General features: G+C 40.9%; 1 protein-coding gene and 1 non-coding gene across 2 annotated transcripts; both read left to right on the top strand.

The window, feature by feature from the left end:
• The first annotated feature begins 40163 nt into the window (after positions 1-40163).
• Positions 40164-40233, top strand: Trnaa-ugc. Its single transcript has one exon. It is a non-coding gene; the product is annotated as a tRNA-Ala (tRNA).
• Positions 40234-49208: 8975 nt separating this feature from the next.
• Positions 49209-70024, top strand: Gtpbp4 (GTP binding protein 4). The gene is made up of 17 exons (XM_042686118.1): positions 49209-49315; positions 51439-51609; positions 53330-53433; positions 53515-53651; positions 54431-54531; positions 55081-55173; positions 56038-56229; positions 56653-56718; positions 59336-59425; positions 60451-60561; positions 62865-62942; positions 63298-63349; positions 64256-64356; positions 65801-65998; positions 67307-67372; positions 67924-68067; positions 69359-70024. The coding sequence occupies exons 1-17, from the start codon at positions 49268-49270 to the stop codon at positions 69509-69511; spliced, it is 1905 nt and encodes a 634-aa protein (XP_042542052.1). The 5' UTR covers positions 49209-49267; the 3' UTR covers positions 69512-70024.
• The last annotated feature ends 2065 nt before the right edge of the window (positions 70025-72089 follow it).

The following is a 72089-nucleotide window of genomic DNA, read 5'->3' as shown; positions in this document are numbered from 1 at the left end:
TTTGTTTCCCCTTCCCATCCCTTTGCATCCTCCTCCCCGGCCCCTCCCCAATCCCTCCCACCAAAGTTGTAAAGTTCATTTTTCAACATAAAGACTTGTACATCTCATTGTTGCCATGGGTCCTCCTGTATCCCTGTTTTAACGATTTGTTTTTTTCCCTTCCCCTCCACATATACCAACAGCATATATAGTGAAAGCAGGGGTTATACTGTGGGGGAGGGACATACAAAGCAACAAAGACATAATCTTATAAATATGTTAGAAAACAATCACATGAAAGATCTCTTTTTTTTTTTTTTTGGTCAGTCGTGGGGCTTGAGCTCTAGGCCTGGGAGCTGTCCCTGAGCAATTCAGCTCAAGGCTCATACTCTACCACTTGAGCCATAACACCACTTGTAGTTTTCTGGTGGGTTTTTTTTTTTATTGTGATTAAGTGATTACATAATTTCCCAAATTTCACAGTATTGTGGGATAGTGATGCTCATTTAAAGTCACAAACTCATTCTAACTTTCCTGGAGCAAATTATCTATCACAGTCTATAACATATAACAGTGTACACATATACACCATACATGTGATCAGCAGCATGGGGTTATTTAGTAGTGGTTCAACCAGATAAGTGGAAGTTCTTTGTTTCTTAAGTCCTGTTAATTTTGTCATATCACCTAACATTTTGGATTTAACATTCACTTCTCAGGGAGACCATGAACCGTTTGTCTCTTTGCTCTTGGCTTACCTCGCTCAACATGATTTCTTCTAGCTTCAACCATTTCCCTGCAAATGCCATTAATTTGTCATTTCTAATGGCTGCATAATATTCCATTGTATATAGATACTACAATTTTTGGATCCATTCATCTGTGGTGGGGCATCTGGGTTGTTTCCATATCTAGTTATTGTGAACAGTGCTGCAATAAACATGGAGGTGCATGTGTCCTTGTATATTGGTTCCTGTTGTTCAGGATAGATGCCTAGAAGTGGTATGACTGGGTCATAAGGGAGGTCAATATTTAGCTTTCTGAGGACCCTCCAGTCTGCTTTCCAAAGTGGTTGTATAAGTGTACATTCCCACCAGCAGTGTAATAGGGTTCCTCTTTCTCCACGTCCCCTCCAGCATTTGTCGTTGGCTGACTTGTGGATGTGGGACATTCTGACTGAGGTAAGGTGATATCTCAGGGTTGTCTTTATTTGCATTTCCTTCACAACCAGGGATGGTGAACATTTCCTCATGTGTTTCTTTGCCATTTTTATTTCTTCATCTGAGAAATCTCTCTTTAGTTCCCTTGCCCATTTAGTAATTGGTTTGTTAGGTTTGGGAGGGATTAGTTTCTTGAGTTCCCTGTATATCTGGATATTAAACGCTTGTCTGATATATTGCTGGTAAATATTTTTTCCCAATTAGTTTGTTGTCTTTCTAGGTTGCGATAGCTTTAGCTGTGCAGAAGCTTTTTATTTTAAGGTAGTCCCATTTGTTGAGTCTCTCTCCAATTTGTTGTGACCCTGGGACTCTGTTCAGGAAGTTCCTGTGCCTATAAGTTCAAGTGTCTCTCCTACTCTGTCCTGCAGTAGTTTCAGAGATTCAGGTTTAATGTTAAGGTCTTTAATCCATTTTGAGTTGATGTTGGTGCATGGTGATAGGCTGGGGTCCACTTTTAGTTTTCTGCATGTGGCTGCCCAGCTTTCCCAGCACCAGTGGTTGAAGAGGCTGTGTTTCTTCCATTGTATGTCTTTGGCTCCATTGTCAAATATCAGCTGACTGTAGGCCTGTGGATTTATTTCTGGATCTTCTATTCTATTCCATTGGCCTTCGGGTCTGTTTTTGTGCCAGTACCATGCTGTCTTTGTTATTATAGCTCTGTAGTAGAGTTTGAAGTTCAGCATGGATATCCCTCCCATGTTGTCTTTATTCCCTAGAATTGTTTTGGCTATTCTAGGTCTTTTGTTGTTCCATATGAATTTTTGGACTGTTTTCTGTTGTTTTTTTTTTTTTTGTTTTGTTTTGTTTTTGTTTTTGGGTCCGGGCGTGAGGCCTGAACTCTGGGCTTGGGCGCTGTCCCTCAGCTCTTCAGCTCAAGGCTAGTGCTCTACCACTTGAGTCACAGCGCCTCTTCCGGCTTTTTTCTTTTTGCTTATGTGGTGCTGAGGAATCGAACTCAGGGCCTCAGGCATGCAAGGCAAGCGCTCTACCACTGAGCCAACTTCCCAGCCCCTGGACTGTTTTCTGTATTTCAGTGATGTACGTCATTGGGATTTTAATAGGAATTGCATTGAATTTGTATATTAATTTTGGCAGTATTGCCATTTTCACTATATTAAGTCTGCCTATCCAAGAGCATGGGAGGTCTTTCCATTTCCTAGTGTCTTCTGCAATTTCCTTCTTTAACTTTTTATACTTTTCATTAAATAGTTCTTTTACATCTTTGGTTAGGTTAATTCCTAAATATTTTAGTTTTGGGGAGGTTATTGTGGATGGGGTTGCTTCCTTTATTTCCCTCTCTGCTTGTACACTGTCATTGTACAGGAAGGCAACTGATTTTTGTGAGTTGATTTTGTATCCTGCTACTTTGCCAAACTGATTTATGATTTCTAAGAGTTTGGGGATGGAGTTTTTGGGATCATGAAGGTATAGTATCATGTCATCTGCAAAAAGGGATAGTTTAACTTCTTCTTTCCCTATGCGGATCCCTTTAATGTCTTTTTCTTGCCTTATTGCCCTGGCTAAGGGTTCTAGGACTATGTTGAAGAGGAGTGGAGACAGTGGGCATCCTTGCCTTGTTCCTGATATTAGGAGAATTGGTTGTAGCTTTTCCCCATTAAGTATGATATTGGTGATTGTTCTGTCGTAAATGGCTTTTATTGTTTTAAGAAATGTTCCTTCTATTCCTATTTTCTCCAGAGCTTTTAATATGAATGAATGTTGAATTTTATCAAAGGACTTTTCTGCATCTGTGGAGATAATCATGTGATTCTTGATCTTGGCTCTGTTGATGTGTTGGATTACATTTATTGACTTACATATGTTAAACCATCCCTGCATCTCTGGGATGAAGCCTACCTGGTCATAGTGTATGATTTTTTTTATGTGTTTCTGGATTCTGTTAGCTAGAATCTTGTTAAGGATCTTTGCATCTATGTCCATTAAGGAAATTGGCCTGTAATTCTCTTTTTTGGTTGGGTCTTTGCCTGGTTTGGGGATGCAGCTCAAATATTTTGCAAATACATAGTTCTGCCAAATTAAGAATTCATCTTTATTCAGCTTCAGATCATGTTTTTTTGTTGTTGTTGTTTGTTTTTTGTTTTGCTGGTCATGGGGCCTGAACTCTGGGCCTGGGCACTGTCCCTCGGCTCTTCAGCTCAAGGCTAGCACTCTATCATAGATCATGCATTTTTAAATTATAGAATGCATAAGCCCAAATTTGTTTTTCCCAAGATATACATTTTTCTATTTTCTTGAGCAAGTTTTAAATGGATCATATATGTTTCTGCCTCAGGAAATATTCAAGCAGACTTCTAGAAATAGACAGAAAATTGTATTCATTCTGTCTCTGAGACACTATATTCCTTATATAGTGTAACCTGATAATTTGAAATTTGCAATAATCATACAGAGCTCAAGTTGTAGTGTACTTCTGAGCTAATAAAAAGGTTTTCTAAACAGGTAATGCTGCAGAAGAGCAAACCAAAGTCAAATATAGATATAACATATGACTAATTTGTATGATAATTAAGATGGTTCTTAGAGAAAATTTGTAAGACTTTTTTAACTTTGCAATTCTGTATTAGCATAATTTTGGTACTAAATGTCTTTGACCTTTCACTAATTTCATTGGCCTTCCTCCAATAAGTCTAAATTGCTAAGGTTTTACCCCAATTAAGATGCTTAACTAGGGCTGGGAATATGGCTCAGGGGTACAGTGCTTGCCTTGCATGCATGAAGGCTTGGGTTTGATTCCTCAGTACCACACACACAGAAAAAAACAGAACAGGCGCTGTGGTTCAGGTAATAGCAAAAAGAAGCTCAGGGACAGTGCCCAGGCCCAGAGTTCAAGTCCCAGGACTGACAAAAAGAAAAAAAGGTACTTAACTTTAGACATAGAAAGATGGTCTTAATGAGGTTTCTTTTTTTTTGGGGGGGGGGCCTCCGGTCATGGGGCCTGAACTCAGGGCCTGGGCGCTGTCCCTCAGCTCTTCAGCTCAAGGCTAACACTCTATCACTTGAGCCACAGCGCCACTTCCGGCTTTTTGCTTTTTGCTTATGTGGTGCTGAGGAATTGAACTCAGGGCCTCATGCATGCAAGGCAAGCACTCTACCACTGAGCCACCTTCCCAGCCTCTCTCTTTTTTTTTTTTAAATTGTGAAAATACCATACAGAGGGATTACAATTACATGGGTAAGGTAACAAGTACATTTCTTATCAAGCATTGTTGCCCCCTCCTTTGTTTCCCCTTCCCATCCCTTCCCATACCCCACTACCCCCACTACCTGATCCTCCCCCCACACCAAAGTTGTAAAGTTCGTTTTTTTGACATAAAGACTTGTACATCTCATTGTTGCAATGGGTCCACTTAATGAGGTTTCTTCTAATCAAAGTAACACAAAGACAAGTAATACAAAGTAACATAACACAAAGACTGAAAATGGAGACTGATGTGTAAATTTGACTCTCCTGAAAGTTCAGCATCTGACAATTTCACTTAATTTTTTGAGCACCTCTCAAAAGGTTGAAATTACTTTGAACCACAAAGAACTTAGCTGAAAGCATGAAGTCATGCATACATTGGGCAGATATATCTTCTTTTGGACTTTGTAGTAGCACGGGAAATGAGCTCTTCCCTCTGTCAAGTGGGAACATGTATCCTGGAGCTTTCTCCCGTTCTAATTTGGTTGCAGATATCAATACGATATGAAATTGGTATCTTCTTAAGCTGTATTGTGTATTTCTCAAAACAGTGACTAGGCCGAGAACCTCAAGATTCTGAGTTCTCTGCCCAGATCAGACCATATCTTGGGAATTGTGCTTAGTTCTTGGTATTATATTTTAACACAGACTTGGACAAAAGGTAAAACAGTTGAGATGGAAATAAAAAAATATATTTTGTAAAGAATAACCAAAGGGGGCTGGGAATGTGGCTTAGTGGTAGAGTGCTTGCCTACCATGCATGAAGCCCTGGGTTTGATTCCTCAGTACCACATACACAGAAAAACCGAAAGTGGTGCTGTGGCTCTATTGGTAGAGTGCTAGCTTTGAGCAAAATCAGCTCAAGGACAGTGCTCAGGCCCTGAGTTCAAGCCCCAGGACTGCAAAATAATAATAAAATTAATAATAATAATAATAACTGAAGGAAATGAGAATAACTTCTGGGTTGGAGGTGATTTTAAGTATTTCACAAATATGTACAATAGGGCTGGGAAGGTGGCTCAGTGGTAGAGAACGCTTGCCTTGCATGCCTGAGGCCCTGGGTTCGAGTCCCCAGCACCACATAAGCAAAAAGAAAAAAAAAAGCCGGAAGTGGCGCTGTGGCTCAAGTGGTAGAGCGCTAGCCTTGAGCTGAAGAGCTGAGGGACAGCACCCAGGCCAAGAGTTCAGGCCCCACAACCGGACCCAAAAAAAAAAAACAAAAAAAACAAAAAAAAAATATGTACAATAAAATGAAGAAAAATTATTCCTAGCTGGTTATGGTAGTGCAAACCTGTAATCTCAGCTACTGAGATGGCATGGTGAGTGATAGCTCAAGGCTCTGAGTTCAAGCTCCAGTACCAGCACAAGTTAAAAAAAAAGATTCAAGAAGAGGTGATGCTGTTTAAAAAGAAATGTACTCATTATCTGACTTAACTAACTGTAACCCCCTGTATATCACCTTTACAATAAAAAAGAAAGGAAAAAAAAAAAAGATTCAGCCTGTAATCCTAGCTACTCAGGAGGCTGAGATCTGAGGATCTCGGTTCAAAGCCAGCCCGGGCAGGAGAGACCATGAGACTCCTATCTCCAATAAACCACCAGAAAACCGGAAGTGGCGCTGTAGCTCAAGTGGTAGAGCGCTCGCCTTGAGCTGAAGAGCTGAGGGGCAGCGCCCAGGCCCAGAGTTCAAGCCCCATGACTGACAAAAAAAAAAAAAAAAAAGATTCATTTTCAGTAGGCAGTTCAACTTATATTTGGTCTTCCTACATTTCCTTTCTCAGTCTTCCCTTTTAGCCACGCCCATTTTAGGTGAGTGTCAGATGCTGAATTCTGTTGCTAGTGATTTTTTAGAGGGGAGAGTTGATGATAATGTATTCTTCCTTATTTTTATAAAAACTTGTAAGAAATTGAATAAACGGTTTCAAGTGTAAGGTGGAGAGGAGAGTAATACTTTCACAAATAAGGAGAAAAAAAGTATCCTGGGGGAAAGAGAATAGTAGCAAGGAGACCCTGCCCCAATTCCCATTTTCTGACGTGTTCCTGAGTGTTGGTAGAATATCATAGATGTCTGAGTAGGGTGCTAGTGGCCTGCTATCCAGTGAAGTTCCAAATGGACTATGGGAGTTCAAGGAACCATGAGCATTTCAGTGTAACAGACACGGAGCTATTAAACAGATCTCAGGGGCATTCCTTGAATGTTTGGCTCTGCATTCATTTCTCGGACCATTTCTTTGCTCTGGGGTAATAAGGAAGTGGTTGGGAATATGATAATGACTTAGACTCAATATTGCCACTGTCATTGCCCAAGGAGACTCAAAGATGAGTTAAATGTGTAACTATTTTGTTTCTTTTTCTTTTCGTGTGTGTGTGTGTGTGTGTGTGTGTGTGTGTGTGTGTGTGTGTGTGTGTGTGTGTGTACGTGATGGTCCTGGGGCTCGAACTTAGGGCCTGATTGCTCTTCCTCAATGTTTTTGCTCAAGACTAGCACTCTTACCACTTGAGCCACAATTCCACTTCTAGATTTATTTTATTTTATTTTTTGGTGCTTAATTGGAGGTAAGAGTCTCATAGACTTTCCTGCCTGGACTGGCTTTCAACAACAATCCTCAGATCTCAGCCTCCTGAGTAGCTAGGATTACAGGCATGAGTCACCAGTGTCCAGCTTAAGATATAACTATTTCTTGCACAATACATATGTATAGCTTCAGGACATCAGTAAGGAAAAGTTCTGGATTTTAGTTAATGCAAGAAAGAAATGTCTACCATAGAATGGTCTGATGTGAGAAGCCATAAGCTCAAATTAGAGGACAAAACCCAGATATTCACTTTTCAGGATGTGTTAAGGGAAAATCTTGTAATAGGTGGCACACATTAACCACTCTTTCGAGAGTTGAGGTGCTGGGCTTTTGTGAGACACTAGATTCACAAAAAGATTGGCAAGCCAAGTAGCTAGCAAATATTTGTGTAGGAGTCTTTGAAAGCAATTGCTGGGTATTCTGTACCATAACACTTAGCTCTGAATAGCAACTGAAGTGTTTGTTTTACTCAGGCTTAAAAGGGGCATATGAATTCATTGTGAAAGAGGGAAAAGACAGCTGTGTCAGCTTTGATTGTTCTCAAAGTTGTTTTTTTCTTTATCTTTCTTAGTGTCTAAGGAATGCGTTTTATTTATATAATAACTAGAAGACTAGATCCAGCATCAAACGAGAGAAGTTTGAAGAACATTCCAGAAGTACAAATGGAAAAATTAAGGGCAAAGTAAAGGAAGGAAGGGATTGAGAAGAATGGAAACATTGTAAATACCACTTCCAAAACAAGCCAAAGTTTTATGTTAGGAAGTTGTAGGGCTCTCTGAGTGTTGCCCTTGGCCTGACTGTCCTACTCTGCTGTGTGTCATATGTAATTGCCAGTATTTCCAAAAACCAATTAAAGTGGCATTAATAAGCACACACATGCACATCGGGCTACCCAATCAGGGTTTCATGCCTACTTCCTTTGGAAATAGTCAAGTCCTAGCCGTCCTTTAGAAAATAGTTATTTGGGCAGAAATTGCCAGGCAGAATTTTTTATCTTCTTCACTTCAAGCACTGCATTTGAAACAAATGTGAAAGTGTGGGAAAGTCACCTTTCTTCATTTTGACATGCTCATGAAAATTATTTTTATCACTCAGGTGATTTGTCATAAGAGTATGGAATGCCACCGATATTAAATACAAAGAAAGGGAGGGTGGAAGAGAGGAGAAAATTACTCTGATTTAATGCTCTGTAGGTGGAAAATGTGCCAACTATATTAAACTGCTTATGTTCTTCTACAACTTAGGGATACTAGGAAATAGAGGTAACCAAATTATTTTGTAATAATAATGGAAGAAAACTTTTTCTTAATTTGTAGGGATTTCTGATTTTGACTATTATCCAATAGTCTGAATATACTTCCGCATTTACACTGCACAATCTGTTGTAGGCCAGGAAGTTGCTTTTATTGGAATAACTCTCCTGGAGTAAATAATAATAAACTACTAAATATTCAAAAGAACAGTTCGATGACATCAGAGATCATACAAAAATGAACAAACACTGGAAGGATGCTATTTGAACTAAACTGATAGGTATGGTATAGGTCAATGGCCCCCTTTGGGGGACATTGTTTTATTTTATTTGGTTTTTGCCTTTTTAGGGAGTCTTGCTGTGAATAGTTCAGGCTGGCCTTGAACTCATAATCTTCCTGCCTTATCCTTCTGAGTGCTGGAATTACAGATATGTGATACCATGCTCAAATGCCCATATATTAACAGCTTTATTTCCTAGTTTGTGGCACGACTGGGAAGTGGTTGACCATTAAGAAATGAGGCTTTAATTGGGAGAAGTCAGGTCATGGGGGAGGGGTCTTCAATGGGGATATGAAGACCCTATATTCTTCCTGTCTGTCTTTACTTTCTGGTCATCATGAAGTGAGTAACTTCCTCAGCCTGTAATTATGTCCTACCAATTAATTACTCAATCCCTGTAATTATTTTCCATGTCTTCTTAGACCAAAGCAATGGTATCAACTGAGCATGGACTGAAACCTCTACGACCATGAGCCACAGTAAACCTTTCCTTCCTAAAAGCTCATCACCTCAGTTATTTTATCGGGAGTGCTGCTTGGTTCACTGAAACTTAGCCATGTTCATCTGAGTTTTCTCCCCAAAGCACTTCCCACTTTACCCAGGCTGTGTGAAGATGGAGTCAAACCAAAAGTGACCATTTCAATTAGACGAAGAGAAAAATTTGGAGTTGGGAGCCTCCGGAGAGGCTAATCCCCCTAGGGGAGGGGAGGGAACCATCACATGGGACCTTCTAAAATTGTGCCAAAGCCTGTCTCACGTTCTTGGGTCACATGTGTATCCGAAACCTCAGAGAGTCCAGAAGAAACAACTGGAAAGCTGAAGAACTGAGTAGCCATTTTAAAAATGGTTTGGAGTTCAAATTCTTTTTTTTTTTTTTTTTTTGTGGTGGGGGGGGTCCGGTTGTGTGGCCTGAACTCTGGGCCTGGGCGCTGTCCCTCAGCTCTTCAGCTCAAGGCTAGCACTCTACCACTTGAGCCACAGCGCCACTCCCGGCTTTTTGCTTATGTGGTGCTGAGGAATCGAACTCAGGCCCTCAGGCATGCAAGGCAAGTACTCTACCACTGAGCCACCTTCCTAGCCTATTTATTCTTTTTTTTGGGGGGGGGGTCCGGTTGTGGGGCCTGAACTCAGGGCCTGGGCACTGTCCCTCAGCTCTTCAGCTCAAGGCTAGCGCTCTACCACTTGAGCCACAAGGCCACTTCTGACTTTTTTCTTTTGCTTATGTGGTGCTAAGGAATCAAACCCAGGGCCTCAAGCATGCAAGGCAAGCGCTCTACCACTGAGCCACCTTCCCAGCCCCCCCCCTTTTTTTTTAATCTGCCCGGGGGCTTGAACTCTGGGCCTGGGTGCTGTCCCTCAGCTCTTCAGCTCAAGGCTAGCGCTCTACCACTTGAGCCACAGCGCCACTTCTGGCTTTTTCTGCTTATGTGGTGCTGAGGAATCAAACCCAGGGCCTCATGGATGCAGGGCAAGCACTCTACCACTGAGCCACCTTTCTAGCCCCTGGAGTTTAAATTCTGTCCATTTAGAGGAGCTTGTCCAACACAGAAGTGACCTCAGAAAGAAGACTGCTGATAGAGTAATCATTACCTGTCAAGGATAAAGGTATTCTGTCTTCTTCTATGTGATGGTTGTGGTGGTCAGCCAGCTGCAGCCACAGAAGGAGCCACAGAATATGCTCAGAAAAAGAGTTTCTACCCAGAGATCTTAGAGATAGGAAGAATGGTACACCATGCAGGATCACAATTATGTGTGTATAATTATATCTTTGTGTGCTGAGGATTAAACCTTGGGTCTTACACACATAATGCATGTACTCTACTACTGAGCTACACCTATAGCCACATTAATCTCACTTGATGCCATAAAGAATCAGATCTCAGGCCAACCATGGTGGTGCATACCTATAATCCCCTTGTACAGGAGGCGGGAATCAGAAGGACTGGAGTTCAGGGCCAGCCCTGGACAAAAAAATTACCAAGACTCCATCTCATCAAAGAGACTAGATAGAGCCTGGCGTCGGTGGCTCACACTTGTAATCCTAGCTATTCAGGAGACTGAGATCTGAGGATCTCGGTTCAAAGCCAGCCCAGGCAGAAAGTCCATGAGACTCTTATTTCCAATAAACCACCAGAAAACCAGAAGTGGTGTTGTGGCTCAAGTGTTAGAGCACTACTTTGAGATGAAGAGCTGAGGGACAGCGCTTAGGCCCAGAGTTCAAGCTCCACAACTGACAAAAAAAAAAAAAAAAAAAAAAAAAGGAGGCTATATAGACATGGTGGTGTAAGTCTATGGTCCCAGCTATACAGGAGGTATAGCTAGGCAATTCATGGCCTGAGGCCCTGGTCAAAAACGTAAGAGCTTACTGGAAATATAACCAAGAGATGGGAGAGCGGCTCACATGGTACAGTCTTGCCTAGGCAGGGCTGTACCATTTAGCTCTGAGTTCAAACTCCAGTATTTTTTTTAACTAGATTTTTCTGATTATTTCCTCCCATGGTGTTGTACTACTTGACCTAACACAGGTCTTGATAGAGGGAAGAGTCTTTCAAGAGCCAAAGTCCAGGTATATTTTGCCTGGTCTCTCTGTGCCTTGGAGCACAGGCCCAACATCTAGGATTGGCAAGATACTTTAGACTCAGAATTTAACAAGAGTTGGAAATTTAAAATATAAGACTGGAGCCAGGCACCAGTGGCTCACTCCTGTAATCCTAGCTACTCAGGAGGCTGAGATCTGAGGCTTGAGGTTCAAAACCAGCTCAAGAAGGAAAGTCTGTGAGAGTCTTCTCCAATTAACCTCCAAAAGCCAGAAGTAGAGCTGTGGCTTAAGTGGTAGGGTGCTATCCTTAAGCAAAAAAAAAAAAAAAAAGCTCAGGGACAGTGTCCAGGCCTTGAGTTCAAGCTCCATGACCAGCACTAAACCAAAATAATAACAATAATAAAATAAAATACATTACCAGGAGCTTCTAGAGTAGAGGGATGATAGCAGTGGGCATGTATGGACTAAAGGCTGGGTATAAGCATTGTCAAGGTTCTTGTTCATGGTTAGGTATCCAGCCTCCTAGACACCAAGCCAACTCTTTACTCACCAAATTTCTTGTGTACTTGCATTTGAACTCAAAGCCCTACACTTGTTCAACAAGCACTCTAGCACTTGAGCCAGTCTATTATTCTCTGTTCATCCTGTATGTTGTTTATTTTTTAGGGAGGCACTTTATGCCCATATTGGCTTGGAGTTGTGATCCCTTTTCAGTTTCCTTTTGTTGCTAGAATGGCAGGCATTATTAGTTGAGTTAGAGTTTTTATCAATTTTTATGCTCAGGCTGTTCTTGGACCACGATCCCTCAATCTCTATCTCCTAAGTGGCTAGGATTACAGGTTTGAGATGCTACACTCAGCCTTTTTATGTTTTTTTTTTCATCAATTAGAGCTGGTTCCATTGTTCATAGTGAGAAGTGGCCAGTACACAATGGAAGCACTGGAAATTTGGACAAATTCCAGATAGCAGTAGGAGAAGCTATTCTATTTCCCCACTTTTTCTTGAACAAAGGATGGTTAGTGTGATGCATCATTTCAAATCTTTGGATTATTTCCAGACTTTGAGGATGTGGTTTTAGCCCTGGTGAAAAGCTTCAGGCTCTTGTGGCTTGTCTGAGATTCTGGAGGATGGCTGGTGTCTCCTCCTGCCTGCTCTGGTTTCTGACTGGAGGTTCAACAGCATGAAGTGATATTTTATGGGTTCAGTTGCTTACTCAGTAAACTCTAGTTGTTATTTGAATATGTGTCAGAAAGTGTTCCAGTATGTTTGGGTTACATATAAGCTAGTCTTCACTCTGCATGACTCTCCTTTGATAAGCCAATAATTCTTCTTAGCAAGTATTTCTGAAATTAAATTTCACCTGCCCGACAAAGATGCTGCTTGGCCAAATTTAATTGAGCCTTTAAATCTTCCATTAGGCCCATCTGTGAAATTCTTTGTCATATCCAGTCTTAGCAAAGCATTCTGCAAAAATCAGCTAAGCAAGGACCCTATATCCTGGATATCTGATCAAATTCCTCACCCTCCAACAACCCTTGAGTAATGTCTGAACATCTTTGTCTGTCTACAGCAAGAATCCATTCAGCCAGAACCCCACATACTCCTGATCTCAGTACTTTTTCTTATCCATGAACCCTCACCCTGCTTCTTGGTTCTACTTGCTCATGCTGCATTTGTGACTAAGCCAAGTCTTGCTTCCCTATACAAGTGCTTGTAGTTCCCACACTTATCATCATGGTCCTGAATAAAGTCTGACTTACTTTGCCTGAACTACTTCAACAAGCTTCATATTCTTTCTTATTTTATCTTTGTGCCGATTTTTAAGTATTCCATGTACATATCGTTTCAATGTAGAATCTATTTTCTGTAACTTAATGTCTCTTTTTAATGGTATAGGCTACAACTATATATATAAAAGCATTATACTATGCTGATTGCATAGTATAATAATAGCTAGCAGGGCCAGTTCTTCTACATTCAAGCTCTTGCTCTAGTACTTACTAAATAACACTTCATCTTTCTATGCCTCATTTCCCTCATTTGTGAAGTGGGAACCATAATAAGATTTCTACAAAGATTAAGTAACATACATAGAGACTATGGCATGGCTCAAGGTGTACAGCACTTGCCTAGCAAGCCCAAGGCCTTGAGTTCAAGCCCTAATACCATAAAGATGATAAACAAATAAGTTAGCTGTGATAAACAGAGTTGGTATCAGAGGACTGCTTTGAAGGTTAAAATGAGAGAACAAAAGTAAAGTGTATATTCAGTGCCTTGTGGGATAAAGTCTTCATAAATGATAGAATGAAAATATGAGCTACGGAACCAGTCCAATCTAAATTTAACTTTCAACTCATGGGCTACTGAGCCAGTCTAGTCTGAAGTTAGCTTTGAGTTCAGCTACTTATTAGCCAGGTGACTGGGTAAGTCTTAGTTTCCTCAGCTACAAAAATAGGAATAAAACCTATTCCATGGGATTTTAGGAGTTCGTTATATAAAACCTGAAAAGTATTTAACAAAGATCTGGTCTATACAAGGGGTTCAGTCATCTTATTTCTTTGCTCTTCCTCCCAATCATTACAAACAATATTGAGTTCATTCTTAGACCCAAACTCTGAAAACACACCTTACACTTGGAGATAGGAGATCACATGGAAAGTGAAAAAGCTCATGACTGGCTTTTAAATGATTCCTGGGTCCAGAGAACAGGCTTTGTTTGTGTGCAGATATGAGGCAGAAGAGAAATACTACAGAGCAACGTTGGTGAGGAAGGAACACAGAATCTGAGCAGCCAGGTCTTCGGTACAGAAGACCTCTGGGCAAGATGTGTGACACGGAGTTGAGGACAGGGCTTTCCGGAAAAACAAGCTGCTCAGCATGAGATGGACAGCTGTCTAGTCCTGAAGAACCCACTTCCTTATAGGGGAAGCAGCCACGAGCCAGACCCCTGGGGGCAACACTGGACCAAGCAATCACAGGACTGCAGCCAAGCCATCTAGGGGTCAGGCCACATGCCAGCCTTGAGCAGGATCCAGAACCCTGGACAAGAAAAACAGCAAGAGTCTGGGCCCTGAGAGCAGAGGCTAGTGAAGGGGGAAGCAGGATCTCAGCACGGCATGCAGGGTCCAGGAGGATTATCCCCTCCCTTCTCCCTCTCTGTTCCTTCTTCCCTCCTCTGTCCTCCCCTGACACTCAGCATTCACCTTTCAGGTGACCTTATCTGTTCTCCTGGCTTTAAATGTCATCATTATGTCATTGACGCCCACGTTTTATCTTCCGTGCAGACCTTTTCACTGAATCCAAGTGTTGTATTTAACCTGACATCTCACCTGGATGCCTCACATGCGTCTCACATCTGCCATATCCCGCAATGCATCCCTTCAAGCCCGCTCACGCTGCTCTGTTATTTTCAGTGCTCTCTTACAGAAGCCTGGCTAGCCCACAGAACATCCCTGACTCTTCCATTTCTCCAGCAATCCAATCTAGTCCTCAGGCATATCTGTGCCAGTATCTATCTCTTCCTGCACTTGCCACCACCATCCCTTTTCAGTTACCTAAACCACTTTGAACTGTGATTCTCCAACCTATGCTTCCTGAGCAGTTGGGATTACAGGCATGAGCCACCACATCCAGCTTTGACCATTAATTTGTTTGTAGATTTTCTTTTCACTCAGGAAATGGGCATCTGAGTAGAGACTGTTGCTACTGTGGGGTACATTATTTAGTCAGAGATCATCTGTGGACATGCAATCTGTGGGATGCCCTGTCATTAGTGTGTTTCAATCAGCCTCTGGTAACCCACCAGAGTGATGAATAGGTCCTTAGGAACTTCCAAATCATTTGATAGATACAACCCATATTTGGTGGTCATTCATTCACTGATCCATACTCCTTGCATGATAAACTTTGGCATCTGGATTGAACCTGAATTTTTGTTTTGCTTCTAATAAACTGTGCTAGTAGGTAGATAATGCAAGTATTCTGTGCCTCTAGTTTTTTCATCTGTAAAATAGCACTAATAATTTTATCTACATATATGGTTATTATGATTTTTAAATATTTAATAATTTAGGAAAGAAAACAGTGACTGGCATACAGTAATTGTGACATTCATTCATTGATTCCATTGAAACTGATTAATCTGAGATTCTGAGCCTGGTAATACATAGAGGTCTATGATATTACAAGTCTAGTGGGTTAACAAGGTCAACAATCCATGTCTGTCAAATGAGCAGTACTCTCAGACTAATGGTCTCTGGACAAAGATCTCCAAGGTGGCCAATACTTCTTCTCCTAGTGTATGGACAGTAGGGTGCCTACTCTTAATGAAAAGTCCACCAACAAGGATTTCCTTAAACCTGCCCAAGTTGGGTATAAGCCAATAAATTTTAGGATAGGACTGAATCAACCAATTACTTCTCTGAGAAAATAGTTGTTTCACTTTTAAGGTTTTATTTAGAATATTAAAACACGTATTACAGGGGCTGGGAAGTTGGATCAGGGATAGAGTGTTTGCCTTGCATGAATAAGGCCCTGGGTTCGATTCCTCAGCACCACATAAGCAGAAAAAAGCTGGAAGTGGTGCTGTGGCTCAAGTGGTAGGACGCTAGCCTTGAGCTAAAGAGCTGAGGGACAACGCCCAGACCCCGCAGCCAACAAAATAAAAAATAAATTTAAAAAATGCATTACATACTTACTCTTCTCTTGTCAGGAAATATTCTGTACTTTCTCTACCAAATGTAAGCCAACAACTTTGGTTCAGAACTACGAGTCAAAGCAAACCCCATTTCTTTGTAATTTTTTTTAAAATTATATAATATGTAGGAAATTGCTTTTATGTTTACAGGAGACTGAGGCAGGAGGATCGCAAGTTGAAGGCCAGTCTGAGCTACATCAACAAGCCCCTCTCTCAAAAAAAAATATTGTCTAGAATAAAACAGTAAATGCACCACATGAACCCCAGTCCATGTGCAATGGCACTGAAATTAACTTGATAATAAGGCTGACATCAGAACCTATTTATTGCCTCTAATAGTACATTGATAGACATATCATATTATGTATACACACACACACATAATATATATTGAAGACTGATTGAGAAAAATAGATCAACTTTGTGGGGCTACTATCCAAACAGCCCCCAAACCAGGCCTTAAGAATTATAGAGCACCCTAAGATTTATAAGATCAAAAAAAGAACATTAATTATTAAATGTTTGCTCAGAAACTTAGCACTAGGGATGTTGTTTTAGTTGACCTAAAAAAAAAGCACCTTCATCTTCTATTGGCTTCATTGGCCAATTTTACCTTCAAGGAGCTAAATTCCAAAAAGTTATAGGCAATTGTTTGTTGCTTCATGTGAAACGGAGAAGCAACTTTTGCAAACTGCCTCAGTCTGCACTTTGATTTCTGGGAAGGAAGGTATTTAACCTAAAGAAGGAGGCCTCACACATTTCTCTGCTGTCTTTGTGGTCAAGCTTCCTTTACTTGAGTGGAAAATGAGGTGTTGCAAGCCCCTTTGGCTTTCTACTTCTCTTTTGAGGTAGTGAGAAGACAGCTGTGATAATAATAAAAAGAATTCAAAAACGAAAGAGAGGTAGGATGGACATAAACATTAGTTCTATGGGTCAGTGTATCTGGGATAGATATGTAGTCAAACATTCTAAATATGTCTGTAAGGATGCTTTTAGATGAGATTAACATTTTAGATTGGCAGGCCTTGTAAAGGAGAATGCCACCCATAACTGGATGGATCTCATCCCCTCAGTTGAGGGACTGAAACAGAATAAAAGACTGTTCTACCAAGAAGAAATTCAGCCAGCAGATTTGCCTCTGGACTTAATTTCTTTATATCTATACCTGTATCTATTATCTATAGATCTATACATCTATCTATTTATCTATCTATCTATCTATCTATCTATCTATCTATCTATCTATCTATCTATCTATCTAATCTGCTGTGTATCACCTATATATCCATCATCTGTCTATAATTTATGTCTCCTCTGTCTATCTATCTATCTGCCTATCTATCTATCTATCTATCTATCTATCTATCTATCTATCTATCTATCTATCTATCTATCTATCTTCCTCCCTCCCTCCATACTAACTGCTTCTTTGAAGAATACTAACACAGATTTTAGTACCAAGAAGTAAGAGGCTGTTATAAGAAACCCATGAAATGTAGACTGGCTTTGGAACCGGATCATGAGTTGAGGTTGAAAATTTTTGAGTTGCCTGTTAATAAAACCCTAGATCATGTTATTTATACTTAAGAGAGAAATATGGATGTTATGAATGATTATGCTGAGATTTCATACAAAAAAAACAAAGAACATGTTGGAAAATGAAGGAAAAGCAATATTAGTTTAAAAAAGTGGCAATGAACCATGCTGAATTTAGCAGAGGTTTCTTTTTTTTTTTTTTTTTGGGTCCAGTCATGGGGCCTGAACTCTGGGCCTGGGCGCTGTCCCTCAGCTCTTCAGCTCAAGGCTAGCGCTCTACCACTTGAGCCACAGCACTACTTCCAGCTTTTTTTTTTTCCATTTTGCTTATGTGGTGCTGAGGAATCGAAAACAGGGCCTCAGGCATGCAAGGCAAGCGCTCTACCACTGGGCCATCTTCCCAGCCCCTTAACGGAGATTTCTAAGCAAGCTGTTGAAAGCATAACCTGGTTTTCCCTTGCTGATTATTGTAAAATATAAGAGAATATACAATAAATTGTAGAAGAAAATGCTAAGAGACCAACATTGGAAGATTTGGAAATTCTTAGCCTATTGATATGTGTTAATAGAGTTTCTATCACGGGTTGGGGGGGAGAAAGAAGGGAACAAACAAGGTAGGGAGGGAAGGAGAGAGGGAGGGAGGGAAAGAGGGAGGGGGAAGGAGGGAGGGAAAAGCTATCAGAAATAATGTAAGGAAGGAAGGACTTATTTGTGCATGATTTCAAAGGTTTCAGACCATCGGAGCAGGGAGGGCAAAGCTCATATTATCCCAGAAGGCATCCAGGGAGCAGGGTGAGAAAGTGTAAGCTAGTGGGCTATCTCCTTTTCCCTTCTGTTCTATCTCAGCCTCCAGCTATGGGATGGTGACATTTATATCCAGGACACGCATTTCCCCATTAGATAATCTTCTCCAAAAATATCCTCAGATACACTCAGAGATATGCTTTACTAATCTTCTAAGTGCTTCTCAATCAAATAAAATTGACAAGATTTACCACATCAAATTCCTCCAAATTTAGAAAACTTGTTCTGGAGAGAACAGTAAGGGTAAAACTGAATGATCATTGGATTAAAATCAGTATTAGTGGGCTGGGAAGGTGGCTCAATGGTAGAGGGCTTGCCTTGCATGCATGAGGCCCTGGGTTTGATTCCTCAGCACCACGTAAGCAAAAAGTAAAAAGCCGGAAGTGGCACTGTGGCTCAAGTGGTAGAGTGCTAGCCTTGAGCTGAAGAGCTGAGGGACAGCGCCCAGGCCCTGAGTTCAGGCCCCACGACCGGACACCCCCCCCCAAAAAAAAATCAGTATTAGTATGAGCCATAAGTGAAGAGATACTGCAGAAACCAGAAAGAAGACTGTCAGACTTCTATGATGGTACAAGATGTGAATTTTTTTTTTTGCTCTAAGTATGCTATATCTTATAAGGAAAGGAAAAAAAAAATGGGCTGGGCATAATAGCATATGCCTGTACTCTGTTCAACTTGGGTGACAGAGACAGGAGAGTGGAAGTCTGAGGCCAGATAAAGCAAAGGATTGGAAATGGCTTACATGGCAAAGTGCTTGCATAGCAAGCAAGTGTGAGAGTCTAATTTCAATCCCCAGTACCAAACAAAAATAAAAACAAACACAAACTAAGGTGATTTAGAGGCAGAAGGAAAACTATAGGAGAATATAATAGTTATGAGCCAGAAAGAAATGTCTCAGAAGAAACCAAACAATTACCACCTTCACCTTGAACTATGAACCTCCAGAACTATAAGCAAATTCATTTCTACCATTAAGCTGCCCAGTCTAGCCTACTTTGTTATGACAGCGCAGACCAGGTATGTAGGGAAATAAATCTCTCATGTGATGAATTGTCTGGAACAGGGCAGATGTTTAACAATTGATACTAATGATCAACATGTGCTCAAGAGGTTAAGAACTTTTTGTAAATATGGAGTAGCTAATGTCCAGTGGACAGCCAGACCAAGAAGAGTTGGCGGGGGGGGGGGGGGGGGGGGCTGGGAAGGTGGCTCAGTGGTAGAGCACTTGCCTTGCATGCATGAGGCTCTGGGTTCAATTCCTCAGTACCACATAAGCAAAAAGGAAAAAAAAAGCCGGAAGTAGTGCTGTTGCTCAAGTGGTAGAGCGCTAGCCTTGAGCTGAAGAGCTGAGGGACAGTGCCCAGGCCCAGAGTTCAGGCCCCACGACTGGACCAAAAAAAAAAAAAGAAGAGTTGGGGGAGCAGTTAATTTAGTTAGGACCCCTAAGCAAGACCTAAGAATTTTTCTTTTCTTTTTTTTTTTTTTTAATTTTATTTTATTTTATTTGAGAACATACTGTACAGAGGGGTTACAATTACATGGTCAGGATAATGCATACATTTCTTACCAAGCATTGCAGCCTCCTCCTTTGTTTACCCTTCACCTCCCTTCCCAGCCTCCCCCCTTCCCCCCACCCAATCATACCCCCCCTCCCCCCCCTCCGACATTGTAAAGCTGGTTTTGACATGACATTTTGTACTTCTCATTGTTGCAACAGGTCCACCTGAATCCTTAAACGACTTGTTTGTCCCCATCTCCTCCACATGTTATACTGACATCAAATATAGTATAACCCCTGCTAAGAATTTTTCTTAATGCTCATTGTTCAAGTAAAATAGCACACCTGGAGTTAAGTCTGAACACTTTTATTTGGAATAAACTTAATCAAATGATAATTGTGCTTCTAACAATTGTAAACCATATTTAAGAATCATTGTCCCTGAAGAGAACAATGATAGGGGTACATTGAGTAAGATGTATTGCACTTATAAAACTAGATAATAGTAATAAAGAACCACCCAGTTCAACACCTTATCCAGGATCTGTTAACTACCTAGAAACAATGAAAGCTGAAGACTTCCAGGGATGGGAGGGAGGGGAAAATTAAAATATATAGAAATGCGAAAAGTAAAATTATAAATTAAAAAAAATACATATGCAGAAAGAGAGAGAAATGCTTCTTGGTTCCTTAAGGTGGTAATAACAAGAATGACAGCAACCAGCATTATTACCACCCTGCCTCCTACTCTGTGTGATTCAGTAGTAAAGACTAAATGTAGTAGTACATGTAAAACTCACTGTTTAGAAATTCTAAAGCAGGGACAACATGTTAGAGTGAGTATAATGTTTGTATATAATATTAATGTAAAGTGAGCTGTGCATTGATACTTTAAGGCATTTAATAGTAGAAGGTGAACTATTAGTATCATATTTAGCCCATGTTTAGGTGACACTGGATAGCCACTTAGCCAATGATTCTATGCCAGTCACAGTTTTAAGCAGGGTAACTTAATCTGTCTCCAGGAATCAGCTGCACCCATGTTGTTCGCACAGTGATTAATTATATAGTGCTGATTGCACAAAAGCAACAGGGGCTGAAGTGACCATAATTGTTAGAGAATATCCTGAATTCCTTCCACTTTTAAAGTAGCCTGAGGGGAAAAAAGGGGCTCTAAGAAGAAATAGCCAGCTATTCCTGTTTACAGAAGGTAAGCAATGTCTCCTTCTTCTAGAAACTAGGGCTAGAAACTGCTCCCTGGGGAGGACAGATCCTCTACAGATAGAGGTTGAGGTTTTAATATGAAATATTCCCCACAGCTCATGTTTTGGACATTGGGGTCTCTAGTAAGTGGTGGAATCTTTAGGCTGGCCTAGCTGGAGGAAGTAAGTCACCGGAGGCATGTTGTTGCAGGTTATACCTTGTTCCTGGTTCCCCTTTTCTCTGCTTCCTGTCTTCCATGAGGTAATAGATTCCTCCTCCACACATTTCCAATGCCATTATGTCCAGCCCCATCACCGGTCTAGAATGAGCCAAGGGCTACGGACTAAAACGTCTAACACTGGGAGCTAAAGTAAATCTTTTCTCCCTTAACTTGTTCTCTAAAGTATTTAGATCAAAGGCCAAAAAAATAAGGCCTAATATGATGTCACTAGAACTAATATCAATGCCTAAGCAAACACCATGAACATTCAGATACACAGATTAAAAAGAGAAGCTTTATTTTGGGATTATTCTTCATGTTTCTTATTTAAAGTGGTTTTACTAAAAAGTGTTAACCTTCTATAAATCCTGCAACACCCTCTGTAAGTTCAATAATGTCTCTGTTTCTAGAAACTGTTTGTTTGGGATAATTGTTGTTTGCCTTGGGCACTAGGATGACATTTTCCATGACTAGAGCATGACTCCTGCTCAATGATTAGGAATGATGTTGACTTTGGATTACATATTGAAAAGATCTGACACCAGTGTTCAAAATAAGGAAGAAGAAGCATTGACATAGAAAAATAAGATGGGATAACAATGTTCCAAAAGTTGGGATGATAAGACTTGTTTGCTTATTATAGCCCCAAAGAGGTAGCACTATCTATTGGTTCCTGTTGTTTCCTTGATAAACTGATTGATGACTTGATGACTGATTAGAAAGGAGAGACAAAATTTTAAGGTGTTTTAGAGCCAGTAAAGTATTAAATAATGGCTTGTTTTGATAATAGGTCCTAAATTCTTTAAAATTCTTTTTTTTTTTTTTGGGGGGGGGGGGTCCGGTCGTGGGGCCTGAACTCTGGGCCTGGGTGCTGTCCTTCAGCTCTTCAGCTCAAGGCTAGCGCTCTACCATTTGATTCACAGCGCCACTTCCAGCTTTTTTCTTTTTTGCTTATGTGTGCTGAGGAATCGAACCCAGGGCCTCAAGCATGCAAGGCAAGTATTCTACCACTGAGCCACCTTCCAAGCCCCCTTAAAATTCTTGGACAGGTAAATGTAGAAATGAGTGACAAATGTTGAAATCCCAACTATATAAGACGTTTGTATATGATGTTATAAATTTGGCATGAAAGAATGTGCATTTGACCTCAAGCTTAAAGGACAAATCTAATCTATTTTAGAGGAATACTTCTACATAGGCCTCCCACTTGCAGGGCTATCCTTCAGAGAACAAAATCTGTCCTTCTGACTTCAGAGTCTGAGGTGACAGACCTCTGGTGGGTGGTGAGTGCTTATTTCTTGGCTGAAGTTTTTTTCCAGTCTTAGTGGTATTAGATTTTGAGTTGGATTTTCATAAACATATCATATTATATGTATATAATACCTACCTAAATAATGTCATATAAATGTATCAATAATACATATATATATATATATATATATATATATATATATAATAACCAGCTATTGGTCCTTAGCTATTCCATCAATATTGAACTCAAATAGGAATAATTTTAGAATAATAGCCAAATTTTCATTTATGACTTTCAAGAAAAGAGGAAAAAAGAAGAGGAAGAAAGAGAAAGAAAGATCTTCTTCAACTCTAGCATTTTACTATTTTATAATTCTAGCACTACACTAAGCTTGGGTAACTGTTTCAGTTTCCATGTTTAGAAACTAACCTGGAGATCACAGTACAGTTTGCAATCCGTTAACATTCTGAATTTTGGTAGTTTTAAATTGTTAACATTCTCACACTTTTTTTTTAATTGAATCACAGTTGCTAGCAAAGGAAATGAAATGGCCAATCTTAATTGCATTTATAAAGTACCTTTGCCCATGGAAGATGAAACATCCACAAGACTTGAAGATATGATGTGTCTATCATTAGGAAGCCTTATGGTAGGTATCATTATCACCTCCAATTTTATAAAGAGAAACTTGGTATACACAGAAGCAAATCATTCATCCAAGTCTCTACAGCTATGGATGGGGAACAGCGGGAGCCGAACCCAATGCTTTGACTCCTCAGGGCTCATGGTCGCTAAATTATGTCAATTAAATAAATGGACAGGCAAAGACAAAAGAAAGCTCTATAAGTTTCATCTAGGCTGAATCTTCCTGAATAATTCCTAGGTAGAAATACTAGGAAAAAGTTACACATTAGGTAGAGGAAGACAAGAGGAAGATAATTCACAAAACGTTTTCAAGTTTCTTCTTGAGGGAGGAGGCTACAATGCTTGATAAGAAATGTACTCCCTATCTTGCCCATCTAATTTTAACCGCTCTGTATGGTATTTTCACAATAAAAAAAGTTTGTTCTTGAGGTTTCCAGCCTTCCTTCTTGCCTTCTCTTCTCCCTCACTGGTACCCTTTGCCTCTTCTACCCTCAAAGGAAGTCAGTGCTTTTCCTCTGAAAACATAATCAGAACAGGCCTATTAGCTGTATAATGAAAAGTGCTATCTCCTAAGTGTATGGCAATGGGGAAATGGGAGGTCATTCCTAAGGTGTCACCTAAAAGTCCACACTCCCAGCAGGCTAATGGTGTGATTTCTGGGTTAAAGGGGGGAAGCTTGCCAGGTGCTGGTGGCTCATACCTGAAATCCTAGCTACTTGGGAGGCTGAAATCTGAGGATCATGGTTTGAAGCCAGCCCAGGCAGGAAAGTCCCCATAAGACTCTAATCTCCAATTAACAATTCAAAAACAGGAAGTGGTGCTATGGCTCAAGTGGTAGAGTGCTAGCCTTGAGCAGAGTGACTCAGGGACAGTACACAGGCATCGAATTCATGCCCCATAACTGACAACAAAAAGGAGGAGGGGTGGGGGAAGGTTATCCTCTGTAGTCTTATTCCTTATTTCTTACTGCATGACAACTACTAGGACACTCAGCTCTCTTTTCTCCATATTCCATTCTTTACCCCTTAGTAAGTGTACCATACAAATGTGAGGCCTGAAGGGTTTCTGCTCCCAAATCCTGTCAAGGCACTGGGACCAGGGCTGGGAACCCTTTATAGTGGATAGCAGCATCTGCTACTTTGCCTCTTGGTGACGGATGACTGAATGATACATATATGGTGGCCATTGTAAGGTAACTGCATAGGCAATATCTAATAATACTGCGCACCATTTATGTATAGCTGATTTTTGTATAGCTGATTTTTCCTTCTCCTTCCCTTCTTCCTCTTCCTCCTCCTCCTGTTTTCATTTGAATCATTCATGTTCATTTACTTTCTCCCAATAACCAATATCTTTGGATTCCTACAAAGTACAGTATGATGATGTGACATATCTAATTCCCTGCCTTCAAGGAATACAAATGTGCAGTAGGGAAATATACCAAGTAAGATACTATGCATTTGACCAAGGATATGTAGATGCAAAGTTACCTGGCTTCCTGAGGTCCAGGGTGGGGAAGCTAGCACTCTCCTGCTGTTGGCTAGAGTGAGTGAAAGATGAGTCAGAATTTTCACTGACAGGTGGGGAACTTCCTCTACAAATTCCAAGAAGAGTAAACAGGGTGTGGGAAAGGCAGGTGCCAAGTGCATTAGGACAGGGTACACCAAGTAGACAAACAGGAAGTGATGTGACATCACTTCTGTGTTGTGTGATAAGATTTCAACTTGGTAATGAAATGACATGAGGGGCAGATTATGAGGTGACCAGATTTGTTCTGAGAGGCTTTTGAGTTGGAAAGAGTAAAAAAAAAAAAAATGATTAGGAGAATGTTGTATTAGCCCTGGCCAGAAAAAAAACAAAAATAGCATCTTAGACCCATTGTAGTTCCATAAAAATGTAACTCATACCATATTCATAAGTTTAAATGAACTAGTAAGCACAAATATGTACCAAAAGACAAATATAAATTAGTTTTAACAATATGTTTAATCAGACATAACTGAAATATGATCTTTTTGACATAATCAATATAACATGATTAGTATATTTACACTCTGAGCTGACCTGTAAACGTGAGGTGTGTCTATGCTCCTGCATACTCCAGGCCTACCACATGAAGGCCACATGATCAGCAGCCCCTTCTGGTCACTGACCAGTGTTCGATACATCATTCTACCCTAAGATGAAGGCCAAGGAGCTTCAGAGAAGAAAGGGACATACTTTGTACAAGATTTGCATTTGGTAAAGAGATGAATGGAAGATGACCAGCAATGTCAGAGAATGAGAACTATGGATAGTCTGTGTAGGTGGTGGGTCATGAAGGTGGAATCAATATTCCTTACCTTCCTACACTTCACGGCAAACTAAACTCTTAGAGTGACACCAGCCCCACCGGAGTGCATGTTAGCTATCCCTGAGGAACCTTAGCAATCTGCCTAGATCCTGTCACCCAGAAATTTCTCCCAGTTGTGCTAAGGGACAGTCTAGGATGTGAAACATGACCAGTCCTGAGAGGCTGTGTCAGGGTGTCCGTTGTTGGTACAGCTATGGAGACTGCTGGTGTCCCCAAACGGGGAACCCTTCTGTGAGCCCCTCTATGTTTTGCCTGCAACTTTTCATCAAATTCATGATACTTTCTCTTGTGTATAGGTGTTTAGATTACCCTCATGGCCTATTTTTTGTTTCCTCTTTTAAAAATCTACCATTGCATATGTTCTTTTTTATATTGTTATTAATGGATATCAGAAATATAGGTATTAACAGATATACTACATATTTGTTTTCATATGTAAGTATCTGATGTGGAAGGCAGAGTTGCAGAGTTAAGAGTTCACATTGTGGCTTGAATATGATCTTCCTGGGGACATTTTAAATAGGGTAAAAAAATGTTAGCAGTGAGCTCACAGTTAGGAACTTAGTATATGTTGAGTTGATTTAATTGGGCTAGCTGGCTTCTGGATTCTCAGGAACTATTTACTGACTGGCTGGCTGTGCCATTAACAATAGCAGGAAAGGTCGAGACACTGGCAGAGGTAGGAATTTCCGTCTTCTCCCTGGCCTCCACCCATTTCATATCATAAAAGGCATTTATGCCTGTTGCAGCTTAATTTCTTTCCACTTCCTGGGACTCATTCTGCCTAGACATTGGCAATATCTTTTTTAATGTCTGCTAATAAGCACCTCACAGAAAAGGACAAGAGCAAGAAGGCAGAACAACATTCCAGGAATGGTAAGCAACAGGACAGCCCTGCAGGTGTCTAGGAGCTAATCTGGGGACAAGAATCAGCCTGCAGTGTCACTTTCTGCCAACCAAAAGACATGTGCTACCCAAAGCAGCAGTTTAAGGGACAATGTAGAGTGAAGAGTAGACATGGGACCTCTGAGCCAGTCCATGGGCCTTAGATTCTGCTCAGAACCTCCTTTGTCCTAGTAGGTCTGAAGAAATGGGTGGTTCTTGAGACTGGTTTTCTTGACAATGAACATTTAATGAAACTTCAGAAATACATGGTAAGTGCAAGACTATCTAAAGGTTTCTTTTGAGATAGATGTTTCTGTCTCATAAGATTCTGAAGAACCAGGTTCTTCAGATGTAGAGTAAATGCTGACATGCTAGACTAGCTGTCTTTCTTGGTGGCAGGAAGTACACCAGCATTTCTCAGGAGGAATGTTCTGGAACAGTGTAATGTTACTCAAAGGACCCTCAGAAGAGCTTGGCAGTATTGGTAACTAGTTAGGCAACTGGCAAGGTCAGAACAGATCTGTAGATCTGTGCATTCTTTTGATTCCTAGAGCAATACACTCCCATTTCCAATTTTAGATCTAAAACAGAGTTTGTTTTTCTGTGCCAATCCCTAGGCTTGAATTCAAGGGCTGGTGCTGTCCCTGAGCATTTTTGCTCAAGGCTAGTATCCTATCACTTGAGGCACAACTCCACTTCCAGCATTTTGGTAGTGATAAGAGTCTTACAGACTTTCCTGCCTGGGTTGGCTCTGAACCCTGGTCCTTAGATCTTAGCCTTCTGAGTACCTAAGATTATAGGCATGAGCCACCAGCACCCAACTTTAAAACAGAGTTTTTAAAAGTTGAAAATAAATGGTGCACATTCCCATGGTGACAATTTTGATGTTTTTGGCAAAGAATCCACTTGGTAGTGCCTTATCTAGCAGAGACCAAAGCACTAAAAAAAATATTGGGAATGAGTAGAACTCCAGAGTTACAAGAACAACAATCAAACCTAGGAAGACTAGCCAATATGTACCAATTAAAAACATCACCATATATGAATTGGACAAAGAGATTTCATTGTGGTTTTTCCTTACAGGAAGTACTCATATGTGGATCAAATTTACCTCATCTATTATTCTTTCTTATCTTCCTTCCCCCCCCCACTTTTTTTTTTACAGTTTTTAATGGATTTTATTAATGTTATTTTCATAATGGCAAATTACACTTTGCTTCTATTCAACTCCCATCACCTTCTTTTCCTCTGTCTTCTTGCTTATATCGCCTTCCCAAACAGTTCCACATTTCTATTAATGTAACACACACACACACACACACACACACACACACACACACACACACACAGACGCCTGGATTCTATATATGAAAGAAAACATGCAATCATGTTAAGAATCACCATTTACTGTTATATTCAGCAAGTGGTGCCATCTTTCCAGGAAGTGCCAGTGCCTATCTCTGCTTGACACCAACGTCCTACAATGCACAAGCTTCATTTATTCACTTATCACTGTGAAGGCATATGGCTTTTACAGCAAGAACTCTGTCCTCTTGTTTTAGTTGTCAGTGCGAATGTAAATGCTCTTTTTTTTTTTTCTGGGAAGAACACATTACAGTCTGTTCTACCACAGAGAAAGTCAAGGAGAGATGGGCTAGTAGCCAGCTTTAGTATTCAATGGAGAGGAATTTGTAACTATTCCATTTCTATGAATTTTCTATATATCACTTGAGCCCCAATAGGATTCACAATAGAGAAAAAAAGAAGGTCTAGGAATGTGGCTCAAGTGGTAGAGTACTAGCCTTGAGCAAAAAAAAAAAATCTCAGAACAGTGCCCAGGCCCTGAGTTCACGCCACAGGACTGGCAAAAGAGAAAGAGAGAGAGAGAGAGAGAGGAAGAAAAAGAAGCTCAGACAGTGCCTTAGTCTTTTTCCCACTATGTTCAACCCTTCCATAAACCTGTATGAGTATACACAACATGTATAAACTATATAATTGGTTATTAATGTTTCTCTTTTCAGATCATGAATCATTATCTTACGTTTTTTGTTGTTGTTGTTGTCGATTGTGGGGCTTTACTCTGGGCCTGGGCACTGTCCCTCAGCTCTCCAGCTCAAGGCTAGAGCTCTACCATTTGAGCCACAGCGCCACTTCCTTTTTTTTTTTCTGTTTATGTGGTGCTGAGGAATTGAACCCAGAGCCTCATGCATGCAAGGCAAGTGCTCAAGAGGGCTGGGAAGATGGCTCAGTGGTAGAGCGCTTGCCTTGCATGCATGAGGCCCTGGATTCGATTCCTCAGCACCACATAAGCAAAAAGGAAAAAAAGCCGGGAGTGGCGCTGTGGCTCAAGTGGTAGAGCACTAGCCTTGAGCTGTAGAGCTGAGGGACAGTGCCCAAGCCCAGAGTTCAGGCTCCATGACTGGACCCCAAAAAGAAAAAAAAAAGAGAAGAAAAGATAAATATAAGCTGACATTTGACTTAATCAATAAATTGTTTAGTGTATTAATTTTCTATTGCTACTATAACAAATTACTACAAACTAGGTTTACAGTTACTGTAGTTTTTTACACTGGAATCAAGACAAGGTGTGGCAGCCTTCCTTTTGGAGAGTAAAGGAAGAAATCCTGCCTTTTCGAGCTTCTAGAGACTACCCACATTTCTTGGCTCATTGCTTTTCCCTCCATCTTCAAAGATAACACTGACGAGTGGCATCACCCTGAGCACTCTGATGGTCTTCTGACTCCCTTCTTCCCACCTGGATAGTAGCTTACTCTTAGCTGAATTTGAACCACAATTCTATCTGCAGCCTTAACCTCCTTTAGTACAATAAGAGGAGTGTTCACAATTCACAGGTTCTGGGATTAAAAGCATCTTTGATGTGTGTGTGTATTTGGTCACTAATCTGTCAACTACACTACCACTATATTTATTCAATAAGTGAAGAAAAACTATCATTTTGCTTGGCCTCTTGTATATTCAAGCACAATTGAATCTATTTGTTCCATATTGTTATATTAAGAATTGTGTTCAGGGCTGGGAAGGTGGCTCAGTGGTAGAGCACTTGCCTTGCATGCATGAGGCCCTGAGTTCAATTCCTCAGCACCACATAAGCAAGAAAAAGAAAAAAGCCGGAAGTGGCGCTGTGGCTCAAGTGATAGAGTGCTAGCCTTGAGCCGAAGAGCTGAGGGACAGCGCCTAGGCCCAGGGTTCAGGCCCCACGACCGGACCCAAAAAAAAAAAAAGAATTGTGTCCAATGGCCAGGTGCTGGTGGTTCACATCTGTAATCCTAGCTACTCAGGAGGCTGAGATCTGAGGATCATGGATCAAGCCAACCAGGGCAGGAAAGTCTGCAAGACTCCTATCTCCAATTAACCAACAGAAAACTAAAAATCGTACTGTGGCTCAAGTAGCAGAGCACTTGCCTTGAACTGAAGCGCTCAGGGACAGCACCCAGGCCCAGAGTTCAAGCCGCATGACAAAAAAAAAAAAACAAAACAACAACAACAACAAACAAACAAAAAACAAAGAATTGTGTCCAAGCTAGGTGTGGCAATACATCTTAATTATCCCAACATTTGGAAGGCAGAGTAGGAAAATCCAAAAGCTTGGGCTAAGGAAGGAAGGAATGGAAAAAAGAAGGAAGAAAAAAAGAAGGAAAGAGGGAGGGAGGGAGGAAAAAAAGGGAGGGAGGGAAAGAGGGAGGGATTGAGAGAGGGAAGAAGGAAGGGACAAAAGAAAGCAATATAGTACTAAAATTTTAGCTGGGTGACGGTAGCTCATGCCTGTAATCCTAGCTACTCAGGTAGCTGAGACCTGAGGATCGTGGTTCAAAGCCAGCCCCGGCAGGAAAGTCTGTGAGACTCTTATCTCCAATAAACCACTAGAAAACTGGAAGTGGCATTGTGGCTCAAGCGGTAGAGCACTCGCCTTGAGCTGAAGAGAACAGGGAGAGTGCCCCAGCCCAGAGTTCAAGCCCCATGACCAACAATAAATAAATAAATAAGAATTTCAAATATACTGTTTTCTATAAATAAAGATTTTTTTGTGCATTGGCATTCTTAGCAGCAGCCTGGCAGAATTACAAAAGGATAGTTTGTCTTAGAGTGATACTTCAACAAGCAAAAGTCCATGATTTCAGGGGCCAACAAACAGTGACATTAGTTGAAGTCCAGCTACCAAACTAGAACACCCTTAGAAGGACTCACATACCAGGGAAAGCAGGACACAACTATTGTCACTATTCCTTGTGTACGGTTTTCCCGGGTATCTGAGTCCTTCTAAAGGTGGTAGCTGCTGTTGAGCCTGAGTTGATTTAAAAAAAAAAAAAAAACCTGGATGATGTTTATTTGTGGTACTGTCAGTATCATGACCCCCACTGGGTACAATGGCCTGGGAGTGCTGATTTCAATTTAGATCCAATCTACGAAGTCGCTTTTGCTGCTGGAATAAGTGGGATATAAAACATGTCACTACAGCATGAACAAAATGCAGATCATGGGACTTTAAAGTGCTTGGGCTAGAGAAAAGATTCTGGAAGCTACACAAGTAGAAAAGGGTGCTTTTTCCCTCCCTGTAATAAGGAGTTAATAACAGGTATGCTGTAAGGCCTACTAGAAGAAGGATAAGTCACTTTAGAACTCCCACTACTAAAAGCTGCAAAGTGTGCTCTGAACATTTGCTCAGAGGCTTTTCTCCATATCACAATAAGAGCCCTGCTAAAAGCTTCTGGTATGTAAAACGAGTAATCGATGACACTTGGAATAGTACTGGAAAATCTTGAGAATTAGAAATCAGAACTGAGCCGTGATACTCCATGTCAGTGCTTTTTGGAGACTTTCATGCACCAGGAACTGTGCCAACTGCTTCAAATAGTTTAATTATTGTAATCCTAACAACAGCAAGACAGCTATTAAGAAACACAATCTAAATATGAGAAGACTGATGTTCAGAGAGGCTAAATCGCTTACCTCAGGCCACCCCGCAGCCAGGGTGCCACAAGATAAGTGAAAAACTGCCCAAACTGTTTAGGAGTTTTTATTCCCCAAAATGAGGAGGTTTAAGGGAGGGTCAGATCAAAAGGGTAGTGTCTGTGAACCTCTACCGTTGTTTGCAAAAAATAGAGAGAGGGCCGGGCGCTGGTGGCTCACGCCTGTAATCCTAGCTACTCAGGAGGCTGAGATCTGAGGATCGCGGTTCAAAGCCAGCCCGGGCAGGAGAGACCGTGACACTCCTATCTCCAATAAACCACCAGAAAACCGGAAGTGGCGCTGTAGCTCAAGTGGTAGAGCGCTCGCCTTGAGCTGAAGAGCTGAGGGACAACGCCCAGGCCCAGAGTTCAAGCCCCACGACCGACAAAAAAAAAAAAAAAATAGAGAGAGAAATAGGCTTGTTTTCATTGAGATGGGACAGAGTTTATAACTAGTTATAGCCTCAAAGGGGTCAGTGATTGAAATGATGTAAATGGCCACTTAAGAGCCAAAGAAAGAACTAGGTGCAGTATCACAAGCCTGAAAGTCCCCAGTACTCACGAGGTTAAGGCAAGAGGGGTCTTTGAGCCCAAGAGCTTAAGATCAGTTTGAGTAACCTACGTCCCAATACAAAAGGGAATAAAGAAGGGAGGCCAGATTTAAAAGCTAAAGAAAGCCAAAGAATTCAAAGTCAGTCACAGCATCAGTCAGCAAGTGAGGCAGGGGTATTGAGCAATTTCAAAGCAATCAGCAATTCTGTTTCTACATGAGCTCTTTGACTCATATGAGGAGCACATTTGTTAGAAGGCAATTGTTGAAAATATCAACTATCCTATGCCTCATTCATAACTTGGTAAATACATAAATGACAAAAGTCAGGGAATCATAGCTGGGAAAAAACAAAGACTCTCCCCCATGGTATAACCCCTGTATTTGATTCCAGGGCCCTGCAACTTGTATATACATTTTTCTAATTTGAGGAGGGAGAGGGAAATAACAAAATGCAGAAACAAGGATACAGGTAACATTGTAACAATGAGATGTACAAGACACTATGTTGAAATGAACTTGGGGGCGAGGAAGGGAGGAGTTGGGGAGGTGGGGAGGGAAGGGATGGTAGGGGAAAAATGAAGGAGGGGTAAAAAATGTTCGATAGGAAATGTTCTCATTACCTTACTCATGTAACCATAACCCCTCTGTACAGTATTTTTACAATAAAAATATCTATTTTTAAAAAAAAGAATGAAGAGGGGCTGGGAAGGTGGCTCAGTGATAGAGTGCTTGCCTTGCATGCATGAGGCCCTGTGTTCAATTCCTTAGCACCACATAAGCAGAAAAGGCTGGATGTGGGGTTGTTGTTAAGTGGTAGAGTGCTAGCCTTCAGCTGAAGAGCTGAGGGACAGCGCCCAGGCCCAGAGTTCAGGCCCCATGACCAGTAAAAAAAAAAAAAAAAATTGAAGACTCTACCACCAGTCTTTGCCTTCTTTTCTCATAGCCTGAGCATTGTCATGGGGTTAGAACATATGACTATTCTTTCTAACGTTTGGTTTCTGGAACTGGCTTCTGTGCTGCATTGAGTCTCCTGGAGTGATCTGTCAAGCTGCTTTAATAGGGTGGTGTTGAAAGCACTGGACTTCCTCATTGAGCAGGCAGTCCCTACCAACAGTGATTCTGCTGTCACATAGGAGGTTGAACAATACTAACAGTGACAGAGGAGCCCCACAGGTGAGAGTCAAAGGGCAATTGTATGACTGACTGTCTTTTTTACTCCCCATGTGTTGAGGAACAACTGTCTTACACAGGAGGTCCAGGCTTCCTCATGGTCTGGTGGCAGGGTTAAATATGCACATTGCAGTCCAACCTGGAAGGGCTTTCATGAAATAAGCCCATGTTCTGGAGCATGGGAACCTTAGCTGACTTCATGGGCCTAGGACCAGGGCAGAGGATTGACTTGATTAACACAGGACTGCACAGTACTTCCTTGTTCTGGGCAAGTCAAGCCCCACTGCTACCTCACTGTGCCAATCAGCCACACCTTACTTAAGCATCTGAACATCATCTGTTTTAGGTTGCATTTTTTTTTCTTTAAAGACAGTTCTTCATGTTCTAGCCACAAAAACAATATAGTTTTTAATTAGCCAAATTTTAATTAAAGTGGTATTGCTGCTTTCATATTATTAGAGCCAGGTTATCAGAAGTTATGTGGATTAGAATCTATAGCTTAGTGCTCATATATAATACAACATATTCCAATGCCAGACACTGTTGGCTCACATCCATAATCCTAGTTACTCAGGAGGCTGAGATCTGAGGACTATAGTTCAAAGCCAGACTGGACAGGAAAGTCCATGAGACTTTTATCTCCAATTACCAACCAGAAAACAGTGCTGTAGCTCAAAGTGGCAGAGCGTTAGGCTGAGCAGAAGAGCTTATGGACAGTACCCAAACCCTGAATTCAAGCCCCAGGACCAACAAAATCAAAAAATTTTCCATGATTTCAAGGAAGTTCCTACTTTGTAGAGCTTCAAAAATACAATTGTCAGGGCTGGGAATGTGGCTTAGTGCCTAGCATGCATGAAGCCCCTGGATTCAATTCCTTAGTACCACATATACACACACAAAAAAACTGAAAGTTGTGCTGTGGCTCAAGTGGTAGAGTGCTACCTTTGAGCAAAAGATAGAGCCCAGGCCCTGAATCCAAGCCCCAAGACTACAAAAATAAGTAAATAAATGATTGTCCAGGATTTGTGCACTATTATTCTCACTGGGGTATAATGATACATATCTAGTCCCCTTCAATATGATCTATTACTGATCTATTAGGTGGAGTTCAGTTTAAGAAAGGATGAATATTCCAAATAGTCATCTGCGAATTGGAATGAACTCAGGCTTCTATTAGCCATTGGTGCTGTGATGACCTTCAAGGCTTCAGAGGATGGCCGGGCATTGGTGGCTCAAGCCTGTAATCCTAGCTACTCTGGAGGCTGAGATCTGAGGATCGAGGTTCAAAGACAGCCCAGGAAGGAAACTCTGTGAGACTCTTATCTTCAATAAACCATTCAGAAAACTAGAGGTGGTGCTGTGGCTCAAGTAGGTAAAGTGCTAGCCTTGAGCTGAAGAGCTGAGGGACAGGCCCAGAGTTCAAGCCCCATCACCGACAAAAAAAAAAGGAGGGGGGGACTTCAGAGGATGAACCAACCTTGACTTAAACTTCCAATTAATTCCACAGATCTCAAAGAACTAATATTTAGGATAACAAATAAATAAATAATAGTTAAAAAGCCAGAGAATATGGGAGAAAGAGTGTGGTTCCACAAGGCTAATGAAACCTAACACCTTGTCTGTAAAGGTCTGGAAGAGCTGGTTTAGAATGGCAAACACCACACTCATTCACCAAACAAAGGTACACAGGTTGAGTAAATGGGAGGGCACAGCCTGGTCAGGATCCCATGAGGAATGACTCAGCACAGAACCAACAGCATGCTCCTACCAGCGCACAGCCCAGGATATCCCATGCTGATCCGAAGTGTTTCTTTCTGGGTTTTGTAGGACTTTCTTTTTTCTTTCTCTTGATTTCCCTGAGGAGTTTTCCTCTTCCCCCATTAACTGTTTCTACAGTGAGCTTCCTAAAATAGCACTTCCTAGGGAGCCTCATTACAGGAAAGTGTCTGTGTTTTATTCATAGATGCTGAGATTCTATGACTTCAGCCCCTTTTAACCGGTGTGTCTCAAATAGGTTGCTTCATTAAGGGGGAGAAGTCTGTGTTTCCTTATCTATAAATCATGAATAAAGCTGGACACTGGTGACAAACACCTATAAGCTTAGCTACACAGGAGGCTAAGATCTGAGGATTGTAGTTCAAAGCCACCTCCTTCTCCCCTGCCCCCACCAACACGGCAGAAAAGTCCCCATGAGACTCTTACCTCCAACTAACCACCAGAAAACTAGAAGTAGAGTTGTGGCTCAAATTGGTAGAGCACTAGCCTTGGCAAAAGGGCTCAGGGACAGAGCCCAGGCCCTGAGTTCCCCCAGGACAAAGAAAAAACAATCAGGAATAATAAAATGTCTCTTGAAGCCTTTCTGTGGGGATTAGAAATAATTTATATGAAGCAAACTACCTGGCCCATATGTTATTCTCCATAAATGGTCACTATTACTCTTTATTTATCTTAGGGCATTGGAATGATGCTAGGACACTAGTTTGACTTCTCAGAGCTATAAAGCTATAACTATAATCTGATGTTTACAAAAGTACAAAAAGTTTGTGTCAACTAGAATTGATCATATTACTATATTATCATATGGGTGATTGCAAAGACTAAAGTGAGATAATGCACAAAATGCTTAGAATATAACTTGGTATGCAACATATATTCCACAATGTTAGCTATTATTGTTGTTGCTGTTATGTAAATGCTTAACTCTCTTAACCTGTCATTAAAGGGTTTGGGAACAGGCATGATTTGTCAGAACAACTGGGAAAGTAGCTATGGGAGGTAGGGCAAGACCAGGAGTCTGGAGACTTAGGATCTAGCACCATTCTTTGACTGGGAATATGGGCTTGGCCTTCTTAAATCCCAGTGCTGATATCTTTCTTTGGCCACTGGTGTTAGCCACAACTAATCTATACAACTAAAATTGTGTAGACTGACATTTAAACTAGAAATACACACAAATTGTCTTTATAGTTACATTATCTTTATAGTCAGCAGTTAGGAAAAGAACAAGTTCACTAAATATGTTGCCAATTTTTACTTAATTCTCCTGACTTCATTGAGTTATTAACATCTACCTGTGGTGCCCCACTAGAATGAACGCTTTGAGGGTAGGAATAATTTTGTCCTATTTCATTTATTGATGTCTTCTAAAGGCTTGAAACTGCCTATTACACATTTGGAATCTAATAAATCTGTATTAGAGTTACAATGGACTGAATACTCATAGGGAATACGCCTAGAATTTCATGTACCTGCTCTTTTCTTTACCAACTAGCACACAGCCCCTTGATAAGATTTTCATATATAAGGCTTTAGACTTAAGGAAATAAATGTTGTTTTCTAACATACAATAAAGTAATGACTCTGAGGCAATTAATTTGGATATGCACACAACACAGCTTGGGTGTGTTGTTAGGTAGATGTAATTGAATCAAGGGAGTGTGATAAATACAAGACAGCGAACAAATAGAAACTCAAGAGCTGTGGCCTGAGACTAGGGGAATCTAGGTCTGTCATTTAAATTTCAGACTCTGAAAAGCTTTGCCATGCATGGAAGTGGCCTGCTGCTGGCCAGTACTTAATGAAAAGGAGTCATGAGCTTTAGTTCATGGATCAACAGTAGGGTATTTGAATAACATCACATTTATTTCTCAGTCCTGTAAGACTGGTAAATTTCAATTATTCAAGAGGTATTGTTAAGCTGAAAAGCAGAAACTCCATGTAAAGCACATCTGTCTGGGACTTTGGCCTAACTACTGCTTTCTCTGGCTCAAAACCACTAAGCTGATCTGAAAGCTGGTTTTCTGGCACAGCAAACTGTATCACCTGCCTCAAGGCACCACCTGCTGCCTCCTCTCTCACAACAAAGGCAGGATATCAGGACAATGAATGTGTTTCACATTTTCAGTGACTTCCAATGGCACTAGCTGTGTTTTTAAACTTGTAACTCCTTGAAACCATTGTAATTCTCCAAAGCTGATATTTTATAAAGTAAACATGCTAAATATTGATGTTTTTATTTACACCTGTTTTAAAAATTCCTACGTTCTTTCAGGAACTTAAGTTCCACTACATATTCCTAAATGTCAGCTTTTAGGCAGATGAGATGAGATGAGATGTAGCTTCATTTTGCAGGTAAATTTCCATTTACTTTCTATTATTGTTATTACTATTATTAGTGTTTTGAGACAAAATCTTACTGTGTAGCCCAGGCTACAAAGCCCAAGAATTGGGATAACAAGATGTATCTTCGTGCCTTGCTCTACTTTCTATTATTTTGTAAGTAAAACATAGGGTATCCCAAATCATAGTGTATGAAAAAGTCTTAAGTGCTTCTACATTAAGACATTTGATAGTTTGGAATAGGATATCCTTTTTGGTCTTTACATAAATAGAGAATATTTCTTGGAAATTGTTAGAATAAAGACACAATTCCTGCCACCACTTCCCATGTGCACCAGGACACCTGGCATTTCCACCATGATTACAGAAAATGTAATGCTGCTTTCCTAAGTTTGGCTAATGTTTTGTTGTTACTTTTCAAGTAAATTTTTTTCTTTCTGCCAGTCCTGGGGCTTGAACTCAGGGCCTGGGCACTGTCTTTGAGCTATCTAGCTAGCTATCAACCTATCTATCTATCACCACTCATAGGGCTTGAACTCCAGGTCTAGGCACTGTCCCTTCTGATCAAAACTAGAGAGGTAAGTGGGAGATAAAAAAGGCTGAGGTAATGATGATTAAAAAGAAATGTACAGGCTGGGAAGGTGGCTCCGTGGTAGAGCGCTTGCCTTGCATGCATGAGGCCCTAGGTTCGATTCCTCAACACCACATAAGCAGAAAAAGCCAGAAGTGGGGCTGTGGCTCAAGTGGTAGAGCGCTGGTCTACAGCTGAAGAGCTGGGGGACAGCATTCAGGCCCAGAGTTCAGGCCCCACAATTGGCATTTTAAAAAAAAACTAAAAAAAAGAAATGTACTTATTATCTTACCTAGGTAACCGTAACCCCCCAACACATCACTTTTTCAATTGAAAAATAAGAAAAATTTTAAAAAGTCTAGAGCTCTATTACTTTGAGCCACAGTGTCACTTTTGGTTTTCTGGTGATTAATTGGAGATAAGAGTCTCACAGACTTTCTGTTGAACTGGGATCTTCAGATCTCAGGCTCCTGAGTAGCTAGGATTGCAGGTGTGAGCCACCAGCTATCCCTCCCTGAGCTTTTTGGTTCAAGGCTAGCATTCTACCACTTGAGTCACAGCTCTATTTCTGGCTTTTTTGGTAGTTTACTGAAGATAAGAGTCTCAAGGACTTACCTGCTCAGGCTGGCTTGGAATCATGATCCTCGAATCTCATTCTTCTGAGTAGCTAGGATTAGAAGCATAAGCCACCAGCACCCAGGTAGAAAACGAAGCATGCCCTAATGCATGCTTCATTTTATTTTGTACTTCAAATTTTGTTAATTTTTTGTTCATTTAATGATGGCAGAAGGTATTTACAAAGCATTTGAGAACAAAGTAAAAAAGAATACTAATGTTTTCATATATGTATGTATTATTTTCCCAGGGTTCATATAACAAAATACAAAAAAAAAAAAATGAGGTGGCTTAAAACAGTGGAAACTAATTGTCCAGTTTAGGAGGCTAGAAGTCTAAAATCAATGGCTTCCTTTCTGAATAACCTGTGGCAAAATCTCTCCATGTCTCTTCCAGTTTCTAGTGTTTGCCTATGATCTCCTTTCCTTTTTCCCCCCAAACTATTTTCTTTTTTCTTGCAGTGCTGAGGCTGGAATCCAGCACCTTGCACATTCTAAGCTAGCACCTCCTTGGCTTTTATATGGACCATGCCACTCACATTGCTGTCTTCTCCCTGTGTGTCTTCATATCACCTTCCCTTTGTATATCTACAGAAAAGTTCTTTCTGAATATCCTTTAGGTAATCTCACACCATGTTTGGGTACCTAATATTGTTTCCAGTATGAGACTGCTCTGGATTCCTAGCAGTGAAAGAAACAGAACTTCCCTATTTTTCTGTTCTGTTCTTGTGAGTAGCACAGAACAGTGATGAAATAGTTTGAAGCCCTGAACAGTAAGCTAGAAGCTATGCTTAGTATATGTACTAGTCAAATTCAGTCTGAGGCTGCTACTGTTTATATATATATATGTATATGTATTGTAGTGTACTAGGATTTAAACTTAGGGTCTTGCCTTTGGTAAATAGGAGCTCTACTTCTGAGCCATGCCTCCAGCCCTTTTTGTGCTAGTTATTTTGGACAGGATCTCACTCTTCTCAGCTTGGCTGTGATCCACCTATTTCCAAATTTTCCCTTATAGCTAGGATAACAGGCATGAAAGCAGGGTGTCAAACTTTGGATTTAGAAACAAGGGGTGTCTCACAAATTTTTTCTGCCACATTGGCCTCAAATTCTTCCAATTTCAGCATTCCAAGTAGTCACAATTAGAAGGTATGAGCCACTGACACCTAGCTTACATTTTATTTTTTAATGATTTTTAGTAGCCCACATTTGCTTATGACAAAGTGGACCTATCACATAAAAGAGTTATTGTAAAAAAGTTATTGTAAAAAAAAAAAAGTTAAGAAATGACATCTGGAAGAAGCCTTGTATACCAGATAACTTCTCTCTCTCTCTCTCTCTCTCTCTCTGTCTCTCTCTCTGTCTCTCTCTCTCTCTCTCGTGGGGCTTGAACTGTAGGCCTGGGTGCTGTCCCTCAGTTCTTCAGCTCAAGGCCAGTGCTTTAACACTTGAGCCACAGCACCACTTCCAGTTTTCTGAGTGGCTTATTGGAGATAAGAGTCTCACAGACTTTCCTGCCAAGGCTGGCTTTCAACCATAATCCTCAGATCTTAGCCTCCTGAGTAGCTAGGATTACAGGAATGAGCCACCAGTGCCCGGTTCATATTTCTAATTTCTAGATTTATTCTTTAAAATTATTAAAATTCTGGAGGATTCAATTTGCTCCGCCTAGCATCTACTTTTCTATTTTTGAATGTTTTTCACTGTATTTAGTGAGTATTGGCATAAAACTCTAGCATAGAAATTTTGAACATTTGCCGGGCGCTGGTGGCTCACGCCTGTAATCCTAGCTACTCAGGAGGCTGAGATCTGAGAATTGCGGTTCAAAGCCAGCCCGGGCAGGAGAGACTGTGAGACTCTTATCTCCAATAAACCACCAGAAAACCGGAAGTGGCGCTGTAGCTCAAGTGGTAGAGTGCTTGCCTTGAACTGAAGAGCTGAGGGACAGTGCCCGGGCCCAGAGTTCAAAACCCCACGACTGACAAAAAAAAAAAAAAAAAAAGAAATTTTGAACATGAGGGGCTGGGAAGGTGGCTCAGTGGTAGAGCGCTTGCCTTGCATGCATGAGGCCCTGGGTTCGATTCCCCAGCATCACATAAGCAAAAAGAAAAAAAGCCAGAGGTGACGCTGTGGTTCAAGTGGTAGGGACAGCGCCCAGGCCCAGAGTTCAGGCCCCACAACCAGACCCCCCCCCCCAAAAAAAAGAAAGTTTGAACATGAGAACAACTTAAATAGTGACCTAATTGAATTCTGATGGGAAGTGAGCCATGAAGACTGATAGCAAGAGAGACAAGACTATAAAGAGAAAGGAAATAGGAGCTCCTGAAACAATGGGTAGAAATCATTCACTCAAGTCCTCTAATGTTTGTTTGAAAATGTCGAATCATCAGTTCTTCATCATCAGTGAATAAATACTTACAAAAAAGGATTGTACCTGTGTCATTAGCCAGTATGGAATATAGTATAAGGGAATGAATAGGGTTAATTACCCCTTATTATAAGGGTTATAAGTTCAAATTTTCTATGTAAACATAGTATTTTGATATTATGTCTTGAAATTTTTTGAATTAATTATCAATTTAACATACATTTATATAACATGTGCTTTAGAGGCCAATGTGGTCGGCATTCATGCTGCTTGACAGTAACTTGATTACTCCCCACTTTTTGTATATCCTGTCCCCTGTGAGTAATTCTGGACAACAAATCAAGGTAGGAAAATTTAATTGTCAAATTCTTTTCCTCATCATGGTAATTGTCAATTTTTGCTCCAGCAATCTGGTTGCTCATTTAGAAACCAACATGAACAGATCCCCCTGCTGGTAGGTGCCTTAGCTTGGCCTGCGGTAACAAAATACCATAGGCTAGATGTTTAAATAGAAATTGGTTTTTCAAATTTTTGAGACTAGTAGTTCAAAGTCATGGTTGGGTTCTGGTCAGGGATCTCTTCCTTGCTGATAGATGGTTGCCTTGATAGAGTACACACATGGAGAGATGAGAACTCTGGTAACTCTATCTAATGAAGGCACTAATCTCATAATGAGTGTCCTGCCAAATGATCTTTTTAAAACCTAATTCCCTTCCAAAGGCTCTATCTCCAAATCCATTCTTATTGGAGTGAGGGATTCAAAGTATTTGAGGAGGACACAATTCAGTCCATAGCAGTGGGCACAGACCTAAAGAAACATCATGATGCTGAGATTTGTGGGCTATTACTTACTACAGAATAACTTAAACAAGGGGCTGGAAGGTGGCTCAGTGGTAGAGCACTTGCCTTGCATGCCTGAGGCCCTGGGTTCGATTCCTCAGCACCACAGAAGCAAAAAAAGAAAAAACCTGGAAGTGGTGCTGTGGCTCAAGTGGTAGAACACTAGCCTTGAGCTGAAGAGCTGAGGGACAGCGCCTAGGCCCAGAGTTCAGGCCCTATAACTGGACCCCCCCCCCAAAAAAAGAATACCTTAAACAATATAGACTGGTAGATTCTGATAAGCAAACATTGTATTTTTAATTTAAAAGAAATCCTGAGGGTTGGGGATGTGGCTCAGTGATAGAATGCTTGCCAGAAGCAGGAGGTCTTGGCTTCAGTCACTAACATCACAAAAAAAACTGTGATGAAGGCACTTATTTGTATTCTAAGAGTTAGCGGCAAGAGGAGAATTAAACTATAAATCTTCTCTTACAAAGAATCAAAATTGCCAAAATAATGCCAACCAAATAGTGGTTCACCCCTGTAATCCTAGCTACTCAGGAGGGTGAGATCTGAGGATTATGGTTCAAAGCTAGCCCAAGTTGAGGAAGTCCATGAGAATCTTATCTCCAATTAATCACAGAAAAAGTCAAAAGTGGAGCTGTGGCTCAAGTGGTAGAGTGCTGAGCAAGAGGAGCTCAGGGACAGTGGCCAGGCCCAGAGTTCAAGCCCCAGGACCAGCAAAAAAAAAAAAAAAAAAAAAAGCCCAAACATTATGGTTTACTCATGCAGAGTTTCCTAATCAAATTTTAAAGTTCTGACAATAGTATCACATTTTCAAAGTAATTTCTTTTATTATCTCACCCTGAGGTATATACAGTACAACTAGCTATATAACCAGCTTTCATAAATACCAGGAATTCAGATGTTTGTTACAACATGAAACTTATCTTTGAGAATCTTTTTTTTTTTGGGGGGGGGGTCCGGTCGTGGGGCCTGAACTCTGGGCCTGGGCGCTGTCCCTCAGCTCTTCAGCTCAAGGCTAGCACTCTACCACTTGAGCCATAGTGCCACTTCCGGCTTTTTTTTTCTTTTTGCTTATGTGGTGCTGGGGAATCGAACCCAGGGCCTCATGCATGCAAGGCAAGCGCTCTACCACTGAGCCACCTTCCCAGCCCCCCTTTGAGAATCTTGAGTCTCTTTTTTGGGTATGCACAGGATTCTAATTTGAAGAAATTCTTCCTGTAGCTATTTGGAATCATTTGCAAATTGATCATGCAAACATAAATACTCAGATTCCAAATCTTTTCTTTAGTAAATGGTTTCTGTACTTAGAGAAATGAAAATGAAAATAATGTTAATAGTAACTTGATATAATAAGCTAATATACTGATGATGTAATTAACACATAGAAACACCCCTTAGCAACAGCTGATGATATGAGCAAAGGCAGAAAGAAGTTCACTGGCACAAGTAGCAATGATTCCATTTGCATGTCATGTTTTTTTGTTTTCTGTTTTGTCAGTCACAGGGCTTGAACTCAGGGCCTGGATTCTGTCCCTGAGATCTTTTGCTCAAGGCTAGAGTTCTTCCACTTTGAGCCACAGCTCCACTTCCAGTTTTCTGGAGATCAATTGCAGATACAAGTCTCACAGACTTTTCTGTCCAGGCTGGTTTTGAACCACAGTCCTCAGATCTCAGTTTCCTGAGTAGCTAGAAGTGTGAGCCACCAGCTCCCAGCTGTATGTCATGTTTTAATGACACAAACAGCACCTTCACATGTACAGAAAATAGTTCTTTATATGTACAAACCCACTTTAGTGAAACACCTATGCAGTGGGATTATTTACACATGTGATCCCCAAGTGCAACCCATCATATATTGTTATTTGAATACCAAATAAGGGTAACAACTCCAAAGGGGTCAAGAATAAAGTCCTTCCCAGAAAGCGATATATAATATATATGTACATATATATAATATAAAAGTGGCTTTCGAATTCAATGATCTGGAGTCAATCACCAGCTGTCTGCTCAGTAGTGATATGACAGTGAGCAAGCTGCTTAGCATCTCCAAAACCAGCATTCTTGTCTATAAAATAGAGGCAATTGTGCCCACCTCATTGAGGTATTTTGAGAAGCAAAATGGTTGCCTGGTGTGTAGTAGATGTTCTATGAACTGTAATAATTAAAGTTTAAGTGGCAATTTAATGAACAGAACAAGACAGAAGAGGAAATACAATTGGAACCAAGTACTTCACAAGAACCTAGATAACATATAATAATATACTAATCCGGATTTTTTTGCACATGTACTATATAACAGGCATGGAACAAACACCTGACATTTATTAGTTTAGCTTCATGTTAGCCCTGTTCATCATCAACATATATGTTATTACTTCCAATTTATGCATGAAGACATAAGAAGTTTGTTGAAGGTGAAAATATTCTCCAGGAGCACAGGGGTGAATCCAGGTCTCAAAAATGGAGTTCACACTCTTAAATCATTATATTACTCTGAAAAGAATATTAGGTTGCTACTTTTGGCAGCGGCCCTAATGCCATTACTGCCTTCCACAAACTAGGGTACTTTCTATGACTTCCCTCTTGGATGCAGACCTGAATGAAATTAAGATCATATTTGTCCTGTAGCTACCTTGATTCAACAAAACTCACAAAATTGGGTTGACAGATATTGTGCAAAGCTCATGTTTACATAAATGAAATCCTACTGCTAAGTAGTGTCATTCAGGCATAATTCCCCTTAACTTAAATAGCTAGTATCATATTAGAAAACTGTGATGAGTATATCTTTCACCTGTTTATCCTTCAGTGAATTCTTTTCATAACCAATCACCTTGATGCTGAAGGATGCATACATATACAGGCCTAAATTGTGTAGATTCAACTTATGGCCCCTTGCCAAGAAGCTGAAGCCTTAATTTAGGACAGAGATCAGGGTCAAGAGTCAGAAGCAACACTGCTGGGTGGATCTTAGCTGTTTGGAGTGTGCACACCTGGTCATCTGTACTGTTCCAAAGGTTCTGGGTCTACAAAGGTGCTGTAGAGAGGTGGATTGACAGTTTACTGAATGCAGCCCATTTGAGAAGTCTACCTCAAAGGATTCAAGCTGAAGCCCCTCCACACCTTCTTCCCTCCCTTCCAAGTACTGGAGTCAAAAATGCCTCCGGTTCAGGGCACCCTCCCTGAGATAGGTCCCAGCCAGCTTTAAGCTGGAGGGCACTCAGGTTTTCTTTTTTTGGGGAGGGGGGTCCAGTCATGGGGCCTGCACTCAGGGCCTGGACGCTGTCCCTCAGCTCTTCAGCTCAAGGCTAGCGCTCTACCACTTGAGCCACAGCACCACTTCTGGCTTTTTTTAATTTTTGCTTATGTGGTGCTGAGGAATTGAACCCAGGGCCTCATGCATGCAAGGCAAGCGCGCTACCACTGAGCTACCTTCCCAGCCCCGGCACTCAGGTTTTCTCCTGTGGTAGTTTCGAGTTCTGATTTATTTCAGGACTGTGCACAGGGGGTTCAACAACAGCATCATAAACTCATAAGACAACTTGAAGAAGAAGAAACCACAAATTCCAAATGTTCTAGTATCAGCTGCACTCACCCCAGCTTTCAGTCACTGGAGTCCTATGGTCATTGTACATGCTGCTCACTTCAATTAATGACTAAGAGAACCCATCCCTGACCTTGAAGAGCTGGCTGTGTCTTCTGGAAATGACACATATAGAAAACAACACTTAGGTATTACAAAGCAACATCTCATTTATGCTGAATGAATTACCAGAACACAATTGCTAAGAAGATCTAGTAAACTATAGGCAACCTGGGCCACTCCAAACAACTTCTAAGACTGGACAGCTACCTATGGCTAATCTTTATACAAAGGTTCCTTTTAAGAAAGAAATTTTGTCACATTTTCCTGGCATAGACTCTGTTGCAAGATGTACTTTTCATTAGTCAGAATTACAACAACAACAAAGCAAAACAGAAGAGACCAACCCCACGACATAAGATAGGATGAAAAGTAAGGGTTTTTACCATGAAGTGTTTTGCAGTCAGAAGCTTAGAAGACCCTCAAGAAAGTCCTTCACTGTAGCCTGAGCTTACCTCTGTCATAAGGCACATATGCTGATTCCTAGTAACTGGAAACTTGCATGTCATGATACAGAACTGGTTATTTGACTTCTGTTGCAGGTGGCTTTCCCAGCTCTTCTCAAAAAGGGCCCTTGACAAGTTGGTTTCCCCAGAGACCAAATTCATGGCGAAACTCATTCTCATTACTCTGAATCACACATCTACCCACAAGAAGCTACTAGTGAGCTAGAAAAACACAAGCAGAAGAGAGAAGAGAAGTAATTTTCACCAACATGCAGGTAGTATACCTAATCATTGATGCTATATCACTGGTCTATGAAAAGTCATACTTGTGCATTCATAGGCATCCTCTATAGCTAAATAACTTAAACAGTCTCATTTTCCCATCCCTTCTTTTCTAACTTCATGCTCACAGACACACAAACAGGTGGTATTTTATTTCTCTTGTCATGTGCTAGTTGTTATCCCTTGAAAAGTTAGTAAATACCTTAGGTTCTATATGCCCATGTGTTACTGAATCAGACCTGTTATGCCTGATGTACAGCATGCCAATTGTTGAAATGATTTTACCCCCCAAAAGTTTTATTCATAAAATGCCAAGGGTAAGAAGATGGGTGACCTAAATCTGGAATCCATTTCACCCAAGAGAGGGGTTAGGAGGGTAATTTAAAGCCCTCAAATGAACAGTGAGTCCACCAGAAATAATCAGTTGTCTATACATAAATGATCAATCTTCATAGGATACAATCTGAAAATGGTGGCATTATGATGGTTCTGAGGAGGGAAATTGTAGCTTTCTGACATCAAAGGGTCATAAATGGACACTTGAGAACATCCAAGTAAAGAATCAGTGAGTTCATCCAAAGTGGCCTTTAAGTCTCTGAAAAGTAATTTGGGCAATCATTATCATCATGACTCACATATCAAGGTTGCTATGTACAGCAAAGCTACTGGTAGGTTAATATGTTGCTCAATTGCTTGACCTCCAAAATTAGTGATTTTTAAAGTCAATTAAAAGCAAGTAACTTAAAACAAGTTGGAGACTTTATTCAGTTTCCCCTTAGTGTCACAAAAACTTTAAAGAGATGACTGTTGGCATTTGTGGAAACTAAGGATCTCTCATAAGAAACTAGACATTTATTATATTTTTGACTCCCCAAAAAGGGGGGGAATAAAATCTTTTTTTTTTTTGGAATAAAATCTTATCAATGGTAGTCATTACATTATCGGTTCTCAGTTCATGGCTTCTTCTCACACTTGTACCTTTTTTTTTTCTCTTTCAGCTGTGGGGCTTGAACTCAGGGCCTGGGTGCAATCCCTGAGCTCATTTGCTCAAGGCAAGCATTCTACCACTTTGAGCCATAGTACCACTTCCTGTTTTCTGGTGGTTAATTGGAGATAAAGAGTCACACACACTTTCCTGACCTGGCTGGCTTTTAACTGTCATTCTCAGATCTCAGCCTCCTCGGTAGCTAGGATTACATGTGTGAGCCAGCAGCACCTGGAATTTCTACCTTTTTTGCATTCATATCTTTCTTGGCTGACACAAACAATCCATTAGGGATAAATACAATGTCTTCCATTTTGCAAAAGAGGAAACAAGCTCAAAGGAATTAAGTGATTCGATCCAGTTGGACCCTGGGCTTGGAGTTTCTATCATAATTCAGGTTGTTTAGAAAACAGATTTTAGGTTCTTTAAGCAAATACAAGCTTGAATATTTGGGAAAAGGGTGAAAGTATTAAGATGTGTCAGTTATTTAATAGGATTTCTGACATTAATATTAATATACTTTCTCTGTCAAGGTTACTTTTTGTTGCTTTTATTTGCTAGCCCTGGGGCTTGAACTCAGGCACTGGTCACTGTCCCTGAATTACTTTTGCTCAAGGCCTAGCACTCTACCATTTGAGCTACAGTACCACTTCCGTCTTTTTCTGTTTATGTAGTACTGATGTACTGTTTATGTAGTACTGTTTACGTACTGTTTATGTAGTACTTACGTAGGGCTTCATGATCCATGCTAGGCAAGTGTTCTACCTCTAAGCCACATTCCCAGCCCTTTGTTTCCTTTAATGAGTGCACCTCTTCTATGTGAAAAGGTAGATCTCAACTGCATTGCACAAACCAGAGTCACAGCTATTTAAAGTTTATAGAAGTGTATGAGAATTGTGTACCTCCTGTGCCTACTGTGTATATGAATGATTGCATTTATGAGATAACAGAAAGGACACGAGGCCTCAGCTGGGTCTAGTCTTGTCTGCTACTTACAGCTGTGTCCTTGGAGGGTTGGATAAGAAGCCAGTCTCTAATCTTAGCACCACATCAGCCCCTTCTCTGTTCTGTTCTTGGAATTTAACACTTCTTTGGGTCCTTCTTGGGCTCCTGATCTTACCTTCACCCCTAGATGCCTGTCTGCTCTTCTTTGCATCACCATCCACTTCAGGTAGTTACCCTGATCTTGGCTCTGTGCCCCCATCCTGTTCTGAAGTCTCAGTGGGAGTCAGGTGTGGCCTGCTTGGTCCAACAGTACAGCTCATTTACAAAGAGTAGGAGGTAATAGTTTTGATTTTGAGATACATAGCACTGACATAGCTGGACTTATACTGGTAGTTAGAAATCCCTCAATTGATTGAAAGCGTTACATTGTATTTGAAATAGTAGGCTAGAAAAGCCTATTTCCTCAGTCATTAATGTTGTGTTTGTGCAGCCACTATTCAGAAAAAGTAAACATAGTTTCAGAAAGGAAATCAAAGGGTGGAGGAAAAAAAATCTTGAGGAATAGCTACAACTAAAAAGAAGTAATAGGAAATTAAGTTAGCAAAGAAGAATAAAATCTAGACATGGTAGCTAGAACAGACGTCACAGGAATAGAGGAATGTTTGAAGGAGACAGAAATGCCTGAGGAAAGGTCAGCGAGTTTAAAGAGTCGGTCACACACGGTAAAGGTTAAGATGGTATAAAGTAGATTTCCGTCTCCGTGGGGGGGGGGGGGGGAGATGGAATCGTGAGGCAAAGATGATAAGAAAATAGGTGGCTACTTTAAACTGGCAGAAGGAAGAGCCGGGGACCTCCACTCCTCCACTTGTATTGCGAGCCCCTACTGGTCAAGGGCTTCGCCCTTCTGTCCCTGCCCCGGGTTGGGGGTGGGGGGTGGTGGAGAGAAGTCGGCGGGGGGGGGGGGTGCTCTTCCGGTGCCGTTGTGCGGGGAAAAATCTACTCCTGTCTGTTGCACAGGCCACGCACCTGCGGGGAAGGCCGCCGGCTGGCGCAGAGACAGCACGCTCTCCCTCGCGCCGCCCCCCCACTCCCCCGATCCACAGGCCGTCTCTGGGTCAACAGTATTTCAACAACACTGCACCGCTTTCCACACGGCCTGCCCGCAAGCCCGCAGCGGCCAGCGGTGACACCGGGCGCCAGAGCCCCGCGCGCCGGCTTCCGCATCGGGACCACCGCGCCATCCCGGGAGCGCGAGCCCGAGGAGCCCGGGGTTCCCGGGGCCTCAACTCAGGCCGGCCTGTTCAGTGCCCCGCCAAGGGATTTAACCTCTCCAGGCCTCAAATATGTCGTTCCTCTCCCGGAACGACCCGGGTCAACTGGTTTCAAGGGTTAAGACCTCGGAAGTCCACCTCCCTGCCGGGCGGGGACGCTGTGGGAGAAGACTCCAGGGAGTCCCGTCCAGCGCGGGCGCTCGACAGACTTCCCGGAAATGACGCGAGGCCCACGCCAGGCTGCGGAAATCCCGTTCGCACGCCACGGCGGAAGTCCCACCCACCGCCGGCAGCGGAAATCCGGTCCTCCGTGTCGCCGAGTCTCCGCGTGGAGTTCGCCGGCAGCATGGCGCACTACAACTTCAAGAAGATTACGGTGGTGCCGTCCGCCAAGGTAGGAGAGGGCAGTGAGGGGGCTCCCCACCTCTCACCCTTCGTCTTGGTCAGGTGGTCAGGGAGGGCCCAGACTTGTAAGTCGGAGGGTGAGGAGGAAGGCGCCCGCTCAGGCCTGCCCGGGGCCCACGCGCTGTGGGGGCCTGACACTCCCGCACCGCCAGTCTGCCGACCCCCGAGCCCTCCCCACACGAGGGACTCGCGGGAGGGGCCGTGTGTGGACCCCCGAAGTGGCCGGACGGGCGGTGGTCACCCCGGCGTGCGCGGAGGGAGGGAAGCCCGCGGGGGCCGGCGTGAGCGCGGCCTCTGCCTTCGGATTCTGAGTTGGCTGTCACCTCTGAGACTGAGTTTTCAGATACAGCGAGGTAAAGTCGGCCAGGTTAAAGTTCTTGTAACGTTAGCCAGCCCAAGGGATCTTAAGCGCTTGTCCAGAAACGGGTCTCTTGGGGCAAGATTCACGGGAGGACCAGTCCTGAGAAAGAATCGCTGTGGTTATACCTGCTTCCTTGGGGATATTTTTCAATGCCTCCTTTCCCCTTCTTATGAGTAGCCTACGCTTTCTCTGCAAGGGTTTGCCAAGATCTAGTATTTTGCATTCATAACATACGAAATTGTTTCCTCCTTTTGTTTACCCATCTCTCGCTTTTTCCCCTCCTTCCTGACAATTTGTTACATGTCTCACTAGATTGTAGCATTTGTGAGGAATCAGGTCTTACATGTTTTTCTTGGTCTTCATGTAATTCCTTCATTGTTGAAGGAATTCAAACACAGGTTTGGATCATATGAATTGTTCGTATAATTGGCTTTGTGGGAATGTATTTGGATAACATTTATTGAAGTAAGGTCTATTTCTAGAGAACAGAGGAGTTAAGTACAGGACCCAGTTTGTTGCAAATGCTATTGAGTGACTGATGTGTGTGCCAGGTAGTGTGGGTTTAAAAATACCTTCTAGAGGGATAGAAACAGGTAAACAAAATCGAAGTAAGGAAATAGTTATAACGGAGGAATATGCAGTCAGCTGTCACTATCAATGGATTCCAGATCCATGTATTGAACCAACCACAGATCAGAAACACTTCTGACACTCCTGTATTATTACAAGTAATATGTTATGATTTGTGTAGATTCTACTCCAAGTATTATGCTACTGAAAACTTTTGGTAGAAGATTGGAAGAGCTCTCAAGTTTACTGATGGAGATATGAACACCAATTGTAATCACTTGTTTACTTTTTTATGGCACTCAATTCTAAGTTCCTTGAAAAAGAGTATCTTTTTCATTATTTTGTCTTCAACACCTTTTCTTTTTTTCTTAATTTTTTATTGTAAAGATGCTATACAGAGGGTTACAGTTACATGAGCAAGGTAATGAGTACACTTCCTATTGAGCATTGTTACCCCCTCCATTCAACACCTTTTCTTATGAGTTGTAAAAAATGGCCAGTATTGTTTTGTTCAATGGACATTCTAGTCCATTTCTGGTCCTGGGAATTGAACTCTGTGCCTAGACGCTGTCACTGAGTTTTTGTACTCGAGGCTAGCACTCTTCCACTTTAGCCACAGCTCCACTTTGGTTTTTGTGGTTAATTGAAGATAAGAGTCTTAGGGACTTTCCTGCCCAGGCTGGTATTCAAGCCTCCAGAGTAGTGAGGATTGGTTACAAGTATGGGCCATCTGCACCTAGTCAAATTCAAGTAATTTTATATGACTAGGTAGTGGGATTGAGAAAGCATGGAATGAGTTCTTATTAAAAAGAAGCAGGCACTGGGGAATGCATGCAGAAATCTTTCAAGTCCTTTGTTGCCTCAGATACCCACAGAAATTTTAAGTAGTGGGTTTTAATTCATCATTTCATCAAATTATTTAAATTAAAGCTATGCATAAGATTGTGGGATTGTGTGTTTTTTCTTATACTTGAGTTAGGAATATTCTTAAGTATTTGAAAATTTGGGATAAGTTTATTTTAACAACCATTAGATCAGAGACTATAAAAAGGGAATGTTTTAGTTAGGAAAAGTAAATTTTCTAATTTAAGATGTGTAGTACTATTAGATAATCAGTGGTTTAGGAATGTTTTAAGCAAGTGAGTAGAAACAATTGTGTCTTAATATTTTTTCTATTGCAGGACTTCATCGACCTCACATTGTCAAAGACTCAACGGAAGACTCCAACAGTTATTCATAAACATTACCAAATCCATCGCATAAGACATTTTTATATGAGAAAAGTCAAATTTACTCAACAGAACTACCATGACAGATTATCACAGATTCTAACGGATTTCCCCAAATTGGATGTATGTGACTCTGGGGGACACAGATGGTTAAGTACATGTAAATCAGTGTAAGCTGTCAGATGGGGCCAGATCACTTGGGTAGGACTCTGAAGTATATAGTTAATTTTTTTATTTTTCAGTACTGGGGTCTGAGCCCAAGACCTGAGGCATGTGCTCTACTGCCAAGCCATACCTCCAGCCCTTTTTGCGCTGGTTTTGTGCAGTGTACCTGAGTGCCAGTTCTAGGGCTTGAACTCAGGGTCTGGGTACTGACCCTGAGCTTTTTTACTCAAGGTTAGGGTTCTGCCACCTAAACTAAAGCACCATTTCTGGCTTTTTAGTAGTTAATTGGAGATAAGAATCTCACGGACTTTCCTTCCTAGGCTGACTTTGAACCTTGGTCCTCAGATCTCAGTAGCTAGGATTATAAGCATGGTGCCTGGTTATGCTGGTTATTTTTGAGATAGGGTCTTTGTTCCTATCCAGGCATACCCCTGTACTGTAATTGACCTATTTTAGTCTTCCAGTCACATCTGGGATGACGAGTGAGCACCACTGTGCATACAGCTTTTGTTGAAATGGAGTGTCGTGCACTTGTCTGTGCGCCTGGAGCTGCCATTCCTCTTTTCTCATCTTCCTATTAAGCTAGGGTGACAGGTGCATCCTACTGGGCCTAACTGTTGTCAGTTGTGTGTATTAGCCTATACTGCTATCTTCCCAATCTCAGCCTTTCAAGGAGCTAGGATTATGGGTATGAGCCCCTGATGCTTGCTTGAAGTATATTCTTAAGGAGGACTTTAAGGATTTTTACTTATTTTTATATAATGCCTGTCCTTTAGCAGCTTAAAGAGCCCTTGGGAGGTCAGTGCCATGGTTTTCCCAATGATTGAAAGATCATGATGGTTTAAATGATAGTGGTGATTGTTAGGAGATAGGTAATTTTTTCTATGGGAAAGATTAGAGAAGACTTTGACATTCTCGGTGTTCCACTCACCAAGCTTTGTCCCACTAAGGAGCAAGGTTTGAGAACAAAGTAGCTTTGAGTCCAGTATATATGCCATCAGGAGATAGGCATAAGACACTTTAGAAATGCTAAAGCTCATGAGAGATCCAGGCCTAGAGACTTAGAAATAGAATTTTTCTAAAGTGTTGAAAAATCTTACCAGGATCACATAACCTAAGAGTGAGATGCAGAAACAGTGCTGTTTAGGAGGGCTCAGGAGAAGACCACGAAGTTTTCATGAGAATGGACTCAAGAGAAGGAAGGGAGGAGAGATAAAAGATTCTTTCCCAGCATTTGCCAGAAGGAACAAGAAGTGGCGTAAGAGATGTAAGGATTATGGAATCAGCAGTGTTTTCATTTTAAAATATTTTCTAAAGGTTTGGAAAATGGCAACATGTTTATAAGCTGGTAGAGATGGTCAGATAAAGAGAAGAATTTTTGGAATTCCTGAGGAGAAGCAGAGAGTGGGATCTAGTGTGTATGGGGATGGCTGGTCTTGGCTAAGTTAATCTATGGCTCTATTACTATAGCAGATGAAGGTTAGGGCCAGTAGAAGGGACTGTAGCCTTTCTGCTCATAACTTCTATTTTCTTAGAGGAGTAAGTCAGCGGGGTCATTGTCCAAGAGAGGACTGCAGTGAAGCTGCAGGTTTGAGGAGAGGATAAAAATTATTCTGTTATTTACAAAAGGATAAGAATCTGTTGAACCAAAGTAATTGCTGTGTTTTGTTTGTTACAGGACATCCATCCATTTTACGCAGATTTGATGAACATTCTCTATGATAAGGATCATTACAAGTTGGCTCTGGGACAAATAAATATTGCCAAAAATTTAGTAGACAAGTAAGGTATTTTCTTAACATAGTGTCTTTTAAGTTACTGTCAACAGTGAAAAATAAAACAAGATATTTTTATTTTTTTAAGTGTTGCTAAAGATTACGTGCGGCTCATGAAATATGGTGACTCTCTATACCGCTGCAAGCAACTGAAGCGTGCTGCCCTGGGGCGAATGTGCACTATTATCAAGAGACAGAAACAGAGTTTGGAATATTTGGAACAAGGTACTTGTGAGGTTGATTTTATTTTAGATATGATCAAATTATTTTTCCTAGCCTAACTCATCAGAAATTCTAATAGGCTAATTATTGTTGAAAATAATCATTGAAATATTGTTTAGAAAATGTGTGACATTTAGTATTGAATAGGTAAGGCACAGACCTGAATCTTGGGGAAACATTGAGAAAAATACAAAAATAAAATGGTTTGCTAGTTTACCTATTGACATTTTTATATGAATTTTTAAGAGGACAATTTCTGAATTGTAGAAAATTTCACACCTTCTCAAATGTGTCATTTTTACTTGTTCATTTTTGCCCCTCCCCCCTTTCATTGTTTCTTAAAAGGTTTATGGTGTGTGAGTACGTGTGTTTGCCTGTAGATGAGCTAGTAAATGGTAATAGCCAGTGTTGTAGCCCTAAGGCCTAGGGTGTGTTTGCTTCAAAATACATGGTCATCTAAATAATCTTAACATGACAAGAGTCATCTGAGAATCTTATTAGCCCTGTGGTTTTGGCCTCACCACTGACTTCTGGAACCAAAATATCTATGGCAGGTAAAAATAGGATTGTATAGCCACATTCAGGAAATACTATTGTATGTACAAGTATATGCCATAGTCTCTGTTATTGTTCCCTTTTTCATTCATATATACTTATTCAACACTTTTGCATTATAAAAACTGGAGTGCAATTATATGTAACCATAAATCTGGAGCTTAACTAAATTGGAAAAAATCAAGCAAATTACGAGTTTTAATGTTTGAATTTAAACATTTTCATAGTACGCCAGCATTTATCCCGCTTGCCAACGATTGATCCAAATACAAGGACTCTGCTTTTGTGTGGGTACCCTAATGTTGGGAAGTCCAGCTTCATCAATAAGGTAGGTCTGCCTTTATTACATGTTGATTATCTTAAGTCAGAATATTCTTACTTTGAGATAAGGGAGTACGGGGTTACAGTGTTGTCTGGCTAACTAGTAAATCACCCTAGTCTTCTGGAGGATTTGATAACTGAGCACCTATGTTCTCAGGAATATTTAACTTGTCTAAAGCTAGATTTAACATGCTGTTACAGAAGCCTTTGTTTTTTTCTTCCTTTTTTTTTTATCCCCTTCCCTCCTTATTTATCATTATCTATCAATCTATCTAATCATATGGTACTATAGGCATTGAACCTACAGCTTTACACATGCTAGATAAGTAAATGCTCTACCTAGCTATTGTTATCTCAAAGCTAGCCTTGAGCTTACAATCCTCCTGCTTCACCCTTTCCATAGTTGGAACTATCACTGCCTATACCTTCATGCTTAGCAAAAATCAGTCTTGATAATATACTAATATTATATTGATAATGTTGATAATAATACCAGTTAACATTAAGAGGAAATAATATGTGAAATTTCCATCATCAAGTATCATTTTGTTTCAAGGTTACGAGAGCAGATGTGGATGTTCAGCCTTATGCATTTACCACCAAGTCTCTGTTTGTTGGGCACATGGATTATAAGTATCTTCGTTGGCAGGTAAGAGTCTTATCTTTAAACCTAGAACAAGTTTCTCAGTTTCTGTTTCATGAAATTTGATGATTTCTAAAAGAGTACAATGAATTTCAACCATATAATGCTCCTTAGTAAAGTGTCAGGCAGCATCCCCAAGGGGGGAGTCTGAATAGTGGGGAAAATAGATTCTCTGGCATTACCACAAACATGAAATTCATGTACCACCATAAGGAAAGCTCACCTGAGCTTTGTGGATGGCTGAAGACAGTTTGAAATAATAAGGAGGGGCTGGGAAGGTGACTCAATGGTAGAGCGCTTGCTTTGCATGCATGAGGCCCTGGGTTCAATTCCTCAGCACCACATAAGCAAAAAGAAAAAAGCCAGAAGTGGCACTGTGGCTCAAGTGGTAGAGGGTTCGCCTTGAGCTGAAGAGCTGAGGGACAGTGCCCAGGCCCAGAGTTCAGGCCCCATGACCGGACCCAAAAAAAAAAAAAGAAATAATAAGGAAAAGGCAACTGCCAATGTGGATTTCCTCTGCTATGATTCCATTTCTTTAGCCTCTAACAAAATGAAATTCTCTTTGCAGTTTTCATTTTTGTCATTAGGAATGAAGGATGAAGTAATCTTATTTCCACAATTTAACTTTAAGTGATGAAAACATAATACTTAAGATCTGACAGAGATTACCAGTTATCTCAGTCACTAATGGAAAATGGAGTCATTTTTCTGAAAGTCGTTGACAAGCATTTTAATGAGTTGTTTAGGGTCTCTCAGAGAGCCATATTTTATTTCGTAGTGTTGTCAGGTCTGTTTTGTTGTAGCAGGGTGACTTACAAGACAAGAAGTTTGTGAAAAAGTGTACTTTAGAGTAATGAGTCCTGTCATTAGGTAGTAGATACTCCAGGCATTTTGGATCATCCTCTGGAGGATCGGAACACCATCGAAATGCAGGCTATCACAGCTTTGGCCCACCTCCGAGCTGCGGTCCTGTATGTGATGGATTTGTCTGAGCAGTGTGGACATGGTTTAAAGGAGCAAGTAGAACTCTTCCAGAATATCAGACCTCTCTTTGTCAACAAAGTAAGTGTGGTAACTAATACTTTAATAATTACATGGTAGTTTATCTGCTAGTAATGTGTTGCAAAATTCTCCTGTGGATGCCAGAAACCAGGTAGTACTGAACTCTAGCTATTATTTGAACATGATATTGGCCCTATAACAGTAAATCTGATAACTAACAAGTGACTGACTAACTGGTAATATAAAGAGAATAAAAAAGCTGGACAAAGCAATGAGTTGCATCATTGATAGACAGGAAGACACACAGTTTCCATTGCACTATTCAGAATAATGCACAGCTTAAAAGTTACAAATGATGTATTTCTGGAATTTTTCATTTAATAATTCCAAACCATACTTGATCTTCATAAGTGAAATTACAGAAAGCAGGGAGGATTAAATATATTTCTTTGTGAAAATAATCATTATTTTCTTTCTTGCTAGCCTCTTATAGTTGTAGCGAACAAGTGTGACGTGAGGCGAATAGCTGAACTTTCTGAAGATGATCAGGTAAATTATACTACATTCTTCTTTTTTTTTTTTTTTTGGTCAGTCATGGGGCTTGAACTCTGGGCTTGGGCGCTGTCCCTGCGCTCTTCAGCTCAAGGCAAGCACTCTACCACTTGAGCCACAGTTCACTTCCAGTTTTCTGGTGGTTAATTGGAGATAAGAGTCTCATGGATTTTCCTGCCCAGGCTGGCTTTGGACCGTGATCCTCAGATCTCAGCCTCCTGAGTAGCTAAGATTATAGGCATGATGCCATCGGCGCCTGGCCAGAAAAGTGAATTCTTGAGCACTTGAGCCTAACCACTGACTCCAAAAACCTCGGGGTTTGGTGGCAGTCTGAGTTAGAACAGGTCTTTCAGAGCATTGGATATGTACTTGAGATATGAGAACCATCACAGTGGAACAGTAAATAGTTCTGCTATATCTTCTGGAATAGTCTTCTTTAATCCAAGTGGAAGTAGAATGTACTGAAATGGCAAGAGAATGTTGTTTCCTGCTTAGTATCTTGTTCTCTTTGAATATATTGGATTCATAAGGATTGGCATATCTTAAATAGTTGTGCTTGGTGAGGTGCATTTGGGGGACTAAGGCAGGAAGATTGTGAGATTGAAGCCAGCCTGAGCTAAATATAGCAAAGCCCTATCTCAAAAAAACATCACTTTTCTCAGAGCACTATAGGACATTCTTTAAGTTATTAATTATCTGAACATTGATGTTGGAGAATTAATATGTCTTATTTACATAATAATTTGTATTTTTAAGTAATCTCAGGTTTTCGGTCTAAAGAGTATGTATGGGAGGATTAAGAAGAGAATAAATAGCACCAGAGGTGAAGTGGGAAACCAGATAACTCAAGGCTTTGAGGTTAGACAGGCTCAAATGCCAGTTGTTCACTTACCAGCTGTGTGGAAAGGAAGTGAGGTAATCCTTTTGAAACCCCACTTTGTTCAGTGAAGGTAAGCCTATGTCATGGGGTACTGCCCCAATGTGGTAGGAAAGTGGGGTCACTTGGTCACCTAAGCCCTAATAGTATATGCCATTCCTGTATTATCTGTTGTTGAGATTTCAGGAGATTGGGAAGCAAGTGCATATTGCATGCCATCTTACTATTCAGTCAACACTATTTTAGAGCCTGCTTTATTAATTAGCCTTCTAATGTGACTTACCACTGGTTGATAGCACATGACAGTCTTAATCACATACACAAGTAGGCTCAGGGACTAGCTAACTCCTTGGTTATGTGTTGCTAGATAACAGAATTGGTGCTTAGACCCTAGTTTTCTCTAAGCCACTGTTTTGATCCCTGTGGTAATGGAAGTAGACCTTGTTCATCAGTGCCTTCAATATGCTTTGTTTACCTGTCTGAAGTAGGATCACATGTGTGATTAGATCTAAATGGGGCATTAGAGAACACACAACCCAAATCCTTTGTTTCTAGACTTTTAACTGTTGGTGTGTTTTCTAAGTAATTCTGTTGAGCTATAGAGACTGGAATTTTTTTTTTTTTTTTTTTTGGTCCGGTCGTGGGGCCTGAACTCTGGGCCTGGGCGCTGTCCCTCAGCTCTTCAGCTCAAGGCTAGCGCTCTACCACTTGAGCCACAGCGCCACTTCCGGTTTTTTTCTTTTTGCTTATGTGGTGCTGGGAATCAAACCCAGGGCCTCATGCATGCAAGGCAAGTGCTCTACCACTGAGCCACCTTCCCAGCCCCTGAGACTGGAATTTTTTTAAGTAAGAAATAGCATTGAGAACATTTTTAAAAACTGTTCTTGTCTGGTCATGATTGCAGCCCTATGATCCTAATACTTAGGAGGCTGAGGCGGGAAGATGATGATGAGATCAGAGCCATCCTGCACTAGGTCATGATTTGTGGGCCACGTAATTCGGCAAGGTCTCAGAAAAAGAAAAAATGATCATGATCTTGCTTGAATTTCTGTTTTAGGAAATTAGATTACATAAAATGTCATGTGTAAAGCTGGGCGCTGGTGGCTCACGCCTGTAATCCTACCTACTCAGGAGGCTGAGATCTGAGGATCACGGTCCAAAGCCAGCCCGGGCAGGAGAGACCGTGAGACTCCGATCTCCAATAAACCACCAGAAAACCAGAAGTGGCGCTGTAGCTCAAGTGGTAGAGCGCTCGCCTTGAGCTGAAGAGCTGAGGGACAGCGCCCAGGCCCAGAGTTCAAGCCCCACGACCTACAAAAAAAAAAAAAATGTCATGTGTAAAGCTTCAGATTTTATTTGACTGTAGTCTGGTTTGATACTTACCATTGTTTATTTTTTTGTCAGTCATCTGACTTGAACTGTGCCTGTGCGCATTCTCTGCGTTTTTCCTCACGAGACTCTACCACTTTGAGCCACAATGCCACTTCTGGTTTTCTGGTGGTTAATTGGAGGATAAGAGTCTCATAGACTTTCCTTCCCTGACTGGCTTTGAACTTCAGTCCCCAGCTCAGCCTCCTGAGTAGTTAGGTGTGAGCCACCAATGCCCAACATGTTTTTTTTTTTTTTTTTTTTAATCACAGAAAAGTATAGGAAAAAAATAATTTCTGATGTCTGCTCTTCAACAATTAAAAATAAGTTAAAGATGTTGAACAATTCATTTTTCTCTTGCATTCCCAGAAAATATTTATAGATTTGAAGGCTGAAGGATTCCCTGTAATTGAGACCAGCACCCTGACTGAGGAAGGTGTTATTCAAGTTAAGACAGAGGTCAGTACTTCTTTAATCAAACTGCAGTAATACGGTTTTTGTTATAGAAAAGGTTATGGGGAAAATCACTTTTATTTTAGAAGCTACAAAACGCTCACATAGCCAGATAGGAGTGCAACACCGTAAGAAGAATCTGATACAGAGAACATTTAGGCCCTGTCCTACCCAGTGGCATTTGGAGAGAAACAGTTATTGTTTCCAAAGCTATCTCTCCCTTGTGCCTGTGGATGCCAAAATCTGTAGAAGCTAGGCTTTTTATAAAAAAATGATATAATGATTTCATGTATCTTGGGTGCATACTTCTACATGCTTTAAATCATACTTATCATGATACCTTATGCATTGTAAATGATGTGAGGATTTTCTGTATTTTAAGAGAGTGATGACAGGAAAGAATAGTGTGTAGTGAAGATTTTCTTCAATTAATTTTGATCTATGAATGTTTGTATCCATAGATAAGGCCCCAGTGGATAAGGAAAGACAAGTGTAATTTATAATTCTCACTGTAGGAAATAGATTTAAAGGACTGTTGTGACTTTTCTAATAGCAACTTTTCCATAGCAACTATAGAAGAGTGTATCTTTCATGGAATCTGTTCAAAAATAGAAGTAGTCTGAAAGGCAGGAACAGCTTGACTAATTTGTTTCACAGGCCATCTTTGTTTTCTATTCCTCCATACTATTTTTACCTGAAAATTGCTCAAGTTGCCATTATCCCACAGGGATGTCACATGTAGGTACAGAAGGACAGGTAGACAGCTCTCAAGTCTGCACTCTGCAAAGAGGGTCACTAATCTTGGGAATGAGGCCTAGCATGGGACATGGGCACTGCCTAATTATTTTGTCTTGGTTGGCCCTTGGCCTACAAAGAGTGGTTCTTCTCAGAGAAGCCTTCCTCAGAATGATTACTTGTGGAAAAATGTACACTTAAGTTCCAAACAAAGCTGACCTGATCCTTCCTTGGAATGTGTGGCAGGAATGTTGTATGTCTTTATGACTATGTGCCTTGCTTTTATACTTCGTCAGGCTTGTGATAGACTATTAGCTCATCGGGTGGAAACCAAAATGAAAGGAAATAAAGTGAATGAGGTGCTGAACAGATTGCATTTAGCGCTACCAAACAAGAGAGATGATAAGGTAAGAAGGCCTCCAGAGGGTACCTCTAAGTTATATTTATTATAGTCAGGTGTGGTTCATGCCAGTAATTCTTAATTCTAGCATTTCCTCTTGGGAAATGTAGACAGGATAATGAGTTTGAGGCCAGCTGTGGAAAAGTTAATAAAACCCTTGAGAAAAACAAAAGAGCTGGAGTATCATGCTTGCTTCACATGCACCAAGAAAAAAAAAGAGAGGCAGAGTACAGTTCTTATATTGCCAGTAAATGCAACCCTATGTCTGTTCTTGGGGCTGCAAATCTAGTTACATATGTACCCAAATGAGTCTCATACACTTCGGTTTCTTATAATAGGATTTGTGGATGTGGTAAAGACTAAAGAAGGGAGAGGCTAGGTTAAACCTGCCTCTCAGTTTACCAGTTACATTTAACTTACCGTGCCTATTGATCCTCTCAGAAGTGGTTTTTATTTGATATAAAAGCATTTTTAAAATTTATTTATACTAGCTATATAGTTAGTGCACATTTATACCTGAGTACTATTGTTATTGCAAATTTATGTCTGTATCCTTGGGAGAGAGAGATGACTGTGTGAGTGTGTGTTGGTACTGAAGCTTGAATTTGGCCTGGGTGCTGGTGTTTGTAGATGTGAGTGTTGGTACAGGAGCTTGAACTCAGGGCCTGGGCATTATCCTTAAGCTTTTTTACTCAAAGTTAGCACTCCACCACTCGAGCCACAGCTTCGACTTTCTTGGCGGTTAATTGGAGATGAGAGTCTCACAGACTTTCATGACCAGGAGTGGCTTTGAACCTCAGTTTTCAGGTTTCATCTTCTCAAGTACCTCTCAAAAGTGAACCACTGGTGCCAGGCTTCAGCGACTCTTCAGCAGAAAGCTAGAAGTACATGTATGGCTAAGATGGTAGAATACCATCCTTGAGCAAAGCAAGACTGCAAGGCACCATGTTCAAGCCCTAGTATCAGGAAAAAAGAAAAGTATTTTTCCTGTGTACTTGCATATTTATGTCCTTTTTAAAAAATTACCTCTAGGGGCTGGGAAGGTGGCTCAGTGGTAGAGCGCTTGCCTTGCATGCATGAGGCCGTGGGTTCCATTCCTCACTACCACATAAGCAAAAAAGAAAAAAAATCCAGAAGTGGTGCCGTGGCTCAAGTAGGTAGAGTGCTAGCCTTGAGCTGAAGAGCTGAGGAACAGCGCCCAGGCCCAGAGTTCAGGCCCCACGACCGGACCAAAAAAAAAAAAAATTACCTCTAGGGTAAGAAGGTGGCTCAGTGGTAGAGTGATTGCCTTACATGCATGAGACCTTGGGTTCAATTCCTCAGCAACATATAAGCAGAAAAGGCCAGAAGTGTTACTGTGGCTCAAGAGGTAGAGTGCTAGCCTTGAGCTGGAGGGATAGCACGCACACACACGCACACACACACACACACACACCCTACACACACTCATACACACCCTACACACACACACACCCTACACACACACACCACACACACACACACCACACACACACACACACACACACACACACACACCCTACACACACACACACACCGTAAAAGGGATGGAAGTTTTTCCTTTATTTTGTCACACACACACACCCCTAAAAGGGATGGAAGTTTTTCCTTTATTTTGTCACATACACCCTAAAACACACACACACACCCTAAAACACCCTAAAAGGGATGGAAATTTTTCCTTTATTTTGTCCTAAAGGAAGAGTAGAGATAGCTATGCAACACACACACACACCCCTCTAAAAGGGATGGAAGTTTTTGCTTTATTTTGTCCTAAAGGAAGAGTAGAGATAGCTATGCAACTTTGTTTTCAAATGATACTCATTTATCTCAGAGTTTTTGATTATATTTTCTTTTTTCTTTTTTGGGTCTGTGGGGCCTGAACTCTGGGCCTGGGCACTGTCCCTCAGCTCTTCAGCTCAAGGCTAGCGCTGTACCACTAGAGCCACAGCGCCACTTCCGGCTTTTTCTTTTTGCTTATGTGATGCTGAGGAATTGAACCCAGGGCCTTATGCATGCAAGGCAAGTGCTCTACCACTGAGCCACCTTCCCGGCCCCCTGATTATCTTTTCTTTGAATTCTCATGTATACTGGTTTCTGTTTTAGTATGTCGTCATAATAAATCTACAGTTATTGCTCTTATTGTGTAATTTTTTGGATCATATTTTTATAAGTGAATCTGGATATGATTTTATATTCCCTTATAGACAGTATTTATTTCTAGTTATTTGGTTTAAGTTATTTTTACATTTATCACAGCATCTCACATAAGTATTTCCAATATCTTCATAGGAGAGGCCTCCTTTCATCCCAGAAGGAGTAGTCGCTCGAAGGAAGAGAATGGAAGTTGAGGAGCCCAAGAAGAAAAGGGTATGTTGTTGTAACTTTTTCTGGGTTTCTTATGGGGAGGGAGCAGTCCACAGTGACAGCGTCCTGGCTCAGTGGACACACGTAGAGTATGCTTGAGGAGCACTCGGTCATGTACAGTTCTAGGACATGGAGGTGAATTCCTCACCAAAGTCTTTGCTCTTACGGTGCTTTTTAATAGATGATATATAACCTAAAGACAGTTTTCCTTTTAGACATAGAAGTGAAATCCAATAGATACTGAAAAAAAATGGAGAAGGCACTAATTACTTCTGTGTGGAAAGGAAGGGGAAGGGTGTTGGGGATGAAAAAGTGAAATAAAGGTAATTTAATTAAAAAAATTTTTCCCCCATTGCAGGAACGAGATCTTGAGCTGGAAATGGGAGATGATTATATTTTAGATCTTCAAAGTAAGCACTATGATGTTATAAGTATTGTGCAAAGCCGGTTTTATCTGAACTGTTTCAGAAAGGACTTTTTTTAACTTTTTGGGTTTAAATATTTCTTTTTTGGGTGGGGGCTCCGGTCGTGGGGCCTGAACTCTGGGCCTGGGCACTGTCCCTCAGCTCTTCAACTCAAGGCTAGCGCTCTACCACTTGAGCCACAGCGCGACTTCGAGCAACTTTTTGCTTATGTGGTGCTGAGGAATGGAATCCAGGGCCTGATGCATGCAAGGCAAGCGCAAGCGCTCTACCACTGAGCCACCTTCCCGGCCCTAAATATTTCTTTATTTTCTAAAAATATCTTTAGTTGTACAAAGAGATTTCAATTCAACTTGTCAGTTTATGAGTATAATGCACCTTGCTCCAATGTTACCCCTTCCATCATTCCACACACACACACACACACACACACACACACACCCCTTCTGTCCTAACCCCCACCTATCCCCTCAGATTACCTGCATTACCTACAGTAATGAGTAAAATTCTGGCATATTTGTTAGGTTTTGAGTTCTTAGAGATTAAAGTTTCATGTTGATAGAGCTCTGTTAAATGTCTTTCAGGCTGTTTTCTGTTGACTTTAATTTTATTAATTTTATTTATTTTTTCTTTATATGGTACTGAGGAATCAAAACTAAGGCCCTATGCATTCTAGGCAAGCACTCTACCACTAAACCACATTCCTAGCCCCTTGTTGATTTTATATGAAGGGATTATGCTGAGCTCGTGTTTGTGATATTGTTAATACCTTATGCAACATTGAGAATTATGTATCTTTCTAGAGGGACTTGATTTGACATGTTATAACTCATATTGGGCACATGGCACTTGAGGATATTAGAAACTACCATGAATATAACTTTTTAACTCTAGAATACTGGGATTTAATGAATTCATCTGAGAAGTATGATAAAATACCAGAGATCTGGGAAGGACACAATGTTGCTGATTATATTGATCCTGCAATCATGAAGGTCTGTATTACATTTAATGTTTTGTGATTTTTTTTATATGTTGTTTTTACAGCTACTGAAGATACAGGCACAACTTTTGCTAGCCTGTTTCTTTCTCTTTCTGCTCCCATTGCTTTCAGCATTCCTCCCACCACCACCACCACCCTTCCCCCCCCCCCCCCCCCCCCCCCCCACACACACACACAGATCTCTGGTACTTTTTTGTTTAATTGTGGTTTTTGTACTGTGTTTAAACTCAGTCTCATGCTCTTGCTCCATAGATGTTCTACTGTGTGAGTTGCACCTCCAGTTCCATTCCCCCACTTGTTTTCTATGCTCTGTTCTACGAGATCTGTTCTCACTCTGAGAGATCCTCTGTCACCACCTCTTTGTTCTGTTACTTGTTCCACTGACTCCTCTTGTCCCACCTGGTCTTGGAGATGCCTACGGTTTTCACACTGACCTGTAATGTAATGTATCAGTCCCACTGACATCTGTGCCGAGCCGTAGCTCCTGTCACTAGTTCAGATTTTTCTATTAGACTTTTTCTATTAGACTTCCTGCCCATGTTTCCTTCTGCTAGTCCAACAGGTTGCACCACATTATCTTATCAAGAAAATTGACACGGGTATCAACTGGTCTCCAGTTTTACTATGGCCTACTGACCCTTCCAGTCTAAGGTCGGGGTGGGTGGGGGGCAGGATTAGTTCTTGGCCAAGAATCTGTGTTTTCAGATCCATTCTTAACTAGAACTCTGACCAGTCACTACTATCTTTCTCCTGCCTCATGCTCTCCTCCCTATTTGCTTTTTCTTAGTGTATGTGATTGTCTTCCTCCTCCAGACATGGGTGGTCATGTCACTTCTTTTTGTTAAAGTCTTCTGCTCTGCTTCATGAACATATCTCCTCTGTGTCACACCACATTTCCTCGGCCTGTACAGAACAGGCCCATTCCCTCTCAGCCTTAATTCCTCAGTGTTTTCAATGCTCAGGACATGGGCACAATCTGTCTGTTGTTGAACATTTGTTCGTATTGTTTAGATAAATATACTTTCAAGTTTTTCATTTTGCCTGCTGTTGGTGGCTCTTGCCTGAAATCCTAGCTACTCAGGAAGCTGAGATAAGAGGATGGTGTTTTAAAGCTGGCCCGGGCACATGCGTGCACACACATATACACAGAGCATTTTCACTAACTTCTTAGCTAGTGAGATTTTGTTTGGGTATTAGATATCTGTTTGCAATGTTCCTGAAGTTTAGTTTGAAGAAAGTAGAATGGCATGGATGGGTACCAACAGGCTGCCTGTGTGCAGATTTTTATCCCTTTTGTTACAGAATGCTTTTCTGTCTTCTAAACTGTGCTTTATTGTATCTTCTAAGATGTAGAGGAACATCCTTCCCATAAACACTTTGCCATGTGTTTAGAAATTGTACTCTGTAACTTTATTTAATTATGACTCTTTCTAAAGAAACTGGAAGAGTTAGAAAAGGAAGAAGAACTAAAAACAGCTGCTGGAGAGTATGACAGTGAGTCTGAAAGTGAAGATGAGGAAATGATGGAAATCCGAGAATTGGCAAAACAAATTAGAGAAAAAAAGAAGTTGAAAATTCTGCAATCCAAAGAAAAGAATACACAGGGACCCAGGATGCCTCGAACTGCTAAGAAGGCAAGTTTCATGTTATGTAAAGTCAAAACCTCTACATTTCAAATTAGATTCTTAGCTAAATCATTTCTAAACATAACTTTCAGCCTGTTCATGGGTATAATATTTTACATACTTTGTTGGTGTTTATTGACTTGGAGAAGATGATTTACCTATAACTTTCTATCTGGAGTATTGCCCTTTCCTGGTGATTTCACTTACCAGGTCAGCACTAATACAAGTAAATTCAAGCATTTTGCAGTTGTACAGCTTAAAATGATAGAAAATTGCGGGGGGGGGGAGGGGGGTCTGGTCGTGGGGCCTGAACTCTGGGCCTGGGCACTGTCCCTCAGCTCTTCAGCTCAAGGCTAGCACTCTACCACTTGAGCCACAGCGCCACTTCCGGCTTTTTTCTTTTTGCTTATGTGGAGCTGAGGAATCGAACCCAGGGCCTCAGGCGTGCAAGGCAAGCGCTTTACCACTGAGCCACCTTCCCAACCCCGATAGAAAATTTCTTGATGTCCAGCTCCAAAGCCAAACATGAGAGGAAGATTAGATTAAATCTGCTTTTTCAGACAGTTCTGCTATGTAGCCCAGGCTGGCATCCAACTCTTTGTAACCAGGGCCAGCTTTGAGCAAGAAATCATCCTCCCTGCTTCCCAAATATTGGGATTGCAAGCATGCTCTACAGTGCCTTGCTTATTTTTTATTTGTATGAACTTCCTTGGGAAAAATAAGGAATAGTTTACTTGAGGAGGAAAATGAATGGTTGAGAGGAGGCAGGAGTTCTCAAAGAGTTCTTTTTGTTGTTGATGTACAGACAGGTTACAGAATTCAGGTAAAGAGTATATTTCTTTTTGGACACTGTCACCCTTCCCTTCACTCCCAGTTTTCCCCTCCCATCCCACACTTTTTTGAGATTGGAAGCATTGTAGTAGTAACAAAAGATTGCTTTACCTCTGACTTCTAAAGCTGCTGCAGGAACCAAGGACTAAAGGCCAAATACCTCAACTTCAGTATTCTAGACATTTAGGAAATAACAAGGACTGTTGGAGGTATGAGGCAGAAACTATAGATGAAAACCAAAATATATATGAGTATCACATGTACATTTTCCCTTAAATTTTTCTTAACATTTCATCAGACTAATTTTCACTTTTAAAACAGGTTTCTTGAGCCAGACATGGTAGTACATGCTTATAATCCCAGCTCTAGGGAGGCTGAGACAGAGGATAGTTTGTTCCACGGCATCCTGACCTACATCTAGCAAGACCTTATTTCAAAGAAGCAAAACGAAAAAGCCAAGGTGGTTTTCTTCTGGTTGTTTTTCAGGTTCAGCGGGCAGACTTGGAGAATGAGATGCGTGGACTTGGTGTTGACATGGACAATAAGGAAGATGTAAGTGTGTGAGACTGGTTTCAGCTACAGTCTTAACAGTGGAGACACATTCTGAGAAATCTGTCATTGGGGAATTTTATCCTGTCAACATCATGATTTACAGTCTTTGTGATGTCCTCAGAGGTCGTACATGTTTTATTTGCAGTCCTTTTTTTTTGTATTGATCTTTGCAAAAGGATTTTGATTCAACATGTTAATTTATATACAAAGCATCTTGGTTATTTTCACCCCTTCCATCATTCTTTCCCCATCTATCCTAACTCCTTTGATCCCCTCAAGTTTCCTAGTTCCATTTTCTTGTATGTATGTTGTATCTTTATATTCATTTGGGTGCTAATACATGTCCTCTTTAATTTCACTAGTCACTTATTGTTCTTTCGAGTTCATTGTTTGAGATTTCACATACTTCACTCACATTCAAGTCATTCACTGTGGAATTGTTGACATTTGGAGGAAACATCTTTGTTTTCTTATTTTACTTGTGTTTCTCATGCCTTATTTTCAAATTTTACTTGTGTTTCTACATTGAGATTTGTTTTCTATACATTTAGGCCCATTATGCAGTTCAAGCACGAAGATCTCGGAGCGTCACTAGGAAAAGAAAGCGGGAGGAATCCCTTCCACCTTCTTCTATATCCCGGAGTCGAAGTTGTTCTCGAACTCCACGTGATGTCTCTGGTCTTCGAGATGTCAAGGTTAGTCCTGATGATGTATAATACCAGGAATTAAGAATGCCTGTTGCTTATTACAGATTGGCTCAGGCAAATGGCAGGTGTTTGGAGGAGCAGGAGCTATGGGCAGAGAGTTGGATCCATCAATCCCTCCATTTCGTGGCATCCTTTAGAGATAACCTTCTGCCAGGGAGAGTTGAGTGCCTTTGCACAGGTGTCCTGGGTGGACCATTCTCTAATGTTATATTTTGGAAGATAAACAAACATAGTCTCAAAAGTACCAAGAGTCTGGGAGTAGGCACTGGTTACCTTAAGGTGGCTTCTCTCAGCACCAGGAGGCCTCAGTCATAACAACCACCCATGAAGAACAGCCCAAGGAACCCGTTTGATCAAGTGATCAAACAGGTACTTGTCTTCACATGGGAAGGTATTTTTTTCCTCAGATTCGTAGCTTGGGTCACTGTCACGATTTGTATTATTTTTTTGCAGACATATAAGTCTCTTCTGATGAAAGACCTTTTTAAGAAACACCAAAAAAAATGGTTTTAGCATTTTGAAAATTTGGATATAGGAGAATGAGTGTGTGTGTGTGTGTGTATCCGTAGGTGTGTGAACTAGCATGCAGTCTTTTTAATGGAGATGTTAGTTTTTCATCCCACAATGCCATTTTCATCTGGAAATGTTGGGTATTTTTGAGATGACGCCTCCAAATATAGTGTAGGCTGGCCTCAAACAGTCTTCCTGCCTCACCCTCCCAAGTACTGAGACTACGAAGTGTTGGCCACTAAAATCTTAATGTTGCCACTTGTCAAGAAGATATGAGGGGCTGGGAAGGTGGCTCAGTAGTAGAGCACTTGCCTTGCATGCATGAGGGCCCTGGGTTCGATTCCTTAGCACCACATAAGCAAAAAGAAAAAAGCTGGAAGTGGGTGGCGCTGTGGCTCAAGTGGTAGAGTGCTAGCCTTGAGCTGAAGAGGTGAGGGACAGCACCCAGGCCCAGAGTTCAGGCCCCATGACCGGACCCCCCCGCCCCCCCAAAAAAAAAAAAAAAAAAAAGATATGAGTGGTATTTTCTTATGAGCCTGAATTTTATTGTGTTAGTTGGTGTAAGGAGTTAGATAATTCTGTAATGTAGGTCTAGAATGTTCTTGTCCTTCATAGATTGCATTGCATTATGGTGAGCCTGAGGGAAACCAGTGACTGAGTTTTACGGGTCTGCACAGAATAGACCTGGTCTTTTATTAAGACTAGTACCTTCTAGTTAAAATACACAGTGAAAATGTGATTTTAATTATTTGTGTTTTCACCTTTGTAGATGGTTAAGAAAGCCAAGACTATGATGAAGAATGCTCAGAAGAAGATGAATCGCTTGGGGAAGAAAGGAGAAGCAGATAGACATGTATTTGATATGAAACCCAAGCACTTACTCTCAGGGAAGAGGAAAGCTGGTAAAAAAGACAGGAGATAGTGTCCTTTTTGGTTTACATCGTTCGGCTAGACTATTGTAGTCTTTTTATAAAATGGGAATGGTCTATTAACTGAAACAAACAATGGAAGTAACAAAAATGTACTTGTTGCTCTGCTGAAGAGAACTGTATATGTGCAGGAAATTTATGTCTGCATAAATTATAAATGTTTGAGAGGGCAGTGTTTCTACATTTAGTCAAGTGTTTGTTCCTTCCTATTTGCAGAACTGGAAAGATAGGTGTGGCTCAGTTGCTTTTGATGAAGCAAAGGGAAGCTTTGGTTCATTATATGTGAAAAGCATGGTTTTATGACAAAAGCTTCTCTGTTGAGTGGGCATAGGAAGGAGGCTGCCAACTGACATACTTGGGAGCAAACATGTTTGTAAGTATGTCAGACCCTGTGCTTAAAATACTCTTGTAAGTTATTTTCTAGACTTCTTGTACAATATATTACTGTAATCATCTTCAACTATTTTATCCAAAATAAATTTCTAGAAGAAAATAATTTTGACTTACTTAGCTCTTTTCTGATTCAGTCATAGACCACTGTTGATTTGGCCAAATGTAAAAGAAAATCCACATAGCTTTTTGTTTTATTTTTTTAAAACAAATACTTTTTTGGTAATAAATAGCCTAAATTATTACAACAATTAAATGTAACCAGACCATTGCTGGAAACTACATGTTCAATAAAACAATATTCTAACCCCTCCACACAAGCTGCCTCCAATGTTAGTCTGTTTTCAGATTTAAGTGGATAAAATTGTAAGGTATACACAAAACTCTCAAACACAGTAAGTCCTCCTTAACTATGAAACAGTAACATTATTAGCCACTAACATTGTATATAGTTTAAAAAGAACTGTTCCCTTTAGCAAGTCATTTACCACCTAGAGTACTTTCAGAGTTTACCTTTATCTGACTATTCCTTGGTTTTTGTAATACAATTTTAAGATTTTTCGTTTTATACGTAAATGTGTGTACAGTGTTGAAGGTCTGCATGTTTGGGGAGAGCTATTCAGGCAGGTGTGGTAATACACCCCTTTAATCTCACATTCTAGAGACAGGAAGATCGCAAGTTTGGGACCAGCAGGGCCTTTCTGGAATATCCTCTTTCAACAAAAGACATTCAAATTTAAGTGCCATTAGGAAAAGATGGTAGAATAGGAAGTACTAGGGATCTTTTTTTTTTTTTTTTTTAACTTGGACAGTTGTGCTGGTAGAATCGGATGGTCAGTTTCAGACTTAGGACTTAACCAGACCTCAACCCAAGTACTGTCACCAGGAGATACATTCCTATAGTTGCTTATAAGAAATGGAGTGGGCACCAATGACCTTGTCTTCTGTATTTAGAATTCTGTGTTCTGATTGCCTTTTTTTGTGGTGGAAGTGCACAAACAGATGGACATCTATTATTGGAAGGTCCAGGTAGCCTGGCTCACATAAGGACTTTTGGTGATACTAGAATTTGAACTTGGGACCTAACCCTTGCTAATCAACTACTCTACCACATTAGCCACACACACACTCCTAAGATCCACTGACTGCTTCCACATTTAGGAGCCAAATGTTTCAGAATAAGGATTATTTCTAAGGATAAGGACTTTGAATAACAATTGCATGTTCTGAAGAATTTAGACCGTAACTACAAATTCCTAGAGAAAGAAAAACACGAGCTTAGAAATAGTAGGTTTATATTTCAAGCTTATCACTGCACTGGGTTCCTAAGCCAGCAAATTAACAGGGAGAGAAGAGAGTACTTTTCTCCTTTCAGGAACAAGGGAGAACATTATGTATATAAATAAAATGTTCATACTGATTTAACAATTGCAAGCATGTGCCTAAAAATTTCATATAAACAAGTCAAATAGAAGGTGATGAGTACCCCACTTTCTTTTCTTGATAAACAAGCAAATAGAAATAAGAAAATGTAAAAGATCAGAACTTCATAACAAACCATTCCCTCCAAAAGACATAGAACACTGTACCCAACTTCAAATCCATTTCTTTAGGTGCAAATGGGTTCTCAGGTAGGGTTTGGGTTTTTTCATGTGTGCTGGTTCTGGGACTTCAACTCAGGGCCTTGGCACTGTCCCAGAGCTTTGTTTGCTCAAGGCTACACTCTACTACTTGAGCCACAGTGCCACTTCTGGCTTTTTGCTGGTTGATTATAGAGATAAACCACCTCATAGATCTTCCTGCCCAAGCTGGCTTTGAAACTCAATCCTCAGATCTCCTGAGTAGCTAGGATTATATGCATGAGCCATTGGTGCCTGGTAGGTAGTTTGTTAGGCCACAAAATAAGTCTAGTAGATTTAGAAAGATGTCAAGCAAATGTCTTCGCTCTTAGGGTAATAAGTTATGCTGGAGAATTTACAAATGTGTGTAAGTTAACACAGATCAACCAGTGGAGGAAAAAAAAATCACAGGGCATTAGGAAATACCTTAAGACAAATGAAAAAGATACTGGTTTATGAGATGCCATGAAAAATTTCTGTGTACTATATATATAAAATACTCCTTCCCCTAGTCAGATGTGAATACCTACAAGCTAGGGAAAGTGGAGTGGTCATGCTGGTA

This window comes from Dipodomys spectabilis, unplaced genomic scaffold, assembly GCF_019054845.1.
Source record: "Dipodomys spectabilis isolate Male_0828 unplaced genomic scaffold, ASM1905484v1 ptg000096l, whole genome shotgun sequence".
Classification (NCBI taxonomy): Eukaryota; Metazoa; Chordata; class Mammalia; order Rodentia; family Heteromyidae; genus Dipodomys; species Dipodomys spectabilis.
This window is presented reverse-complemented; position numbering and strand designations above follow the sequence as displayed.

Excerpts from the sequence above, each read along its gene's own strand:
- Gtpbp4 (XM_042686118.1), top strand. The coding sequence starts at position 49,268 with ATGGCGCACTACAACTTCAAGAAGATTACGGTGGTGCCGTCCGCCAAG. Across the intron at positions 60,562-62,864 it reads CAAACAAGAGAGATGATAAG|GAGAGGCCTCCTTTCATCCC; the intron begins GTAAGAAGGCCT and ends ATATCTTCATAG. Across the intron at positions 62,943-63,297 it reads AGGAGCCCAAGAAGAAAAGG|GAACGAGATCTTGAGCTGGA; the intron begins GTATGTTGTTGT and ends CCCCCATTGCAG.